Genomic DNA, 72,089 nt, shown 5'->3' on the forward strand with positions numbered 1-72,089 from the left:
TGACTCATTTAACCTCTTAGATCCTTAGTTTCCCTCATGGTACCAAACAGCTTCTATTTGTCTCAAAATTCACATTCAAGCCCCAAAGTGTGGGGAGGGGGATTGGTGTGGGAGTATGTGTATGTGTAGAGAGGCTGAGAGAGTAGAGAATAATTCTCGTATTTAAACTGAATTTTATAAGTAATCAATCAATAAACAGCTATTAACCCTACTAAGCGCTCTTTTGTAACTTAATAAACTTTCTTCAAAATCTCTATCAGCCATTATCTTTCTAGTGAAGAATCATAGTGCATTTAGTCTATATTAATATGGAAGTTACTTCATCTCTATGAGCATTTTAGTTACCCAAATCTTAGCATTTCCATGAATATAACATGTCTTTTATGAATTGTAGTGATAAAAATTATCAAAGTCCTTTGGTCCTCAGTTTCCTCATGTATAAGATGAAAAGTTTTAAAATGAGGATCTTTAAGATTTCTCCCTCTCTATGAATACTATGACATTTCATTGTAGAAAATATTTTAATTGGAAAGGAAAGATAATTTTGGGATTATGACCAAGGACATGTTGCAGCTAGCTTCAGTGTGAGCATTACATCTTATAAATAGAATCAGAACTTAAGTTATAGTTTTGTTGATGGTCTAGATTTAAGAAAATGATGGAGAAAATTTTAATAATGTAGATTAAACTAAATTTATGTCATACACAGTTTTTTTTTTCTGGAGAATTGATTGTTGAACATTTACCAGTATACCCCTTATCAGGATTCAAAACACATCCTGACAATGATATCATAAGGACGATGATGATTATGTTTAAAATGATCTTAGGAATACACATACACACAATGTTTTCAGAAAGCACTTTATTTCTATTATTTAGTAAACATGATACTTTTCATTTAGATTTCCACCTTACTTCTATTTTATTCCTTCTTATACACTGAATGTTCCAGACAAACGGTTCTTCTTTTTGTTCCTCATAGACAATGATCCATTTCCAGTCACCTTCCTTCTACTTCCTTCTCCTTTTATAAGTTATTTTCCATGTTAGGCATATTTGCTCTCTTTGCTTCTGCTTCTTGGGAACTTCAAGACTTATCTCATGTCATAACCTTTAAAAGGACTTTTCTGATCTCAGTTGCTAGCCCTGCCCCCAAATGTCTCATATTTAATTTGTATCTCTCTTGTATTTGCTTAGCTGCATACTTATCTTCCACCCTAAAAAGAACAAAAGCTCCTTTGTACTAGAATTTTTTTCCATTTTTGTTGTTGGAGCCTCAAGACTTAGTACATTTAATAAATATCTGTCAAACTGAATTGAATTACTAGTGAAATAACCATTGACAATTCCCCTTAGGCTTCCTGGGTTTTACATGATTTGAAAAATAGCAATAACAAAAAATTATAATATCTCCTATCAACAGAGATATAATAAGTTGCCAATCAAATAAGAAATATGAAGCTTTTTATTAACTTTAGAACCAAAAAAAGGATTTAAATTATTTTTACAATTGATGTATCTTTTCTTTATTTGTAAGTAGGTGGTATAGTATATAGAAAGCTGGATATGTGATTATGAAGACCTGGGTTCAAATTCAGATTCAAATATTTATTATTTGTTTGACTCTGTTCCTTCATATATAAAATAAGATACTTAGATCCCAGAGTTGTTGTAAGGGACAAATGAGATCATATTTGTAAACTTCTTTGCAAATATTAGACACAAATATATTAGTAAGCGTAATTTCCTTTCTAATATCAATCTATGTCTTGTGATTCATAAATCATCTTATGACAAGCAAATTAATTTTAAGAGAGCTTCCTCTTATTCATCCATTTTAGCTTTATCATCTAAAAATTTTAAAATTTCATTATATATCACCTTTCTAATTATTAATAACACATTTAATAAGACATGTTACATCAAATGCTAGGTCACTTCATTCTTTTTTTTTTAAATACTGCTTATTACTTTTTTTCTTTTTTATTATTATTATAACTTTTTATTGACAGAACATATGCATGGGTAATTTTTTACAACATTATCCCTTACACTCACTTCTGTTCTGACTTTTCCCTTCCCTCCCTCCACCCACTCCCCTAAATGGCAAGCAGTCTTATACATGTTAAATATGTTATAGTATATCTTAGATACAATATATGTGTGTAGAACCGTACAATTCTCTTGTTGCACAAGATGAATTGGATTCAAAAGGTAAAAATAACCTGGGAAGAAAAACAAAAAATGCAAACAGATCACACTCATTTCCCAGTGTTCCTTCTCTGAGTATAGCTGCTTCTATCCATCATTGAGAAACTGGAACTGAATTAGATCTTCTCTTTGTCAAAGATGTCCACTTCCATCAGAATACATCCTCATACAGTATTGTTGTTGAAGTATATAATGATCTCCTGGTTCTGCTCATTTCACTCAGCATCAGTTCATGTAAGTCTCTCCAAGCCTCTCTGTATTCATCCTGCTGGTCGTTCCTTACAGAACAATAATATTCCATAGCATTCATATATCACAATTTACCCAACCATTCTCCAATTGATGGGCATCCATTCATTTTCTAGTTTCCAGCCACTACAAAAAGGACTGCCACAAACATTTTGGCACATACAGGTCCCTTTCCATTCTTTAGTATCTCTTTCAGATATAAGCCCAGTAGCAGCACTGCTGGATCAAAGGGAATGCACAATTTGATAACTTTTGGGGCATAATTCCAGATTGCTCTCCAGAATGTTTGGATTCGTTCACAACTCCATCAACAATGCATCAGTGTCCCAGTTTTCCTGCATCTCCTCCAACATTCATCATTATTTTTTCCTGTCATCTTAGCCAATCTGGCAGGGGTATAGTGGTATCTCAGAGTTGTCTTAATTTGCCTTTCTCTGATCAATAGTGATTTGGAACACCCTTTCATATGGGTAGAAATAGTTTCAGTTTCATCATCTGAAAATTATCTGTTCATATTCTTAGGTCACTCCATTCTTGACACTCCTCTAACCAGATAATTTTATTTCATGTGTTCACTGATTTTATCCTTTAATATAGAATTTTTTGATGGTAGATAAATTGTCTCTTGCTACATATTCACTTATATTTTTAATTCCTTTTTGTTTCATATTTTCCAATCTAAAGATCATATTTCTTAGAGGGAAAACACATACAAGAATTGAGTATTTCTATTTTCTTTCTGACATCTGGTGACTGATCCATTCAACCATTCACCAGATGTCAGAAAGAAAACAGAAACACTCCATTCAACCAAATTTGTAGTCCTACAGAATTTCTAAAGCAAATAAAGCAAAAGAGCCAGTAAAAAATTTTGTAGCACTTTGTCACTATTGGAATATCATCAGGTTAATAATCTAACTTTTCTGGAATTATTTTGAGAAGATCTTGCCTTTCTTATATCTATTTGAATATCTATTTGTGTACGTATATACATATAAATATATAGTTTATGCTATATGTAAACTATTTTCTTATGCATACATATTGATCTTTTGGGAAATAACACGTTTATTCTTTCCATTTCTTTAATATGGTCAGTATTATGATTAAAAATATATTTCCTGAGAGTCTTTTATTCCCTTTATATTACACTAACCATATTTTACAGAATTCTTGAACTTGAATAGAATAGTAATGAATAGAATAGTAATCACAAATAAAGAAAAGTAATAAATTGTTCTTTAAATTCTTTGAAATGCATTTTCCCCAAATCTCCAGAATATGTCAGACTCTATTGGATATTATTACAGAACCACAGATTCACAGACTCTAGGAAGTGGAAGAAGCCTCTGAGGTAATTCAGTTCAACTTATGTTTAAGTAGGAAACACCTTTTTAATCATTGTCCCAATAACAAGGAACTTATCCCTTCTCAGCCACTCTCAATTCAAACTAATCCACTTTTTAGTATATTTCAACTGTTAGGAAATGATTCATTTTTTAAAGCCTTGTAAAGCTTCTCTGATTCTACATGTTGTCATTATTATTCATTATGAATTTCAAGATGAAATATTCATTTTCTCCAAAGATTCATTTAAATTTTGACAACTATTTTTCTCCCATATCCACAGTTCTGCCCATTGCTTTGTTTTCCTCATTAAGATTTCTTATTATAATTGTCAAACAATGGACTTTTGTGCAAATGAAGTTTCACTGGAAAAGAACTTTTATGTGAATATACTCTGAATTGTAGAAAGTAGTTCCATATATGATTGTAAACAACACCAACAAATACATTTCAAATTAACTTTAAAATTCTTGAGTTGATGTTATCTGGTCCCAGTAATGTATTATTCTCCAGTATAACAAATTCATTAAACTACTTAGATATCTGCCACTTTTGGTTTAACATCTGGGACATGTGTGAACTCAGAAGAACAATTACTCAGGCACAGGAAGTGTTAGCTGATTGACAGAAGAGGAAAAAGAGATCAAATAATTTAAATGATGATCATGAAAATCTGTAACAAATTATCAATTTCCTTCTTCTTTCATTTCCCCTAAGGACAAGGGTGTACCTCATCCGAATTAATGTCATGATACCTCATAACGAGTCTTCCTCCACTGAGATCTCTGAGTTCCTCTTGAATTGTTTTGTCAGATCGCCAAGTTGGCAGCTCTGGCTCTCCCTACCCTTGAGCCTGCTCTTCCTCCTGGCCATGGGGGCCAATGCCACCCTTCTAATTACCATTAGGCTAGAAGCATCTCTGCATGAACCCATGTACTACCTGCTCAGTCTGCTCTCTTTGCTGGACATCGTGCTCTGTCTCACTGTCATTCCCAAAGTTCTTCTTGTCTTTTGGTTTGACCTCAGACCCATCAGCTTTTCAGCCTGCTTTCTTCAAATGTTCATCATGAACAACTTTCTCCCCATGGAATCTTGCACCTTCTTGGTAATGGCATATGATCGCTATGTGGCCATATGCCACCCTCTGCGGTACCCATCTATCATCACTGATCAATTTGTGCTCAAAGCTAGTGTCTTTATTGTGGCACGGAACACTCTCCTCACTGCTCCAATTCCTATCCTTTCTGCACGGCTCCATTATTGTGGAAATAACATCATTGAGAATTGTATTTGTGCTAACCTGTCAGTCTCCAAGCTTTCCTGTGACAATGTTACTCTTAATAAGATCTACCAATTGATTGTAGCCTGGACTCTGCTGGGCTCTGATCTCGTACTTATTTTCCTCTCCTATTCCTTCATTCTGAGGGCTGTGATGAAACTTAAAGCTAAAGGGGCTGCTGCCAAAGCCCTAAGTACATGTGGTTCCCATTTTATCCTCATTCTCTTCTTTAGCACTATCCTCCTGGTTTTCATCTTTACTCACATGGCCAAAAAAAAAGTGGCCCATGATGTCCCTGTTTTACTCAATGTCCTGCATCATGTAATCCCTGCTGCCCTTAACCCCATTGTCTATGGGGTGAGGACAAAAGAAATTAAACAAGGAATTTTGAGGTTACTAAGAAAAGAGAAATGAACTTTATCCAACAGCAGGCTTCTACTAGCAATTGGCATTGGATACATCAACACTTGACAGTGATGTAGGAACTCTACAGTCAATTCTGTTTTACCTATGCCCCATAAATTGCAGTATATATGGACTGATAGTTTTTCCTCTCTGGAACAGATCATTCAAGTTCCATAGAAGGAAAACTGTATTTTTTTCCTTTCCTCAACAATTGTCAATACTGCAGCTATTTCAAGTTCCCAACGTAGATCTAATGATCTTCTGCCTCCCAAAGATTTAGGTCATGAGACTTGTGATGGTGGTAAGAATGACACTACCACAGAAGGTCCTGAATCCAGCTGGACAAGCTCTACACTATAGAGATATTTCTAAAAGCTCACAGATCATAGAAACTAATTATCTCTTATAAAATACCAGATCTTTCTAAAATTAAAAAAAACTTTCCCAAATACAAAACTAATACCCTCATATATGCTTCCTTCCCACTAAATATTAATTCTATTGAAGACCATTACACAATAACAGTAAACCTATTTTTACAATAAGATAGTAAACAGAAATTAGAAGTCTACAGATTAGAATATAATAGAAAAAAAGAGATTAAATGAGTTCTTAGGTGAGAAATATCCAAAATTTCTTCACTCAACCAAAAGATGATGATTTCCCACATGGACAATTTCCCCTAAATCTCAATGAAGAAAAGTTCAAAATCAAAAATGTATAAAGAAGTCAGTCTCTTCTTACATGTTTGGAAGAGAACTTTCTCTTTTTCTTCCCTGGAGTTGGACCCGAAGAGAGTGCAATTGTGTGTTTCTCTCAAAATAGGAATAAAAAAAATGTTCTCCTTTCCAAAGCTTTTACACCAACTTCACTCCTCATAAAAATAACTAAGTCATTCTCCCCACTAATTAGGAAAGTTTACAGAAATCATGCTGGCTTAAAAAATGTGGATATCCCCAAATCCATTCCACAATAGATAAGGGCTCAAAGGATATGAATGATTAGTTGCCAAAAGGAGAACAGCAAATAATTGAATATACGTGTGTGTGTGTGTGTGTGTGTGTGTGTGTGTGTATATATATATATACATGGTCAATTACTTGCTGTATATATGTATATATACATATATACAGCAAGTAATTGACTATGTTTGTGCATGTTTCTATGTGTGGAGGCTTCAAATCACATAAGAGAAAAGCAAATCAAAAGAATCTTGGGTCTGCACCTGACACAAGCTAATCAGTAACAATGACCAAATATGAGAAGAGTCATTGTTAGAGAAGTTGTGAGGTAGTCAAGTGTTCTATTGCATTGTTGGTAGATATGTGAATTAGTAAAACTCTTTTATAAAGCAACTTAGAATTTTGCAGTTAAAGTAGCAAAAATGTTCATAACTTTTTACCCAGAGATTCCACTATTAGGCATATATCCCAAGAAGGTCACTAATAAGAAGAAACTCCTCATACAAAGCAAAATATTTAGAGCAGCAATCTTCATGTTATCAATGAATTAGAAACAAATTAGGAGTCTATAGAACTCCTATATATAAGAATGATATAAGATATAATGATAGTGAATGATGTACGAACATAATGAAATATGATATATTCCATATAAGAATGTCCTATAGCTGCTATAAGAAATGATGAAAATAAGTAATTTAGAAAAGCATGATTTAGAACGAATCAAGAAAAAATCTTTCCCCAAAAAGTGACATATGCAATGATTACAACAATATAAATGGAAAGAATTATTGCCACAAAATAATAAAAAATGAAATTTTAATATTTATGAAGAACAAATATTGTCTCAAAGGGAAATATTAATAAATACCTTCTCTCATTCTTTTGCAAAGATGGCATGTCCACAGATGTGAAACATTTACATATTTTCAGACTTCTTCAGTGTACAGATACATTTTACAAGGGCAAAAGAAGAACGCTGGGCAAATTCAGCTGATATAAAAACAAAAGATATCAATAATTTTATAAAATGAAAATGCAGATTACACAAGATGCATATTTGTAATGTAAAAGTTTATTGTATCATATATTTAATAGTATATCATATCTCACTAAAACACTTATTAATTCATAAATGGTCAAAGGTTTCAAAAGTTTTGTAAAACAAAAATCTCCTTACAAAACATGGTAAAAATCACAAATAATTAAAAAATATTAATCTGAACAACTCTGAAGTCACTTGAATTCATGTAAATTGATAAAGATATTTTAAAAGATGTTAGAAGAGAGATGGGGGAGGGGGGAAGCATTCTAATGCACTCAGTAAATCTAGCAAATGGTTCAATTATTCTGGATTTGGGGTTAGAATTATGAAAGAAAATTAACTAAACTTCCATAGCCTTTGACCTCATGATCCCAGAACAAGACATATACAACAGAAAAGACAGTCAGAACACAAATATGGTCAAATATATATATCCCAATGTAGCAAACATTACAGGATTCTGGAACCAACCAAACTCAATTTAGATTACTCCTCAACCTTCTATTTGATTCATTTCCTCATTTAAATTTAGTATGAAATTATTCATTAAAATATATCAAAATATCTCTTATCCGACTATATCACAGCTTCCATATCAATTCATTAAATATTATTTGTTCAAGAAAATATGAAAAAGCTTTTCCCAAGATGTTCTGGAATCTTTCACTATAAAAAAATATATTGACTATACAGAATTAAGTAAATATTGTTATTACTGAATAAATAAGATATTAGCAATGAAATCAATAATGAATTAAATAGGCAATTATTTATGATATTTTTTGCTGTAAAAATGATTACCACCAGTTACCACAACATCACTCAAATTTCAGATGACTTCTCTTCATTTCTGAGAACACAGTCCTATAGGTCAAATCTCTTGACCAGAATCTTCACTTTCTTCTCAACATAAAGGCTACAACTGATTCATAAGTAAACACTCCTCTGCCCTCTTTTTCTATGTCTTTTCAAGTTTATGTCCATTCACGAATCTCATTAGCTTCTCTCAAACCATAACTTTTGATGGTTTTTTACATAATTATCTTTAAAGATTTTGTTCATGAAAAATGCTTAAGATATTTTTAACAAGAAATAAGTTTTTTCTCGTCTTTCTCTCTTTCCCCATGACTTCTTTATAAATTCTTCATAGAGTCAAATACATCAAAGGTAAACTCCCCAACTCCATGAGTCTATAAGGAGTCACTTTTTAAATGATACTCTATAAAATTGCATTTAAAATTGCAGTTACATTATAAATTACACTTTATAAAATGCATTTAAAATTGCAATTTCTCTTCTTCTTTCTTCCTATATAAATACTGATAGTTTCTTTAATGTATGTAAGAAAAACTTATGTAGCATTGGCTATATCTGAAAATTAATAGCAGCACTCTGTGTAACTAAAGAATTGGAAAAAAAGAGGATGTCAATCAATTTCAGAAATGGTTGTGGAAAATGCTGTATAGTTTGGTCCTAAGTAGAGAGAATAATGAATCCTTTTTGCACATATTTAACCTATATCAGATTTCTCACTGTCTTGGGGAAGGGAAAGGTAAAAGAGGAAGGGAGAAAAGTTTGGATCACAAGATTTTACAAAAATGAATGCCAACAAATATTTTTACATGTGTTTGGGAAAATAAAATGCTATTGAAAAAATAAAAAGAAATTTTAAAAAGTGGTTTCATCTATATTTATTAGTGTTCATTTGTTTTAGCCATATCTGACTCTGTGATTTTATTTGGGGTTTTCATGGCAAAGATATTGCAGTGGTTTTGACATTTCCTCCTCCAGCTCATTTTACAGATAAGAAAACTGAAGCAGAATTAAGTGACTTGCCTAGAGTCATACAGCTAATAGGTGTCTGAGAGCAGATTAGAACTCAAGAAGATTAATTTTTCTGCTTCCAGGCCTGTCACTTTATCCACTGAGTTAACTAACTCCTATATATGTATTGAAATGTTTTTAAATTTATAGTTTTCAAAGTTGTAAATTAATTCCAAACTGTTATAGACTCAACTTTAAAGTCAATATCCTCTTAGTGCAAGCTTGGTGATGGGACAAAAAGGGGAACACATAAGCCACTGAAAATTTTTTAAAAAGTGCCATATACTTGGCACTAATAGCAAGTATATATGACAAGAAGATAGTTGTATGTGACTTCTCTGGATGTGACTCCCTTATCTCCATCTGGAAATGCATCTAGTTTCAGTCATCAATCTAAAAGTCTCAGGTACCCACCATATCTGAGTGGCATCAAATCCATATTATTGGAAGTCTTTGTGACCCCAGACCAGAAAGTTGAATCCAACAAGGTTGCATGAGTGAAGGAAGCTGTGTCAGGTTCAAGAAAGTTGAATCAGAAAACCAGTGATACTAGAGCAAAAATGACTCACATATGCAGTGGCAAGGAATTGGAAACTGAGTGGATGCCCATCAATTGGGGAATGGTGGATTGATCTATAAGAAATGATAAGCAAGCTAATTTCAGAAAAGCTTGGAAAGACTTGCATGAATTAATGCTGAGTAAAGTGAGCAGAATCAAGAGAACATTGTACACAATAAGATCATTTGATGATTAACTATTATCAACTTAACTTTTCTCTGAAATGGTGTGATCTAAGACAATTCCAATAGACTTGGGATGGAAAATGCTATCTGAATCCAGAGAGAGAACTATGGAGACTAATTTGGATCAAAGCATAGTATTTTCACATTTTATTTTCATTGTTTCCTTTTTATTTCTCATTGGTTTTTCCCCTTTTGATTTTTCTTGCACATGACAAATATAGAAAGATGTTTAGAAGAATTATTCATGTTTAATTTACATTAGATTGTTTACTGTCATGAGGAAAGAAGAATGGAGAGGGAAGGACAAAAATTTGGAACACAAATTCTTACAGAAATGAGTGTTGAAAATCTATACATGTATTTTTAAATATGAAATACTACTGAGAAAAAAAATTAAAATAAATAAACATGGTCTCATTTAATAATCCAGAAAAGAAAGAAAAATGAAAACTGCTAGTCCTAACACACAGTGAAATAAAAATATGCAATGTGAATTTGAAAAATACAATTATCAAGATGATTGATTTTACATGCTAATCAGTATCTAACTGAATAGGAATGTAATAGAATTTATGATGCAACAAAATTGAAAAATTCAATGGAAAAATATTTAAAATCATCAAAGGGAAGTTAAATTCTCCATGATAAAAAAAAAAGATTTTGGAGAAGAGAGAAAAAAAATCATACTTTTTTCATGAAACCAATTTTTTTTGTGATCCTTGTACCCTTGATAACACACATAGTCAATCAAATTTCTGTAGGACATATTCCAAAGGACATACTAAATTTCCCCCAATTAATCCCTATTTCTACAAAGATAATTAAATGAAATTACAAAGTCACTAAACAGAAAAATTAGGCCTTTTAAAAAAGGTAAGAGAAATAGTAGACTAAGCCAAATAGTCAAGGTTGCTACTCTAACTCTATGTTACCTTTTTTGACCATTCTATTGAAGTTATTGACTGTTCTGACTGAATTTGGAAGGCATTCACCTGCATTTTTGATTTCCTTCACAAGCTAATTATACAATATTTCAGAGTCTGATTCTTTTTGTACAGCAAAATAACGGTTTGGTCATGTATACTTATTGTGTATCTAATTTATATTTTAATATATTTAACATCTATTGGTCATCCTGCCATCTGGGGGAGGGGTTGGGGGGTAAGAGGTGAAAAATTGGAACAAGAGGTTTGGCAATTGTTAATGCTGTAAAGTTACCCATGCATATAACCTTTAAATAAAAGGCTATTAAATAAAAAATAAAATAAAAATAAAAAAAATAATTTGGAAGGCATTATCAATTCTTCATAAAATTTCTCTACCTTTTATTCACTTGCCATGTATAATTATTGATCAAGAATTTGAATGGAATTCAGAATCTTCCAAGCCTTCAGTGTTATTCACATTAATAATAATCATAGGATAATAGATTTAGTATAGTCCTTGAGAAAGGACTGATTCTCATAGGTATGTGTGGAAGAAACCTAGGCAGCATTGAAAAGATGTAAGAATAGAAGGACTCTGAAGAACTTGAAAGACCCCCAGATTCAACAACACACCTTTCTCCCTTTATCCATTACATATGGATTGTACAGCATGTACAGCACAGTAGTGTACCATCCACTAAGTATGCACCGGAGAGACTCACTTTTGAGTAAGCATACAGGATAGGTATGAAAGCCAATACAACTAGGCATTAACCCAAACATGATAGGCTGTCTTGTGCATGCTGAGGTATATGTAGATATGTGTATGACAGGCTTTTAGTAAATACTTCCTGGTAGACTGATTGATTGATTGGTATATACTGAGGATGTACACACCTAGTCCCTAACACACAATCAGGTTGACAGTCCTAAAAGCCAACTTTCTTTAAGGATCACATTTTCCCCCCAGGAATATCCATTGGGAGTCTTTATTGCTTAAATTTATGCTCCTGGGATTTGAGGGATTCTCTGAGTCTCCATCCCTATTCTAAATATCAGGATGAGAATATGTCCATGACACTCTATTCCTCAGCTGGATAAACTGCCTTTACTTCTGGATCCTGAGGGAAGAAGTAATCAAATAAAAGAGCTAAACAATAAACCAAAGATCAGAGAACATCATTGCAGCTCTTTTGTAGCTGTGAGTAACAGGAAGGGCCAAAAAGATTCTCAGCTAGAAGAGTCCCTGCTAAGATCTCAAGGAGGAAAAAGTCCAGGTTTGAAGTTTAATTTGGAGGTGGGAAAGTTAAGCTTGGGCTTATTCATTAACTTATTGGATCTGTCTTCTCTTCTAATCATTTAATCAGTCATAGAATGACTATAGTAATAATAATAGGCTTCACTATTGTGCCACTTTATTAAGGGTTTGCAACATTTTCATCACAATGATTTCTAAAATTAAGTCAAATATGTATATTTCTTACAGAGGAGGAAACATGTCCAAGACTACATGGCTAGTAAGTATTATAAGTAGATTCTTAACTCAGGACTTCTGACTTCACTAGTAAGACTCTTTTGACTATATCAGTCTCTTCTCTCTCACAGAAATGTCTGCATTTATAATGCCCACATATCAATGTGAAATACGATCCTACCATGCCAGCTATAACCAGACAGAACACTTACTTTGAAGTTGTATGTTCAGTTTTAGGAAATGGGAAGGCTGCACTCCAGGAAAAAGACTTATGAAGAGAAACAACAGCTTTAAAATATTTGAAGGACCACGATGGGGGAAAAGGATTGTACTTGTTCTACATAGCTCTAAAATACAGGAAAAAACCAAACAGTAGAAATTTTGTGTAGCCAAATTCTGGCTCAAAAAGAGTAAGCAATTGCTACTCTTGTTGTCTAGTAACGTAATGGGTCATCTCATGAGGGAGTGAGATTTCTTCTTACTAAAAATATTTAGTTGTTGCTGTTAATATTTTTTTTAGTTGTGTGTAGTTCTTCATGAGCCTACTTGGAGTTTTCTTGACTAAGATACTGGAATAATTTGTCATTTCCTGATTCAGCTCAGAGGCAAATTTAGTGACTTGTCTAGGGACACACTAATAATGTCTGAGACCAGAATTAAACTCAAGACTTTCTTACTCCAGAGCCAGCATTCTACCACGGTGATATTTAACTGCCCAGAAGTATGAAACAGAAGTCAAATGTTTGTCTGGGATTATAAAGAGGATTTCTCTAATTGGGGAAGGGGGAAATGGATTAGCATTAGGATCTTTCAACTCTGTGATTCTGTTTGATGTTTAATGCAGAGTAGAGATATCATGCAGGTTTAAGACTACTTTTCTAAGGTCTCCTAAGTTTTAGCAATCTAATGAGGCTGAAAGAATCCTGAGGAAAGAAGGTTTGTTCTAGAACCAAAAAATGTAGTTTTAGGGACTTAATTGTATCTCTCTCAGTTCTGACTCTCTAAGCAAATTAAAGAGCAATAGAAATGGAAAAATAATAATAATGGAAATATATTTTGATAGTGTTTAATTTACAAGGTGCTTTGCTCAGAAAAAAATAAAAATAAAAACCAGAACCAAAATGCTATGTCATACAGTATTATAATCCTAATTTTATGATGTAGAAGTTGAATGTTAGAAACATTAAGTAATTAGCTCAAAGTTCCTTAGTTAGTAAATGGCAGGGTTAGATTCAAATTTTGATCTTCTGATTTTCTTCCCAGTGCTGGGAAGGGAAAGAGAAGGAAAAAAACAGGCAGAAAACACAGCAGATTGTTTTCTCCTTAGAGCATTACCAAAAATTATAGGGACTACTCAAAGTCTCCATCTTTCTTTATCCTGGTTCCCTATGAAGTCTTCATTCTATTTTTAGCTTCATTTATTCAATCTTATTTGCTTTAGTTTCTTCATATATAAAATGTGCTGGAGAAGAAAATGGCAAACTGCTGCAACATTTTTACCAAAACAAACTCTGTAATGTCAGAGAAATTGAGACAAGACAGAGATTAGGTTTTTAATATTTTAATAGTGGATAATGTGGGCTAGCAATTGAACAGGTCTCATGTCCAAAAGATGTTCAATCCCTAGTCAGCTGAATGGGACACTTGTCTGAAAGCATCCAGTTACTACTAATTAATTCCAGAGAATTTTATAAGGCTCCACCTATCAAAGAAACAAAGGCAAGGCTGGGGCAGAACACTGGATAAATTATAATTTCAGGAAAAGCCATAACTTTTTAATTCTGACAGGTTGGGGGTCAAGAAGATACCCAGGCATTTGAGATAAGCTATCTGGAGTTTTATGATTCACTGGAATGTGAGAGTGACCAGAGCTTAATGGGGTAAGGAAAGGGGGGGGTGGGCATTATATTTTAATCAGGCTATAGCATAATAATTCAGGGAAACTGAGGTATTAAAATTCAGGGAAACTGAGGCATTGCATTCCCAAATAGGATTATAAAGAATTGGACACAAATGAAATGAATGAACAACAAAAGGACAAAAATTTAGTTTCAGTTCAAAGGGTTTCATAAAGTAGATTTGTAAGTTTCTTTGCTAAAAGATAAGGGGAATGTGAATGGAATGGATAATTCAATATTTTTTTAACTTTAAGTTAATTTTATGTTAGAGTTTGATAAACTTATATGTATTAACTCTCCTAGCTTCTGGTCAGGTTCATACAAGTATATTCAAAGAGAGAGAAGTATTGAATTGGCTTATAACAATCCATTATCAGCATGGTCTTAAGATTCAGCTACCTGTACCTTTATATTGTTTCTTCACAGTTAGGATCATTTTTAAAGACAATGAAAGCTCAGTTCAAGTCTTTAAATTCAGACTTCCTTCTCTGCTTTAACAAAAACTGCAGAATATTTGCAGAGGGTTCTTTATTCATTTCCTCTTCTTCTCTTCAGGGCCAGAGATTTGTCTAAATCATCAAATGAGTCATAACAACACAGAATTTGAGTATTGGGAAGTATCTTGAAATATTATCAATCATTCTTTTTTTCTTGGCTAAAATTCAATCGACATCAGTTCCATAGGTATTTATTAAAGACCATGTAACAGACACAGTGCTTGGCTGTAGAGTAATCTAAAGACAAAACTAAATCCCTCCTTTCAAGAAATCTGTATCTTATGAGATGGAATTTTTGAAGGATGAGAGAAATGTTTTCATATATTCAAAACCCAAGAAGGGGGCCTAAATTTGTTCTGCTTGACAACAGAAGGCAAAACTGGCCACAATGACTAAAAATAACAGAAAAACTAGTTTCATACTGATTGAAGGAAAAGCTTCCCCAAAATTGGAAAAGACAACAAGTTTGCCATGATTAATCAAGTAAGTAATAAACTACCCCTTGTCAGAGATGTTACAGATTATATTGTAGGAATTTGGGGGGGGGGGGTTGAGTTTAAGAGCATTTCCAATTATGATATCATTTTCTATTGATTTTATTCTCTTTGTGATTGTTTTCTATGGGAAATAATTTAGTGTCCTAGAGTCTAGAGGGATGAGAAATGGAAGGGAAAAAGACTGAGAAGATAAAAAGCCAGAAGAGGCACTTATTTGGGAAGCAGAAAAAGGAGTAGATAATTAAGGGTTGTGCTGGTGAACCTTTGAATCCAAAGAGCCATACCTACAAATAGTCCAAGAAGGCCCAGCAGAGTACCTGCCTTCATTTGAGATATAGGAAAAATTTAAGAAGTAGAAGAAATAAAGCCCTGGTACATGGAAAGATCCATGTAGAGAGAGAGCAGAGCAGAGAGCAGAGAGAAGAAGGAGAAACTCAGAAAAACAGATAAAAAGCCACTGCTGTATCTCTAACAAAATCTAGGAACATATAATTATGAAAAAAGATAGAAATTACTTTCTCTGATCACAAATTCCTCCTCTATCAGGAATTTCAATATTATTTTATCACTTATTCAACCTCACTGATCTTAGTGGTTTGGGAGAAATAGCAGGAGACCAAAAGACCAGAGAGCTATATTGTAGCTTCCACCCCACTAACACCTAGTTGCTTGACTTTCAGCAAGTTCCTAAATTAGCCTGGACTTCAATGCCTTTATTCATAAAGTAAAAGTGTGCTGAGCTAAAATTTCCTGAAATTTCTTCAATTCCAATATCATATGGCTTTTAATTCCTCAATTCCTCCCTAGTTCTCCCTGTCTAGATTCCACTCTGGAATCTAGGTACTCCCTCCTTTCTCAGGTTTAGTCTCAATTAAATAATAAGGGAAAATTTAGAAAATAGTAAAAGATAAAAGCTCTATTAACATATAAAAAAGGTTCCCTGGGTGAGATCTAAGAAGAAAAAGAATCCTGCAGAAAAGCCCAAATTCCCAGTTTGATAATACAAAAGATCCAACACAAATGGTCAGACAATTGAATAACCACTTTCTTGCTTTCCTATTCTTTTCATAATCACTACTCATAACTCTTTTTCTTGGCTAATTGTTGTCATACAAATCTTTCTTTTTACATCTTAAGAATATGTCATTTTAGCAAATGACAGAATATTGATAACCAAGTATGCTACAAATTCATGCTATTTATCTAACACAGATTGGGAACTCAATCCTATAATTCCACAGTAATCTTTTTATTTATTTATGGTCTCTATCACACATCAAAAAATATTATTTCAAACATCCTCTTATAATCCAAATTCAAGCTCTCCCTATCACTTAGCTAAAGACATCCTTAAATCTAACTTTGGTGAAAAGATTAATGCTTTATACAATGAATTCCATCATTTCTCTTCCCATACAACTTTCAATATTCTCAAACATTCTTTTTGCCTTCTCTTCAAGGTCAGGGTAGGATAGGAAACTTCTCTTTACAAAGGTTAAGCAGGCCTCATTTGTATCTGCCAAAAAATCTCTTTTTTATTCATATATCTCACATTGACTTTACTCCACCTATTATATCCCTCTCATACAATTTCAATCCCTCTTTGTGGTTTCCTTGTGATCATCTTGCCAACATTTAAGGCATCTCCTTCCCCCTAAAAACAAAACAAAATTGTTTTTTCCTTGACCTTACAGCCTTTTAAAGATATTATTTTATCTTTTCCTTATCCATCTATAGTCAAATTTTTAACAAGAATACTCTACATTTGCTATCTCTATTTCTTACCATGCTCATTCTTCATACCTTGATATCTGTTGTGTCCCTACCATTATTTTCTAACTGATCTTCTATGTGTTAGTGAGTGATTAACATATTCCATGACCCTTTCTCCCCTACTTCTTCTATGATGCTTCTTCTACACTTGCCATTGTTGACTATCACTTTCTCCCTTTTACCCTTTTATCCCCTCAACTTCCAAAACACTGAACATTCATTTTACTCCTATTTTTTTCTGATCCTTACTGTCTTTGTTTATCATCTATAATATCTAAGCATCATAAACATGGGTATGACCTGATTTTATCCCTTTTCATCTTTCTCTATACTTTTCCTGAGTGATCCCATATCCTTCATTGACATCAACAAGTACCTTCAGGCAAATGGTTTCAAATCTATGATCCCCTTGAATCTCTCTTGGAGCTTGCATTCAATATTCTGAACTTTTTGATGGATATTTTCAAGTGGAGCCTTGCCTGCTCCCCAAACTCAGTAGGTTATAAATTTAACACATCTGCTTTCTTAAGGGAATAAATAAAAGAGAGAGCTTTGACTCTAAGAAAAATAATCTTTTCCTCTAAGATTAAAAAAGGAGATAATGAATGAAGAATAGAAGAAAAAGGTAGAGTGGATTACCTATTTCACTAAAATATTGTGTTTTCCCATTGTAGATGCAAATGCTAAAATCCAGGAGAAATTTACATTCTCAGAATGTATGCCATGGCATTGACCAGCAAAAATTCCTCTATTACTGAAGTCTCCGAGTTCCTCCTGAACTGTTTTGTCAAATCTCCAAACTTACAATGCTGGCTCTCACTACCTCTAAGCCTGCTCTTCCTCCTGGCCATGGGAGCAAATGGCATACTTCTAACCACCATTCGACTAGAGCCATCTCTGCACGAGCCTATGTACTACTTGCTTAGTTTGCTCTCCCTGCTGGACATTGTGCTCTGTCTCACTGTTATCCCTAAGGTTCTACTCATTTTCTGGTTTGACCTAAAATCCATCAGCTTTACTGCTTGTTTTCTCCAGATGTATGTCATGAACTGTTTCCTGGCGATGGAATCATGTACCTTCCTGGTCATGGCATATGACCGTTATGTGGCCATCTGTCATCCACTGCGCTACCCATCTATCATTACTGATCGATTTGTTATAAAGGCTGTTATTTTCATAGTGGCCCGAAATGCCCTTATTACTCTTCTTGTTCCTATTCTGTCGGCTAGGCTGCATTACTGCCACTCCAATGTCATTGAAAATTGTATCTGTGCCAATCTATCTGTATCCAAGCTTTCCTCTGATGATATTACAGTTAACCGCCTTCTTCAATTTGCTGGTGGATGGACAGTGCTAGGTTCTGATCTCATCCTCATCTTTCTCTCCTACTCCCTAATTCTTCGAGCTGTGCTGAGGCTTAAGGCTAAGGGGGCCGCAGCCAAGGCCCTAAGTACATGTGGCTCCCACTTCATCCTCATCCTCTTCTTCAGCACCATCCTGCTGGTCTTTGTTCTCACTCATGTGGCCAAGAAGATTGTCTCTCCTGATGTGCCTATCCTGCTCAATGTCCTGCATCATGTCATCCCTGCAGCTCTCAACCCCATTGTCTATGGAGTTCGGACCCAGGAGATCAAGCAGGGAATTCTGAAGTTACTGCACAAGGGTCTGTGAAATGTAAATGAGGGAGGACTTCCTACATTCTTGGAATAGTTTGGCTCAAAGATCCACTATAGGGAGTGGACTTCAATCCTCAGAACCCAAATCCCATGCTTTCCCCAAGGCAGAACACAGTTGAACAGCATTATCTTGTCAATGGCCTTTCCCACAGTCCTTTTAGTTTTTCCTCCTTACTCCTTTTCAGCCCTCTGAATAAATGTAATCTATATAAAGCCTGGAGTCCTTTAGAGGCTCAATAGGGGTTCATCCTTGGATTAACATTTCTTTACCTTTTACCTTATTTATGGTATAAATGAAAAAAAGTTAAATGAAAGGAATGAATATTGCCAAAGGATGATGGGCATAGCTCCTTAGAATGTAATGAATTGGAGAGAGGAGAGCGAGAAATTAGAGGTGGGCAAAATAGAAATTAGTTAATTAATTCTATATTTAATACTTGCACTAGCTTACTCTCTGAGGAGCCATCTTTTTTGTCTCCAAATCATCTCTCCAGGTATTGGCCTGTGTTCTACTCATGGATTTGAACTATGAGAAAACACAGTTCATTCCTAATTCTTCCAGATATATCACAGTATCCCAGAGTAAGTATTCAGCAAAGTCCATGCCATTACTTCAATCAAGATTTAGTTTCCATATGTTCCATTCCATGTAAATTTTCCCTCCACTTATGCTAATGTGCACCAGAATATGGGAATGGAAAAAATGGAATTGATGATTCAAAAGAGCATGAGACATTCAAGGAACACAAAAAGGAAAGCAAAGTGGAGTTTAGACATCAAAGTAAGGGGCAAAGAACAGAGTAACACATAAGTAAGAAATCAGGGTGAAGGGAGAATTAAAAGTGACTGTTGTGTGGAATTTGTGATGAAACAGATCAAAATTCTTCTTTTATCCTATTTTCCTTCTTTCCTACTTCTTTTTCTTCTTTTTAAAAGTGCAGTTTTAACTAATATCAGTAATATTGTTTTTTTGAATTTTCCTCTGCAACATCTTTGTAAGACTTTGTCTATTTCTTTGTATAATTCATACATGTTATTTGTTTAGTTCTGTAACATTCCATAACATTAATATTTGTATGTATATTTTTACATGTTCTTCACTGGTAAAACCCAGAAGTTTTCCCTTTTTTACTCTTATCATTAGAGCAGATTAGAATATTTTTGTTCCGGTAGGTTTCTTGTCATATCACACACACACACACACACACACACACACACACACAGTACACGCAAACATATATATAGGTATATATGCGTATATACATTATGTATACACACATGTATACATTATATATAGTCTAATTAGTGGAATTGCTAAATTGAAAGATATAGAGTATTCTTACCCTTATTTTGTAGTGCTATATTACTTTCTATAATAATAACATCCATCTGCAATTCCACCAGCAGTGTGTTAGAGTACTTGTTTCTCCAACAGCTCTAACAACAGTTCTTGTAAATTTTTCCTTATTTTAAAATATTTTACAGGATATAAGCACTATCTGAATATCATCTTAATTTGAATTTCTATGATCATCAGGAAATTTGAATATAAATTTCTAGGATCATAGAGAGTTACAAGTTCCTTAGAAGCCAACTAGTCCAGTCTCTTCATTTTAAAGATACTTTCTTTTCAGATGATTATTATCAGTTTGTGTTTCCCTCTTGGAAATTGTCTATTCATGCTTATTTACCATTATTCTACTGTGTAATCTGTATTATTAATCATGCATATGTTTTAGTTCTTTATAGGTCTTAGATTGTAGACATTATCTGATGTATTTACTGCAAATATTTTCTCATATATGATTTTAAAATATTTTGGAGACTTAAAATTATTTGAAAAGTTTAATTTTCATATATAAAATCATGTTCCTTTTTTAAAAAGTTAATTATGTTTCATTTCTGTGAACTGATAAAAAAGAGAGTTTTATAGCAACCTCTAGGGAAGAATATATACACATATACACACACAGAGTTGGATACACAGATATATTCCACTAAAAAGAGGACTATGAGGCAAAGAGAAGAAAAGAGAGTTGCAAATAGAAGATGTTTCATTAAGAAGGAATTGATCCCAAGCTGAGGAAATTCTAAAGATGTGCAAAAATATAGCAGCTCTTTTTTTAAAGTGACAAAGAATTTTATCCTGTAGGGATGCTCAATAATTGGGAAATGGCCAAGCAAGTTATGATATAAATATGTAATAGAATACTGTTCTGCTGTAACAAATGATGAAAGTGATGACTTCAGAAAGAATGAAAAGTCTTGGATGGAATGATACATAGTAAAATGATCTGAAACAGAACAATGTATATAATGACAGCAATATTGTTAAGTCAAACAACTTTGAAAGACTTAGAAATCTGAAGATCTTAGTAACTGACCACGATTTCAAGAAACTAATGAGAGTAGCTGCTCCACATCCTTCTAGAGAAATGGATGACCCAGATGTGTCTAATTCAGAAATTTGTTTTGCTTGATTATGTGTGGTTTATAACAGGAATTTTATTTTTCATTTTGGAATGAAGTAGAAAATAAGTGATTTTTATCATTTAACAAAGATGTATTTTTTAAAGGACAGGAGGGGTGACAAAGAGGTGACAAAGGAGGTAGAATAGAGATAAAGACCAAAACACGAGACAGTAATGATCAATAATGCTCAGATAAGGAAGGATGAAGAAACAAAAATAGGAATAAACAATATGTTTCTCAGAAGGAAGAAAAAAGAGAATAAAGCAATAAATTAAAAGGAGGATATTAAAATCCTTAAGGATGACGAGTGGCAAGATATATTAGTTGTTGCCTCATTGTTTCAGGTTTTCCTGATTCTATGTGATTTCATTTGAAGTTTTCTTGATATGTTAGTTTGAAATTTTCTTCTCCAGCTTATTTTGCACATGAGGAAGTGAGCCAAACAAGGCTAAGTGACTTGCCCAGAATAACACTAGTGAATATCTGAAGTCAAATCTGAACTCAGGAACAAAATAAGATTTTTTGTGATTCTAGGATAAACATACTGCTCATTATACCAACTATCTGTTGATAGTAAATATCTCTATTTAGAGATATTTAGAATTTAACCAAGAAAATTTAACCAACAGCTAATACAAAATACACCCTGATATATTTCCAGGAGATCATGGAACCACATAGCAGAAATACTTAGCAAAAGAAAAAAACTTGAATTCATAGCATCAATCTCTAAAGAAATATGTAACTAACCAAAACATACACAAAAAGACAAGTTGTCAAAGGATATAAAATTCTTTTCAAAAGAAGAATTTCAAAGTATTAACAAACATGAAAGAATACTCCAAATCACTAATAAGATGAGAAATACAAATCAAAATAACTCCTAAGTTCTACCTCAATTAAGGCAAATTGACAAGGAAAAAAAGGGGGGCATAATGGATGTTGGAAAATTCTGGAACAATGGGCATATTAATGCACTATTGTTAGAGTTTTTCATTTGCCCAATACTTACTGGAAGCACATTATTATTATTACACCAAGAGTAAAGCAAAATGTCCTGTGATTGTGGGAAACACAAAAGTCCAAGCATAAACTATTTATTGGTAAGGCCAACAATTATCATTGCTAATGGTCAGTGACTCCACAATAATCAGAGACCACTCCATATAATCAGAGCATGCTTTTATACTGTATGCATATGTGTGTATGTGTGTGTGTGTACACATACATATATGCATATGTATGTATATACTAGCAAAAGGGGTCTTCCAGAGCCCATAGTAAGAGGGACATAGAGTTAGTCAACACCCTTGGAAAGTCCTTAACTCTACTTTCCTTTACTATAGAAACCCAGTACTAAGAAAAACATCACATGACTAGACTGAGGCATCTTCTATTCATCTTCTACAACCTTTCAAGAGGTAGGTTCACCCAAAGTGATATACATAGTTTGTATTTACTGCTCAAAATTATGTATACAGTCTTTCCATCAAGCAATAAAATACTACCAAAGCCTAGACAAAATAATTCTAAATCTAACCTTTAAAAATTGCTTACAATAGTTATTGTTGTGATTAATTTTTTGTTAATCAACAAATAATCAATTTCACAAATTCCCCTATTTGATTCTTAAAAGGGCTGCCCTTTGTGAATCACAAATAAGTTCAATGCACTGACAAAATGTAATGGGAGCAGTCCCCACCAAAAAGATCACAAAATTAAGCTATATTGGCATAAAAAAGAAAAGAGAAAATGGCCATAATATTTTACATAACTTTATGATTAGCTTAGCTAGAACTAAATCTATAAAAATGTGTAATAATATAATTGATTAATAATCATCTCATGGCCCAGCAATGAAATTTTCAAATTTCTTCATTTGATCAGTCTGGCTAAGTGTACCAGTACATTGGTTTGGGCCTGATAGCAGTAATAAGACTCACACAAAACTTTAATCAAATTCTTAACCTCTGAAAAGAGATAATTAACAACTATGACTATAATAGTGGACCCACTTAGAACTTTAAAGAGTCTTCTCAAACTCCTACATTACATATGGAACACACCTATGATATATTCAGTTTGTAAACTGAATATCTTCTAGTAAGTAAAGTGACAATCATTCGGATCTTTACAAGTATAAGGAGAAAGTTTCCCATTGTAGGCAATCCTTTTAAAGGAGATTTTCCAACTCATACAAGCAAGGACCTCATAATATAGTGCATAGCCATAAGCCTGCATATTTAATAGCAGTTCATACAGGTGATGACAAGATCAAGGTTATGTTCATTTTTGTGTGTATCTGAGGTGGCACGGAGGAATGGAATATTCTTAAATACTGTGCTCCTTATATTCTGAAACTACTATAAGTCATTAAGCTAAAATAGTTCCATAACATCTACCAAGATTGATCTAACATTCCCCTCAACTCTCTCTAAAAATCTTTCTCATATCCTCAAGATAACTTCTATCATTTCATTTCTGGACCTTAACTGCTAGAGAACTACACTGATCAGGTCTGGGTAACTACACCATGATTTTTGTTGTTGATATTATTAATAACAATAAAAATAAATACTTTGTAATAATTATGTTACATCTGTGTGAGTTGAGTTTTTTAATTTTTTTTATTTTTATCTGATTTCTCTGGGTGTATTTTCAGTTTTTAAAGCAAAAAAATTATTTTCTCTTTCTATAGACTGTCTAACATTGTGGCCCATGAGTAATAATGATAAATTCAATTGTTGTTGAGTCTTAGGTTAATGGAAATTAAGTTGATTGAAATTTCCAGAGGATGATGGTATAAAATTAATAGGCTTAGGCTTAGTAGTAAAGAAGAGGAGGGAGAAGGAGGAGAAAATCTCAGGATGACAGTATCAGTATCTATAGCAGCTGAAAATAAGTAAGTGAACCTTAGATCCACCCTCTAACAGGAATCTTACCATTGGATAATAGTGAGGCACAATATTATATCTAGCAGGAGACAGAATGAGTAATAGGCAGTACTACTTTTTTTTTTACTTTGAGAGTGTTCTTTTATTTTTATTTTTAATACCATTATATTTTCCCCAGTTATATCTCAAGCATTCTTTTTACAAGATTTTGAGTTCCATATTTTTTCCCTCTTTCTCTCCCCTCCTCTTTTCCAACGAGAGTAGCCAGTTTGATATACTTTATGCATGTCATCATGTAAAACATTTCCTTAGTAGTCACAATTGTGAAAAAACAGATCAAAGGAAGAAAATGAGAAAGAATAATTGGCCAATCTAATAGCTGTTAGATATGATCTCAGAAAAACTGCAAATCTATTATGTACAACTTTCCATCCCTTTAAAACACATAACAAAGTTATGTAACTTCCTATAGCTACATATGAATGTGTGTGTACATGCATATATATGTATATACTATTCTATATATAACTTCTGTTGATCAATTCTTTCTCTGAATATAGATACTATCTCTTTTCATAGACCCTTTGTAGTTAGCATAAGTTTTTATAATAGTCAAAATCACAATCACTCAAAGTTCTAAAAGCACTATTACCATTATTAAATAAAATGTTCTCTTGATTCTGCTCATTTCAATTTTCATTATGCCATGCATGTTTTTCCATGTTTTTTAAGATCACTAATCTCATCATTTCTTATAGCACAGTAGTATTCCATCACTATCATATACCACATTTTGTTCATTTATTTCCCAGTTAAAAGGCCTTCCACCCATTTCCAATTCTTTATCACTACAAGGAGAGCTACTATAAATATTTCAAAACAGGAGGTTCTTTTTCTTCTTCTCTGATCTCCTTTAGAAACAGTCCTAGCAGTGATATTGCTGGGTCAAAGAGAATAGACAATTTAAAACCTCTTTGGGAATAATTCCAGATTGCTCTCCAAAATAGTTGGATCACTTCGCCGTTTCATCAATAATGAATTAGTATCCCAATTTTTCCACATTCCCTCCAACATTTCTCACTTTTCAATCATCTTAGCTAATTTTATAGGTGTAAAATGATATCCCAAGATGGTTTTAACTTTCATTTCTCTAGTCAATGATTGAAAGATATTTATATGGCTATAAATTGTTTTGATTTCTTCATCAGAAACCTATCATTTACATCCTTTGACAATTTATCTGTTGGAAAATGACTCATATTCTTACAGATTTGATAAAGTTCTACATATATTTTAGATATGACACCTTTATCACTACAATTTTTTCTCCAGTTTTCTGTCTTCCTTCTAATCTTGGTTGCATTGCTTTTATTGGTAGAAAAACATTTCAATGTAATGTTATTGAAATTATTCATTGTATATCTCACAATGCTATCTCTTGGTTATTCATAAGGTGTTTACCTATGCATAAATCTGATAGGCAATATGTTCTGTGTTCTTCAAATATTTTTAATATCTCTCTTTATATCTAGGTCATGTATCAATTCTGACCATAACTTGGTAAATGGTATAAGATGTCAGTTTATACTGTTTCTGCTAGACTATTTCCCATATAATGAATTCTTATCCCCAAAATTTGTCTTGTCAAAACCAAGGTTCCTATAGTCATTTGCTGCTGTCTATTCTTTCATCAATCAATCTTTTTATTTCTTAGTCATTACCAGATAATTTTGATTATAATATAATATAATTTCAAATCTGTTACTCCTAAAACTCCTTCCTTTAAATTTTTTGATTAGTTCTTTGGATAGTTTTATTCTATTGTTCTTTCAAATGAATTTTGTTATTATTTTTTCTAACTTAGCAAAACAATTTTTGCTAATTTAATTCAGATGGCATTAAATATATAAATTACTTTAGGGTAAATTAACATTTTTATTATATTGATCTTGACTACCCTTGAACAATGGATATTTCTCCAATTATTTAAATCTGATTTTCTTTGTATAAACTTTTTTTTTAATCCTGTTCATATGGTTTGGGCGGGTATGTTCCCAGATATTTTATCTGGTTTAAAGTTATGTTAAATCAGTTATTGCTTATTTTCTTTTCTTGCAGGGATTTATTTGTGATGTAATAGAATGCTGGTGGTTTATATAAGATTTACTACATATCCTCATTGTTTTCATTAACTTTTTAATTTAGTCTTTGGGATTTTCCAAGTAAGTCATCATATCATCTGCAAAAAAAAGATTTTTTTAACTTCAATTTCTTTTGTGATTCCTTATTTTTTTCTTTCTATTCCTATTGCTATTTTTTAGGATTTCCAATGCAATCTGGAAGAATATTGGTAAGGTCATCCTTGTTTCATACCTGATCTTAACGAGGTTTCTACCTTATTTACATTGCAACTAATGTTTGCTGATGGTTTTAGGCAATTTAAGGGAAAATCTATTTATACCAATACTTTCAAATGCTTTTTAATAAAAAATGAGTTTTGTACTTTACCAAAAGCTTTTTCTGCATATATTAATTTAACCATATGATATGTTGCTGTTTTATTATTTACATATAATAATCAATTTTAAAATACCCTTTGGCTGAATGACTACTGCTAAACAAATGCCTCAAGGAGGTCAATGACAGAAAAAAAAGACATATACTCAAAAATATCTACAGTAATACTTTTTTAAGTAACAAAGAACTGGGAACAAATTAGATGCCCATTATTTGGGAAATGGCTAAATGAATTATGGTATTGAATGCAATAATATATAACCATGTGGCCAAAAGTGATAAATTTGATTGATATAAAAAAGCATAGGAAGATATCTATGAACAAATACAAAATGAAATGAGAAAAACCAGGTACAAGGAATATACTTATTGCATATATCAATGTATATGGAAATAATAACAATAAAGCAATTAAAACTGAATATTGCAATTTTGTAATGAACAAGCTTGATTCAAAAGAAAAGACATCATGAGGCACCAGGCAGATTATGGAAAGGAAATATCACATGTACTACTAAGCACAATTATGATACTTCATGTTTCCATTTTTTAAATTACTGTTAGTAGGGATGATTTATTGTTGTAATATGGGCCAGAACTCTTGGAGAAATGTACTTAGGCAAGTATTCTTACAACAAGGAACAAGGTGTTAACTCAGTGGAATTGATAAGACAATGGTTATTAGTTTAGCATGGTAATTAATAGTTCTCTAGTTCAGTACAGGTACTTAGTACTTAATATAGTTCTACAAGATTCACATGTATGATGATGTAATTAGAATACTGTATATAAGCTGGGACAAACTCAGTCAGAGATATTCATTCCCTCTCCTACCTTTATGGTGGCTCTCCTGTCTCCTTCATTTCTCCACTGAAACCAAGTCCTATCTGAAAGCCCTTCAGAAAGCTAGATGAGCCCCAGGCAAGGAGACAAGGCTGTGAAGGAGATAATAAAGAATTTGGACGTTATCACCTGGCTACTCTCATGGTGATTACTCTGCTGAAATGAAGGCTGGTCCAAAGACCTCCAGAAAACAAACCAGAACACTATACATTGTAAAGAGGAAAAACAATCACAATTAATAAAAATAAAATAAACTTTTTCAAAACAACTAAAAGTGCACGTTTGATTTCTTGAATGCCAGCACCAAAGATAATGGGATTCAGGACTGGAGAGATTAGGTGGTTTAAGAAAGAGAAGGAAGAATACATTAGCAAGTTGGTTAAGAGTTATCACTACATTTATTAAAATAGGGTAATAGTTTCAAAACTGAAAGGAGTTGAGACAACCTGTGTTGTAATTAAAGCAGAGTGATACCAAGTGGCAAAGAGTCATCAACACACAATAGCAAGCTGTTTATGTGGTCCCTCGGACATCACAGGGTATTGTAGTTGTATAAGGGCATTAGGGTAGCTAAGTCTGAGAAAATTTGGAATAAATGGACTCCATGTTTGACCATCTGCATGATCCCTCCCCTTCACTTCTCTTCTAAGACCAAGAACTCGGGTTGGTACCAAGATCTTATAGAGAGCTAGTCCAAACAAAACATTCACAAACCTCTGAACTGAAAGGGATTTCAGAGACCAATAGTCAGGTACTAACATTGTATTGATGAAAATATGGAGCTCAGGAAGGTTAAATGATCTGCCCAGTTTTATATAGGTAGTATGTCTTAGAGGTGAAAACTGAACCCAGGTCCTCTGACTCCAGAACCGCCAGATATCTCCAAGTTAATTGTTCCTTCAGTCATACAATGGATATAACCAAATAGGAAATATGGGCACAGTGTGGGCTAAAAGATGTCAAAGAGATGTACAATGAGAAAGAATTGAGATCAATTGAGAATAGGTGATAATAGATAATTATCCTGAATGTTTAGCTAGCATTCTGCTACCTGCTTAAGGTCAGCTAGATGGCACAGTAAATAGAGTACCAGACCTGCTATCAGGAATACCTGAATTCAGATGTGACTTCAGATACCTACACTAACTGTATGACTATGGCAAGTTACTTAATCTCTGTTTGCCCCAATTTCCTCAACTGTAAAAATAGAGTAATAATAGCATTTACTTTCCAGTGTCCTAGTGAGGATCAATTGACATAATAATTTTAAAGTGCCTCATAATGCCTGGCACTTGGCATGAACTACATAAATGTTACTAATTATTTTTATTATTAATATTTGTGTAATACCAAGCAAGAAATATGGGCAGGAAGTTCCCAAAATAGCAGATGGACCATTTGCATATTTATAGGAGGACAAAGACAACAATTTCTCAAAATGAGAAGGCATTGAAATAAGTTTGGATCTGTATCATTGAGATCTTCCTTAAATGAAATCCCAGAATCACTGGCACATAGTTATATACAGCAGGGCTTCTTAAATTTTTTCTACTCCTAATCCTTTTTCACTTGAAAAATGTTTATGTGACCTCAGGTGTATCCGTATATAAAATAGGTGTACAAATCAAACATTTTCCAATAATAAATAATCATTTCAGGAACCCCACACATTCAATTACATGACCCTATCTTTTTAAAAATTAATTTATTTTAATACACATTGTTTTAAGAATCATGTTGGGAGAACCATGGGATGGAGGGGAATAAAACAGAAAAAAAAAAAGAAGTGAACATAGCATGTGTTAATTTACATTTAGTCTCCAATATTTTTTCTGCATACAGATGACATTTTCTGTCAAAAGCTTTTTGAGAATGTTGTGGATCAGAACCACTGAAAAGAACCAAGTCTTGATCCCTCGGCCTCTGTTCTCTGACCCCAGGAGGAAGTCTTGTCCAGAAATTCAACATGTCTATCCTCAGGGTCTACTGACAATCTTCGACATACTTGTAAACCTCAATGTTGAAGTTGATGCTCTACACTGGAAAAGGTCTCTTTCGAGCTCTGTGCATGGTGCTTCCACCGGTGTCCATAGAAGCCCTGGAACTCCTGGACAATGATAAGACCCACTATATGGGAAAGGTGTCTCAAAAGCGGTTGAGCACATCAATAAAACTATACCCAAGCCTGATTCAGAAACTAGAATGTTGTGGAACAGGAGAAAATTGATAAGTTGATGATAGAGATGGATGGCTCCGAAAATAAATCTAAATTTGGTGCAAATGCTATATTGGGAGTGTCTCTGGCTGTTTGTAAGGCTGGAGCTGCTGAGAAAGGTGTCTCCTGTATCGCCATATTGCTGACCTTGCAGGCAATAGTGAAGTCATCCTTCCAGTTCCAGCCTTCAATGTGATCAATGGTGGCTCCCATGCTGGTACAAGCTGGCCATGCAGGAGTTCATGATCCTCCCTGTTGGAGCAACAACTTTCAAAGGAGGCCATGCGATTGGGGCGTAGGTCTACCTAAACTTGAAGAACGTGATTAAGCAGAAATATGGACAGGATGCCACTAACGTAGGGGATGAGGGTGGCTTGCTCTAACATCCTAGAGAATAAAAGCTCTGGAGTCTGAAAAGCCATTGAGTAAAGCTGGTTATACTGATAAGGTTGTGATTGGCATGGACATGGCTGCCTCAGAATTCTTCAGCTCTGGAATATGACTTAGACTTCAAGTCTCCTGATGATCCCAGCCGATACATCTCTCCTTCTGAGCTTGGGGACCTCTACAAGACCTTCATCAAGGACTATCCAGTGGTGTCTATTGAAGATCCCTTTGACCAGGATGATTGGGAGGCTTGGAAGGATTTCACTGCTACTGCAGGCATCCAGGTGGTAGGGGATGGTCTCACAGTGACCAATCCCAAGCGCATTGAAAAGGCTGTGAATGAGAAAGCCTGCAACTGCCTCCTCCTCAAAGTGAACCAGATTGGCTCCGTGACCGAATCTCTCCAGGCGTGCAAGCTGGCCCAGTCCAATGGGTGGGGAGTAATGGTTTCTCATCATTCTGGAGAGACTGAAGACACCTTCATTGCAGATCTGGTGGTGGGTCTCTGCACTGGGCAGATCAAGACTGGTGCCCCTTGCCGATCTGAGCGTCTAGCAAAGTATAACCAGATTCTTAGAATCGAGAAAGAGCTGGGCAGCAAGGCTAGGTTTGCCGGAAGGAACTTCAGGAATCCTCAGGCCAACTAAACTGTCTTGGCAGGGAAGCCTCCCAGCTATAAAAGCTAGCAGGCTCTAGTAACCTCTGTAGAAGTCTGCTTCTGTCCTGCGAGTGGGCAGCGCCAAGTACTAGACCAGTTTTGTTCTGGGGGCAGGGGCTTCTGCTGTATAACTTCCCTCTCCCCTCCACCTCTCTGTGATGTTCTCACTGCTTCCTTAGAACTGTCTTACCAGAGACTGTCCCTGATCATCTGCACCTCTGTCAGAAGGCCTTATTGTCTTGTGACTGGGCTAAAGTGAACTGTTCTCACCCTCCCCGTGTTGTTATGTGGAGCCATATGTTTGTGATGCAGCCCCAACAAGCCCACAGGCAGATCCTTAGTGGCTTCTCTGTGCAGAATAAAAGTATTCAATAACCCTCTGCAAAAAAAAAAAAAAAAAAGAACCAAGTCTTTCATAATTGATTATCACACATTCTTGCTGTTATTCTATATAAGGTATTCCTGGTTCTGTTTGTTTTGCTCAGCATCAGTTCATATAAATCTTTCCAGCCCTTTCTACAATAAGCTTGTTCATCATTTTTTAAAAGAACAATAATATTCCATTACCTTCATATACCACAACTTATTCTACTCATTTTACAATTTTTTGCTACCACAAAAACAGCTTCTACAAACATTTATGCACATGTGGGTCCTTTTCCTTCCTTTATTATTTCCTTGGGATACAGACACAATAGTGGCACTGTAGGTCAAAAGGTATGCACAGTTTTATAACCCTTTGGTTAAAGTTTCAGAATGCTCTCCAGAATGAGTGGATCATTTGACAACTCCACCAACAATACATTAGTGTACCAATTTTCCCATATTCCTCCAAAATTTATCATGATTTTTTCCTGTCATCTTAGCCCATCTGATAGGTGGATAGTGGTATCACAGTCGTTTCAATTTGCATTTCTTTAATGAATAATGATTTAGAACATTTCCTCTTATGACTACAGATAGCTTTGATTTAGTCATCTGGAAATTGTCTGTTCATATCCTTTGACCATTTATCAATTGAGGAATGACTTGTATTATTATAAATTTGACACACTTCTTTATATATTTTAGAAATGAGACTTTTATCAGAAACACAAAAATTTACATATTTTCCCAGGTTTGTGCGTCCTTTTAAATCCCGTTTCTGTTGGTTTTGTTTGTGCATGACACACATTTTAAGAAGCTTTAATACAGAGCACTGAATTTGGAATCAAGAAGGGTTCATGATCATAACTCATATCTGGTTTAGGATACTTACTAAATGTGTGACCTTGAACAAGTTACTTACCCTTCTTTGCCTCAGTTTCCTCACCTATATAATGAACTAGAGAAGGAGATGGGCAAACTACTCCCGTATCTTTGGCAAGAAAACCCCAAATGAGGTCATAAAGTCTTAGATTCAAATGAACAATAAAACAATTATTTTTTATTAATTAAATTATTTAATTTATTTAATTATTAATTATTTAGTTAATAGATTAAATTGAAATATTATATTAATTATTGTATTAATAATAATAAGTCTGCCTTAACAACTCTATAAGAATCATGTCTAGTTCTGTCTAGCTGCTGAACTTTTACTTTTGAATATAGTAGGCCTTTGATAAGTGTTTTCAGAATTTAAATAGGAATCGGTAGCCTTTGTAGCTTGAGAATGGAAGCAAAGATATACTTATAAATATTTAACAGCTAGTTCCATGTGAACATTATTTAAAGTTTATTCTGTATTGTGTATAGTTTCTCACTTTCTTAACTCTAGACAACTAACAAAACAATAAATGAAGCCCCGATTTATACCATTTACCAAATTCTGAAAAATAAACATGAATATTGAAAATCTAACAATTGGCTCTCCCAGTGGTTCAAACTAATTCTGACATATTCCTGGATGAATATAGTGCAAATCTTTATGCAATAAAACTAAGTTGGATGGAGAAGAGAGTAGGGAGCAGGACTAAATCATCACTAGGATCATGCCTTGAGTAGATACAAAGTTGAAAAAGCAATACAAGCCTGACAGAATTTTGACTAGAAGAGATATAGTTAGGGCCCTCCTTTAACTACATTTATTTAACTTCAGAGAGACAGCGTAGTGGAATGGATGAAGAGTTGACCTTGGAACTAGGAAAGACAGTTTAAAATCCCATTTCTGATAATTATTGCATGTAGACCCTTACCTCCTGAATACATGGGGTAACTTTCTAAAAATGTAGGTTACAGTGCAATTAATCTGGATATCTGATTTGTGATATCTATTACAAAGAGCTGCCTTTATCAATACAAGGTAAGAAACAAACATGCATACACACACACACACACACACACACAAGCCTATGCTTTGGATTCCATTCCCACTGACAATGGGTTCATAGAGATCTGATTTCCATTAAAAATATATAGAAGGCTTTCTCAGGCTTTCCAAAAATATGTAAGAGAAGCCCCAGGTCCCACTGAATGGACATGTGAGAGTCTGATTTTCATCACACATTCATTGGTGAAGCCCTGACATCAGTGATAAATTAAAGGGAAAATATCAGCTACTCTGAAGAGTTTGAAAAGTCCCAGAAAGTAAAAAACCAATTCAAATTGTCTCTCTTTTCCTCATATTTCCTTGAATAGATGTGTGACACTGAAGACTAGAGTTGTTCTGGAAAATGTCTAATGACTAGCTCTCTCCAGGGAGAAAAAAAAAATTATATTCATCACATTTTTAAATTTAACCTTTATTATTAACATTTTTCCATTGATTCCTTAAGTCTAGATAATCAACAAAACAACAAATTAAGCCCTAATTGGTAGCATTTGCAGATTTTTTAGGGGTAAGTACACACATTGAAAATTTAACATTCAGCTCATACAGAGGAAAGTTCAAGATGGCTCCAGCACACTCTTGCTCAAAATTCACTAAACATACTCAGGAAGAATCCAGCGGTCAGTCACAGAAGAGGTGCAAACACTGAATTGAGACTTCATCAATACACAGATATCATATTTGTGATCTAGAGTCCATGTGGCTATGTATGGACATAGCAGATACAGATGAGGCCTTTCCTTGCTTCTCACATACAAAGCATGTGCATTCATTCTAAGAGACTAGATTAATCTAAGAGCCATGGACTTCTTTTATAATCTTTGCTAGTAAGATCCTTTGAGATTCTTCCTAATTCAGAGTTAGACTCCTAAAACCTAAAGGATTCGCTCTCCAATTTTGCCCAAGGGATCAGGATGGGATTATGCCCAAAGGGATCTGTCCCTCAGGTTCCAGTCCAAGCTGCACAAATTGCTTTTGCAATTTGGAGAGAATGAGGAAATAAAAGCCAATTGAGACCTCTCACAACCCAAAGAGCAGGAAGCATCCTCAGGATAGCCTCCCAGTTTCAAAGCACTAAAGGAAATTTGGAAGAATAGGAAAATAAAAAATCATTGAGGACTCTATCACAAAACAAAGGGCAGAGAATATACTTAGGATAGGTTCCTAGTTTCAAAGCACTGAAAGAAGACTGGGTAGAATACCTATTTACCATAAGTCCCAGGTAGAAAAGAGTCAATTATAAAATCCTTTTAATCAAACCCATTCCTATATTAAAGGACTTCAAAGCACTTATCAACAAAAACCCAACAAGGTAAGTAGTATAAATATTCTTTTCCAAATTTTACAAAGGAAAGAACGTTTTCCAGAGAAGTTAAATAACTTGTCAAAGACCACAAAATTTGTAAATTCCAGGGTTGAGAAACCTAAGCCTTTAGGATCTGAAAGATGGACTCAACTCTGCTATACCATCTGCCTATTATGAATGAATAATAATGACAGCAAAGGCAAAGGTGGTCTCCACTGAAAAAATTACAAAGGGACAAATTTTCATTCAATACGTGCAAGAACTTTCTAATGGCATTGTACAAAATTGAATGAGTTCACATAGAGATCTCAAAGTTACAGGAATTATTCACACAGAGATTAATTACTTTGTAATAATGGCATAAAGCAATTTGGTCGTACAGTAGATAGAGAACTAGGTCTAACGTCAGGAAGATCTGAGTTCAAATCAGAGCTCAGACATTTATTAGTTAACATTTGTCATTTAACCCTTATTAGTCTAAGTTCCTTATCTGCAAAATGGGGAAATACTAGGGAAAAGAAATAGCAAGCCAGTCAAATAACTTTGGCAAGAAAACCCCATGAATAAGGCCCATGGGATTATGTAGAATCGGATGTGACAATGATTGAACAACAGCAAATGATATAGTAGGGGTTCCTATTTGAAGGGGGAAGGTAAGATGAGTTTAAGTAGATGATGTGTTCTTCCTTCTCTGAGACTCCGGATTTTGATAACTTAGGACAGACATACCAGTGAGGCATTAATGGGGTGAAGCCTCCTGATTTCAGGGAATAAAGGAAGTTGAGAGAATCCTGAAGATCCCTACTTCCATAGAGGCTAGAAATGAGAAGCCACTGAGTGCCAGTTTTCTTTTGGCCACTGCACCTCTGATTCCCAAACCAAAAATGAATAGGAATGGAAAGAGAAGGAGCAAAAAAAAATTAAATAACACTATTAACAGTTATTTTTCTATTTCTCTACTTTATTTTTTGTCTTTTTTATCTTGCTTTTCTCCTCTGTGACCCTTGCATTAGGGACTTGGGTTTTTTTTTCTATTATATAAATGTTTGTTATTATCATTAGCATTATTGTCATTGTTATTATTAGCATTATTATTATTATTCCCTCTTTGTCTTCAAACCTCTTCTATGTAATCAATAGTAAAAGCCAGTTAAGGAAAATAAAGAATTTAGAGGTATCCATTTTCCTAGGGTTACACAAATATTTCAGGAGGAATTTAGCTGTGGGCTAGTCCAATGTACCACCTGGCTACATTTTCAGAATGGTTGAATGTTCCATAGCTTGTACTCTCTTATGGTAGTAGACTTTAGCAGTGAGGGTCACACTTCCAGTGTAAGGCACTGGAGTAGTAATTTGTAAAGGTTCATTTACATACACAAAATAATACAAAATGAAAGGATAGAAGAAATTGGTAACTGTGGGATTGGAGGAATAAGTAAAGATCTTATAAAGAAAGTGATAGTAAGCTGAATTTTGCAGAGGAAAGGAGGGAGTACATTACAGGTATGGAGGACATCCAAAGAAAAAGCAATGATAATACAAACCAGTCCTGAGGAAAATAGCAAATACTCCAATATAACTGGAACATAGAGCATAGAAAGGGGAATAAAATTTTAAAAGCCTGGAAAGGTTTGGGGACAGAGAGAATGGTAAAAAGTTTTAATTTCCAAACAGTTTTATATTCGATAAAGAGAAGAGGTCACTGGAATTTTTTGAGTAGAGAAGAGACATGATGAGATCTGCACTTTAGGAAATCACTTTGACAGCTTAGTCGATTATGAATTGGAGTTGGGAAAGAAATGTGACAGGGTGAACAATTGGAAGATGGTTGCATTATAACCCATTTGAGATGTTTTAAAGACTAGTGAATGAGGGGCAGCTAGGTGGCGCAGTGGTGAGAGCACCAGCCCTGAAGTCAGAAGTTCAAATCTATTCTCAGACATTTAACACTTCCTAGCTGTGTAACACTGGGCAAGTCACTTAACTCCAATTGCCTCCTCAGGTAAAAAAAAAAAAAAGAAAAAAGAAAAAAAAAAGCTAGTGAATGAAGAGAACATATCTAAGAGATCTTCTTATGAAGTTAGAAATAATAAAATGTGAGAACAGATTAGATATGTAAGATGAGCAAGAGTGAAGAGCTTGGGATGGTTTCTATAGAAAAGTAATTACTTCTATTTTTCACTTGTTGAAGTTGAAATGTTAACAAGATATTAATTTTGATATATCAAAAAAGCATACGTTTGTCCTTTGCAGGAATAGAAAATATTTGAACAAGTATGAATTTGTTGGGAAAGAAAATAAAATTTGTATGACTCAAGGTAGGTCACAAAATTTATAAGAGTACACTTGTTACTTTTATTTCCTTACCACTTACTCGCTCATTAAAATTTTGCAATCTGGTGTTTGTGCACTTTTGTTGTTGCTGTTCAATTGTTCAGTCATATCCAACTTTTTATGATCCCACGGACCATAGCACACCAAGACTTTTTCTCCTCTACTGTCTCCCAAAATTGGTTCAAGATCATGTTCATTGATTTCATGACACTTTCCATCTCATCCTCTGCCATTGCTTTCTCCTTTTTCCTTCAGTGGTTAAAAACATCAGCATCTTTTTTTCAATGAGTCCTGTCTTTTCATTATATAACTAAAATATTTAAGTTTCAGCTTTTGACATTCCAATGAATACTCTGAATTAAATATTGACTGATTTGATCTCCTTTCTGGTAAAAAAAAAAAAAACTCAAAATTTTTTTCCAGCACAATTTGAGTCAATTCTGTTGCATTCAGATTACCTTTTAGTCCAACTCTCACAATCATACTTTACTACAGGAAAAAAAAAACCTACCTTTGACTATGCAGAACTTTGTTGGAAAGATTATGTCTCTGCTTTTTGTATGTGCTGATTTGTCATAGAACTCCTTCCAAGAAAAATTTTCCCAAAAAAAAGCATCTCATGGCTGCAGTCATACAATAATCTTTATGTCCAAGAATATAAAATCTGACACTGCTTCCATTTCTTCTCCCTCTATTTGCCAAAAAAACATTTTCTGGTTATGATCTTAGTTTTTATTTTTTAAATGTTAAGCTATAAGCCAGCTTTTATATTCTCCTCTTTGATCCTCATCAAGAGGTTTCTTAATTCTTCTTTACTTTATATATGATGTCTTCATTATAGTGATGAAATTGCTCTCTTACATGACAAAGATACCTTCTTTAATTACCACATCCAATAATCTATTTTCCTAACCTCTTCTATAAACACTCTTCTACACTTGCCAGTGTGAATTATTCTTTCTTATTATATTTTTATTTGTTTGTCATCCAGAACATTGTCCTCTCATTTTTATCCTATTTTTCTGATCACTACTATATCCCATTTTTATCTTTTCTCCTCTGTTACTTAAATGTGGATGTATCATAGCATTAGTCTTTTTCTCTTTCTTTTTACTCTCCATTGGTGATCTCATATTCAAGTTCTTGCCTCAAACTACCATCTTTATTAAAATCATTATTAGTTCTATCTCCATTCTAAATCTTTTTTCAGATCCTTGCCTCCCATATCTACAACTTCTTTTTGGAGATCTTCAATTAGATGACTTAGCACCTCAAATTTAATTTATTCCTAACTGAATTCCTCAAAAACCTTCCTTTTCCCTAAAAATGGCTTTTGTTAGGATAGAAAATATAAATGTAGTTAAAATTAAGAAACTTATATAACAGAAGATAATTTTTAAAAAAGATTGTGTAAGAAGTAGGTTGTTTAAACAAGCAAGGTTATGGCTAAGTTTTGAAGTGGAATACTCCAAGGGTAGAGATGGAGAGGATAGCTTGAATGATGAAGTGGTGAATCTTCTTCTCATACTGGAATAGCCTGGAAAAAAATGACAAGAACACTAAAAAGAATAGAAATTTTAAATGAATTGTCCATTTCATTAAAGTGATGTTATGCTCCCATTTCCAGGCTCAGATGCTAAAATCCAAGGGAAAATTGGACCCTGAGAACCCACACCATGATATTGCCCAGCAATAGCTCAATAACTGATGTCTCTGAGTTCTTCCTGAACTGCTTTGTCAGGTCTCCAAGCTGGCAGTGCTGGCTCTCCCTGCCCCTGAGCTTGCTCTTCCTGTTGGCCATGGGGGCCAATGCCACCCTCCTAATCACAATTCGCCTGGAGGCCTCTCTGCATGAGCCCATGTACTACCTTCTCAGCCTTCTCTCCCTCCTGGACATCGTGCTCTGTCTCACTGTCATCCCCAAGGTCCTGCTCATCTTCTGGTTTGACCTCAGACCAATCAGCTTTTCTGCCTGCTTCCTCCAGATGTATATCATGAACTGCTTCCTGGCCATGGAGTCTTGCACCTTCTTGGTAATGGCATATGATAGATATGTCGCGATTTGTCATCCACTGCGCTACCCATCCATCATTACTGATCAATTTGTTGCCAAGGCTGCCATCTTCATAGTAGCCCGGAATGCTCTTGCCACTGTGCCCATCCCTATTCTCTCAGCTCGTCTACACTACTGTCAGTACAACGTCATTGAGAATTGTATCTGTGCCAATTTATCTGTATCCAAACTCTCTTGTAATGATGTTACAATCAATCGCCTCTACCAGTTTGCTGGGGGATGGACATTGTTAGGCTCTGACCTCATCCTCATTTTCCTCTCCTACTCCTTCATTCTTAGAGCTGTGCTGAGGCTTAAGGCTAAGGGGGCTGCAGCCAAGGCTCTAAGTACATGTGGCTCCCACTTCATCCTCATTCTCTTCTTCAGCACCATCCTGCTGGTCTTTGTTTTCACTCATGTGGCCAAAAAGAGAATCTCTCCTGATGTGCCTATCCTGCTCAATGTCCTGCACCATGTCATCCCTGCAGCTCTCAACCCCATTGTCTATGGTGTCCGGACCCAGGAGATCAAGCAGGGTATTCTGAAGTTACTGAGGAAGGGTTTATGAAGTGGCAATGGATGTTCTGTACACTTTGAGCCCCCTGACTCTTACTTCCCTCCTTCTTCTTCTCTTTTTACTTCTTCACCTTCATAACTGTGATCTGTTCCAATTTTGTTTATTTCCCAATATATCACATCATGTAGGTCTTTTATTTTTACTTGCATGTTTTATATTTATTGTTTTGGAGGTAGCATGATAATGCATTACTTAAAAATCATAATTTTTTAGGTATTTTTCAATTGTTGGACATTTAGGTTGTTTCTAATTGCTCTGTTACTAAAAATCTCCAATATATTTGTATGGTTAATATTTTGCAAAAGTATTTTTACAAAGTATTTCGAATATTTTTCTCTTAACACAAATAATTTTATGCAGATTTTCCCTTTTCCCTTTTATAATTTTTTTTGATTAAATCACCATTATGGATTCACAAGATCAAAAGATCTAGACAATTTTGTTATTGCTATGTTGCACTATCATATTTTCATCCAAAAATTTTTAACTAATCCAGTCCCACCAGCATACATTAACGGACCTATTTTCCCACATACCCCAACTATACTGAATTTTATTAATATTCTAATAAATATTCATGGTGCCAGAAAATTATATTCATTTTCTTTTCTCTGATAATTTTTGAGATTATTACCAGTTGTACTTTTTAAATTTTAAATTTTTTGTTAATGTGATAATGTCTTAACATTGATATGATAATGTCTTTTAACTATTGCTCATTTGTGTCTTCATACATATATTTATTATGTGTATGTGTATTTTTTATATCTATCATGTATGTGTATATGTATATGTATGAATGTGATTTAGTGATGTATACTTTTGGTGATAGTAGTCCAAAAATTTATGCAAGCATATGTTTACGTATTATACATCTATGTACATGTGTGTATATATATGTATATATATATATATATACCACATTGTATAGATACATATATACAAATATATACATACATATATGTAATAGGGCAATAAAGAAATGTCCATCCTAATATGCTAGACTGAGGCTTATGGGGACCATTCAATAGAGTATGAATAGGGCTGGGCCTGGGCCTGGACCACTTTGAAAAAAGCAAGGATTCTGGCTCATAACTGAAGGACTTGCCTTTGTGATGATGCAATACCCATTTTCAAGATCTCCATGTACTTGTGTTAATGAATTAGTCAATTTGTGGGTAGTGCCTTGGTCTGTCTTTGTAATCAAGGGCAGAGAGTGGATGTGACAAAAGTGATTAGTGACTTAATCAATAAATGCTGCCTATTCAGGAGATTTTCAGTAGATTTTCTCTTCTCTTTTTTTCTTCTCTTCTTTCCTCTCTCCTCTTTGTTTTTTTCACTTCTCTCTCTATCTTTCTTTCTCTGTTTTTCTCTCTGTGTCTCTCTTTTTTCTGTCTCTCTCATCTCTGTCTCTTTTTCTCTTTCTCTGTCTCTCTGTTTATCTGTCAAATTTTAGGGGATTCTGCATTCTCTCTTATATTCATCTTGATTATGGGCATGATTACCCTCATTACATATTACTTATACATACACATACACAATGTATGTGAGGGTGGAAATTATGTTTTACTATATGTTTATATATATATATATATATATATATATATATTTTTAATTCCTCATAGATTTTCAGATGTCATAACTTTATCTGCAAATAAGTTTTTCATTTTTTAAAGAGTTGGTATTCTTTTTAAAATATTTTTTAAAAGTTGATTGCAGACAAAAAAGTCATCTCCTTTTATAAAAGTCATTTCACCAAGTAACTATGAATTAGGGCAAATTAGTGTTTTGCACCAGCACCTAGTTCTAACTCTGAGAGTAGTGGGCATGAGGTGTAGGACACAGACCTATAGTTTTGAAAGCAAAGAAAGCAGTTGTACAGGTTTCCTGAAAGGTTCTAGGTGAATATGTCTATTTAGACTTAGAAATTAAGATCACATGATTTTTCTTGAGTAACATGATAAATGTGGAAATATAGAGAGAGGAATTGTATATGTTTAATATTTATTAGATCATTTGCTGTCTAGGAGAGAGGGGTGAGGGAAGGGAAGGAGAAAAATTTTGAGCACAAGAGTTAATGTTGAAAACTATCTTTGCATGTATTTGGAAAATAAAAAGATATGTAAAAAAATTAAGATCACAGGTCAAAAATGCAGGGATTTTTAAGTTTAAAGATTAAGTAAATTCCCAGATTACCATATTTGCTAAGATATTTCATATTTTAAACAGGCTAATATAAAGAGTAAGTCTTTGTGATTAAGTAAAGTCACACATAAAGCCACACATGAGAACATATTTGAGGGGCAGAGTAATATTCTTTTGACCATTTAGAAAAAGTGATTTGGCAGAAACTTTATGAGCAAAATTACAGACCACTTTTCACACAAATTAAGTCTGATCTAACCAATTGGAAAAATATTAAATGCTCTTGGATAGGGAAGCAAATATAATAAAGATGACAATATTACCTTAAACTAATCTATTTATTTAGCGCTATACCAATCAGACTCCCAAAAAACTATTTTAATGACCTAGAAAAAATAACAACAAAATTCATATGGAAAAACAAAAGGTCAAGAATTTCAAGGGAATTAATGAAAAAAAAAATCAAATGAAGGTGGCTTAGCTGTACCAGATCTAAAATTATATTATAAAGCAGCAGTTACCAAAACCATTTGGTATTGGCTAAGGAATAGATTAATTGATCAGTGGAATAGGTTAGATTCAAGGGACAAAACAGTCAACAACTATAGCAACCTAGTCTTTGACAAACCCAAAGACCCCAGCTTTTGGGATAAGAACTTACTGTTTGACAAAAATTGCTGGGAAAATTGGAAACTAATATGGCAGAAACTAGGCATTGATCCACACTTAACCCTGTACACCAAGATAAGGTCAAAATGGGTCTATGACCTAGGCATAAAGAATGAAATTATTAATAAATTAGAGGAACACAGGATAGTTTACCTCTCAGACCTGTGGAAGGGGAAGGACTTTATGACCAAAGAAGAACTAGAGATCATTACTGATCACAAAATAGAAAATTTCAACTATACCAAACTGAAAAGTTTTTGTAAAACAAAACTAATGCAGACAAGATTAGAAGGGAAGCAATAAACTGGGAAAATATTTTTACAGTCAAAGTTTCTGATAAAGGCCTCATTTCCAAAATATATAGAGAATTAACTCTAATTTATAAACTCAAGCCATTCTCCAATTGAAAATGGTCAAAGGATATGAACAGACAATTTCTCAGATGAAGAAATTGAAACTATTTCTAGTCATAGAAAAGATGCTCCAAGTCATTATTAATCAGAGAAATGCAAATTAAGACAACCCTAAGATACACTACACACCTGTCGATTGGCTAAGATGACAGGAAAAATAATGATGATTGTTGGAGGGGATGGGGAAAACTGGGACATTGATGCATTGTTGGTGGAGTTGTGAACGAATCCAACCATTCTGGGAGAGTAGTTTGGAACTATGCTCAAAAAGTTATCAAACTGTGCATACCCTTTGATCCAGCAGTGTTACTACTGGGCTTATATCCCAAAGAGATCATAAAGAAGGAAGAGGGACCTGTATGTGCACAAACATTTGTGGCAGCCCTCTTTGTAGTGGCTAGAAACTGGAAACTGAGTGGATGCCCATCAGTTGGAGAATGGCTGAATAAATTGTGGTATATGAATATTATGGAATATTATTGTTCTGTAAGAAATGACCAACAGGATGATTTCAGAAAGGCCTGGAGAGACTTACATGAACTGATGCTGAGTGAAACGAGCAGGACTAGGAGATCATTATATACTTCAACAACAATAGTATATGATGACCAGTTCTGATGGTCCTGGCCATCCTCAACCAAATCATTTCCAATGGAGCAGTAATGAACTGAACCAGCTACGCCCAGAGAAAGAACTCTGGGAGATGACTAAAAACCATTACATTGAATTACCAATCACTATATTTATGCCCACCTGCATTTTTGATTTCCTTCACAAGCTAATTGTACAATATTTCAGAGTTTGATTCTTTTTGTACAGCAAAATAACGTTTTGGTCATGTATACTTATTGTGTATCTAATTTATATTTTAATATATTTAACATCTACTGGTCATCCTGCCATCTGGGGAGGGGGGGGGGTAAGAGGTGAAAAATTGGAACAAGAGGTTTGGCAATTGTTAATGCTGTAAAGTTACCCATACATATAACCTGTAAATAAAAGGCTATTAAATTTTAAAAAGAAAAAAAGAAAAAGAAAAGGTGATTTGGGACCTTTCAGAGGTTCTAATAATCAGAGTCCTTTCTCAACTATCTATCTTTCTTTACACCTTCTTGACCCTGGAATATTCTGATTATAATTTCTAAAGAATTTTCAGCCCCTTTTATTCATCTCAAACCTGGTAAATTTCCATTCTAGTTATTTTTTCTTCTGAAGGTTGTATCTTATCCTCAATATATGTCCAATAAAGGTTTAGTGAAGGTGAGTGACATTCTATCCAATCTCAGACCTACTCTTGAATATTCCTTTATTTGACTAGAAGTTTAAAATCAAGAAATAGATTTGGGGGAAATTGTCTAAACTGTGGGCATCTACTTTGAACATTAACTATTTGTTAGATGGTGCAACTTCCCTAATGTGGCTGAGGCATGGGAGGCTAGCCTAAGACTTGTGTAACATGGAGGCACAGAGATAGTACTGAAGAAAGGAAGTGTTGCTCTGATAATAGTCAAAACAATCAATTGAAGTTTAACTAGGTCTAAACCAAAGACCCAAGAGAGTAAACCCTCCATGCTTCTGAGAGGGTAAACATCATAATATTGTTATATTACCTGAATCTGAATAGAATATTACTTCCTTTTCCTGTAATGAGAACATCATTTGACTTCATAATCCTCCTATCATATGGGACCCATGTATGGCTAAACTGTCAGACATATTACTAACAAAGAGTCCTACTTTTCAAGCTAGAATTCATGACAAAACCTCAGTCTATAGAGGTTTTCTTCAAGGAAATGTTACAAAGGCTTTCTGTTGTTTTACATTAGCTGATCTTCATATGAAAGGTCAAGATTACATTTAAATATGTCCTTGACTATAGGATTCATTTTTTCTCTGTCACTTTTCCCCGTCTATCCATTCTTCTAAGTGGGAGCATAGGCAACATGTAGAGTTTAAAAATAGGAAACCTTAATGATGTTTTCTAAGTATTAAACAAGCAGCTATTATGGTTAGCTTAGTCTAGTCTTCAAAGATTAAAATTTGAAGGTTTATGTCATATCCACTATGATTTACGGTGAAGTCTATGGCAAAAGGGACCTTTGACCCAGGAATGCAAAGAACAGACAAAGTCTGAGGACATTAACTAGCTGGAAAAAACCCTGCTCTATGTTCTAAAGAATGTTACCTACAACTAAAAAATTCCACTAGAGTAATGAGAGTCTTCAATTCCTTCAAGTACTAAAGGAACAAATTAGAAGAAATTAGAATTAAAATTTTTTTGTACACAGAATTTTAATTTCTAGTAATAGGCAAAGATTGTTGCCTTTTCAAAAGAAAAATAATAAAGTCATAGAAAAACTGAAAGAAATGGGAGTATTCACTGTTCCCCTGGGGAAAAGATAATCAAGGATTATTGAACGTATCAACACAATTTGATAAGCATTTATTAAGGGCATATTGTGTTTCAGGCACTTTACTAGGCATGAGGAAGATAGCATATATGATTTTGTGTACATATTAAAAATCCCAGAAGCAGGCTCAACAACCATTCGTGTGTCCTTATGACTATTATTCTTTCATTGTTTAGTTCACTGTTATACATAAAACAAATATTTCTGTGTGGAATTTTATTTTCTTGTTGACTTCCCATTGCAATACAAAAATTATTTTTAAAAGCACAACAGTGTTTTTTGCTTATTTTGATGAATGTTTTTCCTAAATTTTTGAGGTTGGACACACTAAGCACACTGGAAATTCCAAGAGAAATGTAGGAAACACTTCAAAAAACTTACTAATTATTTAATTGTGGTGTCAGGCCATGGGTCATTTAAGAGTGCCACACCACTGATGTCTCACTGACTAATCAATAAATCAAAATCAGACGCCTACTGTTTCTCAGATATTGTACTATGTATTAGGACTACAAAGATAAAAATGAAAATAGCACCTACTCTCCTTCTATTTACACTCTAATAGGAAGGATAGCATGCACCAGTATACAAATAATATATTCAAAATAAAATGAAATTTTAAGGGGATGGAATACATGAATAGCTGGTGCCATCAGGAAAGGCTTCAAAAGGAAAGTAACTATTGAGACATACCTTAAATAAGACCAGATATTCTAAGAGGAATCTAAGAATGAGGGAAAATTAATGCAAAGGCATTATATGTGAGAAATAATAAATAGACCAACATTAATAGTTCTCTGTATATAGCTAATAGTAATGTTTATTGAATAAAATTAAATTTGAATTTAATTGTTAGATGACTACTTCTTTTTTTTTTTAATTTAATAGCCTTTTATTTACAGGATATATACATGGGTAACTTTACAGCATTAACAATTGCCAAACCTCTTGTTCCAATTTTTCACCTCTTACCCCCCCCCACTCCCTCCCCTAGATGGCAGGATGACCAGTAGATGTTAAATATATTAAAATATAAATTAGATACACAATAAGTATACATGACCAAAACGTTATTTTGCTGTACAAAAAGAATCAGACTATGAAATATTGTACAATTAGCTTGTGAAGGAAATTAAAAATGCAGGTGGGCATAAATATAGGGATTGGGAATTCAATGTAATGGTTTTTAGTCATCTCCCAGAGTTCTTTTTCTGGGCATAGCTAGTTCAGTTCATTACTGCTCCATTAGAAATGATTTGGTTGATCTCGTTGCTGAGGATGGCCTGATCCATCAGAACTGGTCATCATATAGTATTGTTGTTGAAGTATATAATGATCTCCTGGTCCTGCTCATTTCACTCAGCATCAGTTCATGTAAGTCTCTCCAGGCCTTTCTGAAATTAGATGACTATTTCTTAATGATACATTTTTGACTAGACATAATTTATCTTTCTTTTTTAAATAATCTCTCTTCAGTAAGTTTGGCCTTATATTTCCTGCAATACACAACTTTCTTTCAACCTCTTTACTGACAGTTTTCCCATTAGCAATGAATAGCTATAAAATCTTCACTACACAGGCCTCATGTCCTTGGAATGTCTGTGGAACAATGGATATATTTAAAGGAATCATTGTACAGTGATACAAGAAAATTCCAAAAGAAATGGAAGGAGAATGCCATCAGCACCCAGAGAGAAAACTATAGGGAATGAATATGGATCACAGCATACTATTTTCATCTTTTTTGTTTACTTTTTCTTTCTCATAGATTCTCATAGATGAAATCTCAGATCTCAAAGATTTCACAAGATAACTAATACGGACATATGTTTTAAATGATTGATCATGTATAACTTGCATCAGATTGCTTGCTAACTTGAGGAGGGTGGGTGTTAGGAAGCGAAAGAGAAAAATTTTGAGACTCAAAATCTCAGAAAAATCAATGGTAAAAGCTATCTTTACATGTGATTAGAATTTTGAAGTTTAATATGAAATATTGGCACATGACTATATAGTAGTTGAGTGAGTAACTGAGGATCAATAGTTTAAGAATTAAAAAGAACGTATGAGTAGAAGTGAATTTTACAGATAAAGAATGACATTTCAAAAGGCATTTCAAAGGAGTTATATGAGATGAGAAAGAAGGGAAAAGGGGGAGTTTATGGTAAATGGCCTCAATTTTGGGGTTTTTTTTAAATAAAACATTGCTGAGGCTTTTCATCTGAAGGAAAAGAGGAACCATGAACATGTGAAAAGGAGCAAAATGGTTTGAAAGAACTGCTGTGGAGAATGGGATAGTGAATGGTTGAGACAAGTACAGAAGGATTGTTTAGCAGCTCTGAGAACCCAGTTTAGATTATATAACAAAATTTTTTAGTAAATCCTGTCAGAATAGTTTCATGATTTTCTCCATTTTCATTAAGCCTCTGTGTAGGTGGGCAAACATGAGAATAATTCAAGAATAAGGCTTAGCCAGAAGTAGTATGCAACATGATAAGGGATCCAGAAATTTAAGAAAAAAAAGCCTATATGGAACTGAATTGATTCACTAAAAGGTCAAGATGAGGAAAAAAGGAGAGAGTGGCTGGAGCAGGCAAAATGACTTAGGAGAAAATTGACATGGTAAGGAATTAGAGGTCATAGTAAAGATGAAAATAGAATTAAGTTAGGGAAAGCAGAGAGAGAGATGGACTGCCAATAGATTATGGTGGATAAAGGGATTTTAGAATCTTTGAAAATGGGGGTGGCTCATACATGGGTGATGGCAAGATCAAGGAAATGTTCATTTTTGTGTGTCACCTCAGACAAATCCTTTAACCTGTTTGTCCTAGTTTCTTCATTTATAAAACGAAAGTATTAATAACACCTACCCCTTAGAGTTGTTATGAAATTAGAATGAGATAATCGTTGCATTCGATGCTATTCGAATCCCCTTCCAACTTTGAGATCCTGTGTTTTTATTATTCCATAGAAGTAAGGTTTTTTCCTTTCTTTTTCCAGTTTTTGCCCTTCAAAAAGTTAAAAAAAAAAAACTGGACAACAAAGTATCTAGGTTTTTTGTTTGTTTGTTTTCTGAGTTTATGTATCACCTACTTTTTGGACCAGTAAACATTACTGAGAAAAATTAAAGCTTTTCTGTCCCTACTAGAACAAAAGCCTCCATTTATTAATTAGTCCCCCAATCTAGAGCTAAACTAGGCCACAAATACTAGGCGAAAGGCAGATCAGCATTTACAGCAAAATTTAGCATTCTGTGCAATAATGCTCAAGAATTAGAAACGCAAGTTCCTTTTTGTAGAATTATCAAATCTCAGGGGTCATCTACTTCAAAATGCATAAGCATCTACATCTTTTGTTAAGTGATCATCTAGTATCTTCTTGAAAGACTTTGGTCATGGGACACATTACCTTCTGAAGTACTTTTTTAAATCTTTAAGATGTTAGTGAGTTTAACATATAATTAAAATACTTAATATATATAAAAATAATTGGAGAAGTTAATAGGTTAATGCTCCACTTTATAATTTAAAAATATGTGATTATGATTTAAATGAAAATTTTAATAAGTGATATCCATCATATTTTTTGGGCTGCTTAAGCAAAGATAAAACGACTGAAAGAACTGGATAGAAACTGATGCAAGGAGAAGTTTGGACAAGAAGTCCTGCTTTCCCTACCTTTCTCTATATATATTTCTTTATATCAATAATGTATGATGTAGACTGGTCATTGCCAAGATAGTGGTTAAATCACTAATAACCACAGCCCTCCTTATCCAAAGCATCCCATTTGACAAGGTGCATGTGGAGAATTATCACTAATCCTACCTTGTAAAGGTAGCAAGAGGCAGAATTTGATTGATTGGTGATCACTTCACTGTCCAACATAACTTATCCCTTCACCATTCCTGGATCTTTCAAAGACTAATTGTAATGTCTAGGCTAGTTTTCTGGAGGTCCTCAGAATGGATTTTGGTTTCAGCAGAATAATCATGTGATATCATGACTATGATGATTTGTGCATGTACCACAGATACCATCCCTACAAAGATCCTACTGGCTAAAGGAGATCATAAGAAGTTTCATGTATTTTTGGAATTTTTTTTGGGTTCGCTAACAAATCACCAAATTCTATAATGGATCCTCAGTCATCCCATGGCTCCAGATCAAGATCTCTCCATTTTTTAATTTTTCTAAGCAGAAAATAGTAGCCATTCCAAGCCCAATTGGCTGGGAGAGGTGGTAGTTTAAATTTCTACACATTCTTGTATATTCTTTTTCTATAGGTATACTGTCTGATTGCCTTTAGTAAATTACATTGGTACCTGGATTAAATGGCAACATTAAATAAGGGGATTAAGAAAAGCCACTTACTCTAGCCCAACACTTATCCTTAATCTCTTATCTCCCAAAATCATTGGCAAGCAAATACATATACCTACAGAAGTCTTAGTATGCTTTCAAGCATAATACTCCAATTAAGTAGACAACTATGTACTCTGAATAACTGCACAATTTTATGAGACTGAGCTCCCTTCTGAAATGTTTCAGCTTTAGTTTCTCCAAAGTGAATTCTCCTTTCTAATACAGACCACACCTAATTATTATATCCTGTCATAAGGAATCTTCAAAGCCCATCACATGAAAAAAAGAGAATTCAGAGAATTATTGTATCTTCACTGCAGATGAATTAGTCCCGAGAGCGAACAATGTCATTAGATAAAACGCATTTGGTGGCAGATATGAATGGGTGATCCTCCTGGGGTAGGAAAGTGTTATTATAATTGAACACCACTTGCCTGAATTGTTTGTAGTAGACATATTTCTGAATGTGTGTTTTCATATATTAAAAATATTTTCACGTTTTATTTTCCCATTAATATGCATTATAATTCCCATAATCTGCTCTCATAAGAGAAAAATACAGCTCCACCTATTGAACAGTTATTCCATTTAGACTTGCATACTATCATAAGGATATACACTCCTTAGCATAGTACCAGGCACACATGAAAGTATTTTAATGATAGATTGACTGCCATATATTTTGGATACACTACATATTCCCTACACAATTACAGGAAGGTTTTTATGAGAATTTATTTTTTTAATAACACTAGCTGTGAAAATATTTTCAAGATTAGTATGGGGCATATTTCCTTAAATGTAATACTCAATTATTATGCACATTCATTAATCATTATTGGTAATTTAGGGCTACTGCCACTCCCCATTGAATGCCCATCTCATATTACAATTAATCAGATAGGATTTGAGAAAAATGACTTATATAAAACAAACTGATAAAGGGAGAAGCTAAAATTACTGACCCTCATAGTATCCTCTCTCGACAGTGGGTTTGAATTTGTCTTTCAATCCATTTAGTGATTTTCTTCTGCCTTCCAGTTGCCCCAATATTGATGAATATGTTACACATGCCAAAATTGTATAAAATCTCTTTTTTATGTTTGGAAAGTGTTTTACAGATGTGTAAATGTCCAGAAAAACAATAGTGAATAAAGCAAAGTGTGTGAACTGCAGTTCTAGCACATGGCAGTGTTTATAATCATTGTTCAATTCTTTCTGAGTAACTGAGAATGGTGAGGAGACAGGACAAGTGAAAAGTCAGTTTAACAATAATGATAAAAGTCTGTGTGAAAATGGGATAGAAAAGACAGTCAAAAGAGAATAGGGGAGTAGAGTCTATAGATTTGACTCTCTGACCTATTAAAAGATTTCCCTGACCTCCAAGGAGCATAAATTTTCACCTGGAACTTCACTTTTGATACTTCAGCAATTTCAAGATGCCATGCTTGATTTCCTGAGTGCGAACTCCATAGACAATGGGGTTGAGGGCTGGTGGAATGAGGTGGTGCAGGACATTGAGAAGGATGGGCACTTCAGCAGGCACTTTCTTGCCAGCTTTATTGGTAAAGATAAAGACCAGCAAAAGTGTATAGAAGAAGAGAATGAGAATTAGATGGGAACCACAGGTACTCAGAGCCTTTGTGGCTGCTCCTCCAGATTGTAGCTTCAACACAGCCTTCAAGATAAAGCAGTAAGAAAGCAAAATGAGGACCAAGTCAGAACCTAGTAGGCACCAAACACTCACAAACTGGTAAAGTTTGTTAAGATGGATATCCCCACAGGAGAGTCGAGCCACAGAGATGTTGGCACAAATACAGTTTTCAATTACATTTCCTGCACAGTAGTCCAGCCGAGCAGCCAAGATCGGGGTGGGTAATGTGGCCAGTAGGTTGCGGAAGATGATGAAGATAGCAGCCTTGACTACAAACTGTTCCGTGATGATGGATGGATAGTGTAGGGGATGACAGATAGCAATGTAGCGGTCATAAGCCATTATGAGGAAGGTGGAAGATTCCATGGGCAGGAAGGTATTCATGACAAACATTTGTAGAAAGCAACCTGTGAAGCTGATGGGCTTCATATTGAACCAGAAGATGAACAGGATCTATAAAAGGCATAATCCTTAAGTACTGTTTTTTTAAACCAACAACCATTCAGGAAGCCATTGTAGCTTCCTCTTGTCCATTAAATTAATCCAACATTGCACTTAAATACATTTTATATTTTTGCCTCACATTTTCCTTTATATATCACCTTAACCCCATGCAGTCCAGTCTTCTCTCTCCCCCTTTCATCTGACTTGCTAATTCCCATCCTTCTATCTCTTCACTATCATCTCCCCTCTATTCTATTCCTATTTACGTAAATCATCTCATTCAAAAATCAGTTCCCAACTTTTCTGTACTGGGAAGCTTTCCCAGTCTGGATATTTCCATTACTCTGTGCCTTTCTAATCTTTCTGAGCTTGGTTTGAGCTATACCCATGGCATTGTTATATTAGAGGCTACAAGAAGCATTCAAGATTATCCAGTCCAACTCCAATGCCAGAATTTTATAATTGAAGTAAAACTGATAGATTAGAGGACTTGCTCAAGGACAAAAGGATATTAGAAAAGCATTAAGGTAGTATAAGATACAGCATGACATAGTGGATGGAGAGCTGCCCTCAAAATCTAACAGTCCAAATTCCAGCTCTGATACACACTAGATTTATGATTCTAGGCAAGTCCCACCCTCTATGTGCTCCAGGAAGCTCTTTGAGATTATATGTTGCAGTAAAAATACTAGAAAAATTTGATCTCAGGGGACCAATTTCAAATAGTGATCTTTTCCTATGTAATGCTGTATCTTAATATTACTCTTAATAGTGTAATAATAACAAATCTTTGACTTGCTGATATTACTGTGCTATAATTTCTTTTTTAGAAAAGAAAAAATTATATTGGGGAATGACATAGCAGAGGGGAGGATGGAGGTTGAAGACATAATAAATGTCTTTAAACATTGGAATGGCTATTCCTGGAGGAAGAGATTTTTCCTTTGGCACAGATAGCAGAAATAGGAGTAATAGCAAAAGCTGAAGGTGGCGAATTTTGACTTGTTGTAAGGGGAAAATACACTGGCAATTAGAGCTATACCAAAATGTAATGGTTTGCTCTGGAGCCAGGAGGTAGGGATCAGAATTCTATATTATTGAAAGTATTAAATCAAAGAGAACATGACCATTTATCTAACATGTTATAAAAGAGATTTTTTGGTCAGATGTAATAATGACATTATTTTTTAATATTTTGGAAATTAAATTTTAAAATAAATATTGAAACATTTTCAATATTTCATATGCAATGAACTAAGTAAACACTAAGGCCCTTCAAATTCTCCAAATCTCTGATTCTTTGAGTGTCACATTAAATTTTTCCAGTTTCTTAGAACAACAACTTTGTTTTTAAAGCTATTCTTTATCCAACACTAGGCTTCATAAGCAGAGGTGAGAGCTCTGGGTCATGTGACCAATCAGATAGAGTAGACATTTTCTCTGATGCTTACAACCTCTCAGACCCCTTCAAAACAGAAATAATGCTCTAAAGATAAAGAAATTTCATCTGTCTCAATGATTTAAGATCATTTAATAAAGATTTGTACTTGGACAATGTAAAAAGATTAAACTTAGAAATGATGTTGAGCTAATGTCTTTGGGTTTGGTAATGACCATGAGAATGATTATATATAACCCTAAATGACCCTTGAGATAATGGCAACATTATCAGTGGGAGAATTACAATAGTGAATTAGGTAAGAATGAATGAGTAACAATAGGGAAGAGAATAGCTAAATGACTTTGGAGAAGATAGTGACTGAGGAACCTTAGGGATTTGTAATATTTCCAAAACTTCAAACTTATAGTGACAAACAGCTTTGGGGATGACAGTGAGTAAGTAAACAATGCCAGGCATGTCAGTAAGATAGTGCTCTGTGGAACAGCTGACAGAGTATGGACCTTACCTTAGGGATGACAGTTAGGCAGAGAATGACATCCAAGAGGGAGAGGACGGCTAACAGGTAATACATGGGCTCATGTAAAGAAGCCTCCCGCTGGATGGCCAGCAACAGCACCATATTGGCCCCAAGGGCAAGCACTAGAAGGGGAGTCAGTGGTATTGACAGCCAGTGCTGTGTGTCCTGCATCCCTGGGAAGCAGATCATCAGAAACTCAGTCACCTGGGTTGAAGAGCTGTTGATTGACAAGGTCATACCTGGTGGGTGAGTTGGGCTCTGGTGAAAAGAGAAAGGTAATTAATTTAGTCTTTCAATGCCTAGCAGCTAAGAGAAGCAACTGAAACAGAACTGGACCCAGAGTCAGGAAAATCTAAGTTCAAATGTAAACTCGGACACATACAAGCTTTCTGACTTTGGGTCAGTCACTCAACCATTATTTCCATCCATTGTCTCAAATGAAAAAAAAAAAAAAAAACTGCTATTATCACAGTTCTTACCGCACTGGATAGTTGCCTGGATTAAGTGAAATAGTATCTTTCAATTGCTTAGTGTAATGGTTAGCACATTGTAAAGGTTATATAAATATTTCTCTTGCTACCTCTTGAATGTGAACAAACATATGAATCTTATTTATTCGTTCTTTTCTTCAGCTCATTGTAAAGGAAAAGTGTAACAATTAGAGCTGTCATACAAAGCAAGACATAGTTTCAATGAGTTTCCTATCATTAGGGTTCTTTAACCAAGGTTCTTCTTCTCTAAATAATTATTTTTCAAAGATACTGCATAGGATATTAGCTATTCAGGGAGACTGGATGAGCAAAAACCTTCCAGTCTTAGATTCTCTAATTCTTCAGAGATTCTTACAACTTATTCTTTGCTTCTCTCCTTTTATCCTCTCTCTAACATGAGTGGCAATGTAAAGGGACAGAGCAGCAGAGGTTCCAGGACAATGAAAAATTTGGTATATCCAAAGATAAAAATCAGAATATGGGTAGTAATCTAGAAAAGAATATTAATGGGTAATAATCAGACAAATAGGAAGAGATCAAAGAGAGAGTAGTATCATGAAATCAGAGAGGAAGATCCAGAAGGAAAGAGTAGTTTATCTTATCAAATTCTGAAGGGAGATCAAGAAGGATAAGAATTGAAAATAATTTTTAGATTTGGCAATTATTAAAAGAGATTGTTGGCAAGTCTGGTGAAGGCAGTTTCTACTTTCTTGAGGGGTGAATTCATAAATCAGATCAACAGAGGTTTGAGGGGGAAAAAAAGAAAGAAGAGGCTATATCATTGTAGACAAAGTGAAAAAAATCCATAACATTTAAAGAGCACTTGGAGACCTAGTCAACATTTTACACAATTCACTTGTGCCCTTTCTCCAGGGTCAGAGATCTATTCCAGTTTACCCATGACACTATTTGAAAACTGGAAATAAGCAAGTAATTAATTCTATATAAAAGGGCTAAAGAGTCATCTAGATAAGCTGTTTAGTGAGTTCAGCCCCAGAAATTTTATGGAGCTAGTTACTATTAGTCATCCTATTTCCCCTTAATATCCTCATATGGCAACTCTTAGTTGTCCAGTGATCTACTAGTCTTTTCTCCTCATCATCTAATTTTTGCCTAGGTTCTTCATGTTCATTAAAGAATCAAGGACTGATAATGTACCAAGTATGCCTTCTACAAATGAAGTAGACTTAAGGGATGACCAAGAACAGGGTTTTCAATGGGTCTATGAACTTTAATAGGGAAAACATCACATATTTGTTATTTTTAAAAACTTCTGATTTAAGTTAGCATTTCTTTAATTCATTTAAAACTATTCTTCTGAGAAAGAATTCATAGAATCCCCAAGGCATCCATGATTCAGAAAATGTTTAAGAATGAACTTGACAAAAGTTGATTCAAAGGGGGAATTTTAAGTATTAATCCTTGATTAGAGAGGCAAGAGGGAATAAAGCATCCTATCCCCACTCAATTTTTCTTTAGATGTCCTGAAATCACAGCATAGGTACAAGTACAGCTCATTCTAAGAGTATGAGAAAGGAGAAAATTGCACATATCGAGGATAAAGCAATAAATGAGTATTTGTCTTGGGACTGGAACAACCAGAAGGGGATAAAAGTAAAGGGGAAAAGACTATCTAAATCTATGACTAGAAGAAATACTGAGGGATCCAGGTAGTAAAATATTGAAAAACAAGATGAAGGCATCTCCACCTCCAACATCCATTGCTGTCATTCTTTCTAAGGATTCTACTACATCCCCAACTATCTCTGATCCTGAGACTGTCTCTAAGACCCCAAGGGGGACAAACTCAAAAGGGGAGGGAAGTCAATTAAGTTTAGTCAACAGGCACTTTGTCTCACATGTTCTCATATCAAGAGTATGTGCCAATTGTCCTCCAAAAGGAGAATGATTTCAAGTGTCTGAAGTCTAGGTAGTCTATGTTGAAAAGAAGTATAAAGATGTCTTTTTTTCTCTCCAGTTCCAATGTTACCACATTATTTCTTTCTTTCTTTCCTTCCTTTTTTCATTCATCCATTCTTTTCTTCCTTACTTCTTTTTTTTCTTTCTTTCAAGGAAGGTAATATAGTGGATATTTTGGGATTTAGTTCACAAAGACCTAACTGGATCTTTTTTCAGACCCTTACCAGCAACATTACACTGGATGAGTCATTTAATGTCTCTCAGCATCAATTCAGTAAAATGAAGGGATTAAACTTGATTGTATCTATGGTTTCTTCCCCTTCTAATTCCATAGTCCTGTAGTAGGATATTTTCAAACCCTCAGGAAGAGTATTTACCTCCTTCTTCCACTTTCAAGCAAAGAATGGGATTCTAAATAAATAACTGTCCACAGAGACCTTGAAACAAAAGACTCAAGATTAGATCCACAATACTCCCTGAGAGAGACCTCAATACAGCAAAGATCAGTGGAGGACACCTAGAGTACATAAGGAGAAAAGAAGTGAGACTATTCATTACCCATAAATTGATCACATCAGTCAAAGACTGACTCACTTTGGGGACCAGTTAAAGTTAGTTAGGGAAAGATTAGGAACTGCTTATTCCCTTACCTCCACCTGCCCTTCCAGTGCTTCAGTGTTGCCTGATACAATCTGTCCATTACCAGGAAGGCATTCCAAACATCCCTTAGACAAGGACATGCATTGTGGGTTACCGTCTTTATAGATGCTTTGCCTCAATATGGAAATGACATTAATTTTTGTACAGCTTTCTTATCAGCTGGTCTCATTGTTAAGGATAACAGGGTGATTATTACTTGGGATGCTTACTTCATACACCATAAGACAATTCTCTCCTTTTAATATACACACATACATACACACAGAGCAATTCCCTGGTGTTCTAATTGCTGTGGACAAATAAGACAAGTTCCTTGTCTGTAAGAATAATCCATTCAGTTACTATGACAATGGTCACATCAGTATATATCACAGAGTCTGACCTTCCAGGATCCCACTTAGAAAGGAAAAATATGAGTAGTTTCTTGTATTTGTGGATGCCCCACCTTGAGATCTGATGATATTACAGTTCCTCAATCATTTTATACAAAAATATGGAACATGTCTACAGAGATTTCTTTTCAAGAAGGACCAACTTTTTAGCTCCACTGACTGCTTAAATTTCTTAGACTTGTCTTTCTAAAATTTAGATTTCTAGATATTTTTTGTGTGATACAAAGTACCTTGATTCTTTTTAAATCTCTTCCTTTGTATAATAATAATAACAATGATCGAAATATGTGGATATAGCAACCATCATAATAATTAAATACACAGAGTTTTATATAAAATATTTTCCCACAAATTTCAGAAAATCCTTGAAAGAATTCTGAAAACTTATCAGAAAATTAGAAGAGTCAGGAGAATAATTCATACCATAATAATAACATTTAAAAATGAACAATTTTGCAAGACTTAATAATTCTGATCAATATAATGAACAACCATGTGTGCTGAGTACCCACCTCCTGATAGAGAAATTATGGACTAACTATGAAAAATGACACATTTTCTTAGATATTGCCAATATAGATTTTTTCCCCTTTCTGTAGATATTTGTTAATAGGGTTTCTGTTTGTTGATATTTATTTTTCAGGGAGGGGGCCTGTAGGAGAGAAAGAAAATTAGTGCTCAATAACTTAAATATATATACATATGTGTGTATATTTATATAATTTTAAGACAATTAAATATTTTTTTCATACATTCTCAAACATGACCCCTATAACAGTCCTGTGAAGGAGCCAGATCAGGAATCATTGAATCCATTATGCAAAAGATGAAATCTAGAGAGGCTAAAGGACTTCCAAGTCACTGAATAAGTCAAGACTAGATCCCAGATGTTCTGCTTCTCATTCTAGGACTTTTTCCATTAAATCATGTTGTTACTTAGAGTCTAAAAATCTTTTCATTCTATTCTTCACCTTTCCTCAAAAGGTTGTACCTGATGTCATGAAGGTGACTTCATTTTCTGTTCATTTATTATCTTAAATTGAGAAATAATTACCTCAGTGTACCCACCTGCAAAACTCCACTTTTATCAGAGATAGACTGATGCTTGAGAAAAATGTCTAAGCTCTGCAGAGAGAGTCAAATCTTTGAAGCAAATCCTTAAAGATTATAGGCAAATGCTAAGACAGTTTTTATCATTGCCCTTGCCCTCCAGAAACTAACTGACATCTCAGATTTAGTTTCCTTCTCCCAATCAGAAAAGAGGATCTTTCCTCTGTTTTAAGTCATCTAGTCCACCTATCACTGAATCTACAATGCTTGCACAGAGACATTACTATATATATATAGTTTAATCATATAACCTATTCTAGAAAGAAACCATAACAATAATAATTATTATACTATTAATATAATCCATTCATGCCTTTATTGAACTCTGAAATGAGTGGGAGAACATGAAAAATGGTTCATTCTCTGTAACAAAAAGGTGAACTGACACGATTATGACCCAAGTCCCCTACAATGCTAAGCAGAAAATTTCCCCAATATACTTGCATGCACACAAAAATGCGCACCCACGGATTTGTTGTCTTAGCTAACTACAGTATTATCCAGCTTTATATCCACTCCTGAAGCTCTGGCTTAAAGATGGAGTTGTATAAAGCCTTTTATGAGTCTAAATTTGCTGCTTTTGAGGATCTAAGTCATTTGAGTCATACCTTTTCCCAAGGGCTTCCAGATACTTATTACACGTACAAAAATATCTTCCCGTGATGAGGACCTTAGGCCATAAATCAAAGCTCATTTCAAATGAAACAAGGACTAAAGGACTTAGGATTTCCTCTGAATGATATAATAGTCACTGAAACTCATGAAGATTTTCCTAATGAGACAAGATTGTGGTAGTGTTCTTCTGTTACACATGAAACATATCACTTTATAATTTTTCCCACTGATTCACATTATGATAAATAATAAATTCCCATTAAAAATTACCAAAAGAATTTTAAAGCCTGAAGTCCTAACTAATGGACAATTCTTTGATATGGACCTGCATACTCCTCAGAAATACACAGATTTTGGATCTATCACATATTTATTGCTCCTTCTTTTAAAGAACATTCTCTCTCATTTCATGAGGTTTAAACATGTTAAATACATTGAAATTTCCAGAATTTATATGGGACATATTGCAACATAGTCTCTAAGCATTTGATTGAAATATTGGGCCACTGTTCAATTACAAGAATATCAGGCCACTGATGTCTCATTGACTGAACAATTAAGCAGTGAACATTAGGAGTCTACTCTGTCCCTGCAAAGATAGAAGTGATAAAAATTCTGTTCAGTGAGTTTCTGTTCTAATAGAATAGATACCATGTGCATACATCAGTATACATATATAATTATTCAAAATGAAAATGAGGTTTGGGAGGGCATAGAATGTACTAATAGCTGAGAAAATCAGAAAAGGTTTCATGAGGAAGTTTATAATTAAGCTGATCCTTGAAGAAAACTAGAAATTCTAATAAAGCAATGTAAAAAGAGAGCACATTCCAAAAATACGTGACAACTAATGCATCTTTGAGAAGGAGACCATAAGAGATTAAAATTCTAATGTAGGAAATCAAAAGATAATTGGAATAACAAGCATGTTTAACCTTGGCCTACAAAATGAGGCAGGACAGAGAATAATAGAGGTTTATCAAAATAATTCTCTGGTCACAGAAATTTTTTTTTCAACCCAAAAGACAGCTCAACACAAGGACTTCACAAGAAGGTCCATGAAGACACTAATTATGTGTAAGGACACCACCACCACCATCACCTTCCCAGAACATTGTGTTTTTGTGGTAAAGGGATCTGCATAGTTCAAAGAAAGTGAATAACAAAAGAGCATAACACTCCAGTATCTTTGCTAAGAAAACCCAATGGAAAATAGTAAAAATAGGGAAAGAATTGATATTGTAAGGTGAGCCTCTTGGATCAAAAGGTGAGAAAGAATGGAAGACAGCTACAAGTAGCTCCAGTACTGTAGATGCAACTGGGCCAAAGAAGAAAGGCAGCTCAGCTGGGAAATCATCTGGTAATGAAAAGAAGTGCATTTCAGTAAAGATCCTGGAATATATAATCTATGAACTGAGAGGCGCTTAAGGTGGTTAAACAGGGGATGGAAAAAATAAACATTAATATCTTGGGTGTCATTGAATTTAATGGATGGGAATGGGTGAATTTAATCCAGATGATCATTTTATATACCACTATGGGAAAGAATCCCTTAAAAAAAATCCTTAAAATGGAATAATCCTCATATTAAATAAAAAAATAGTATTAAGTTATAATATCAAAAATGACAGAATTTTGTATCAGTGTGAACAAAGACAAATTCTTCCAATGGCAATAGAGACCAAAATTCCATGAAAACTTGTTTCTTTGAGAAATAACACCCCCCAGAATTGCCATATTCTTCATAGGAGATTGAAATTCTAATGTAGGAAATCAAAAGATAATTGAAATACAGACAAGTTTAAACTTAAAGTACAAAATGCCATAAAAATAATTCTCTGGTCACAGAGAATGTTTTTAACAACTCAAAAGGCAGCTCTACACATAGACTTTACCAAATGGTTCATATAGAAATCAGATTGATTTTCTATTTTGACCCTAAAGGGGAAAGCTGTATACATTCACTTTTTTAAAAGATCTGGAACTGACTATAGCTCAAATTATGAACTTCTTAGCGCAAAATTCAGACTTAAGTTGAAGTAGAGAAAGCCATCAGACTATATAGGTATAATTTAATTAAAATCACTTATGAATATGAAGTGAAGATGATGAACTGATTTAATGGGAATGCATCTGGTAGAAAGAGTGCCTCAAGAACTATGGGCAGAGATTTATGACAAGAAAAAATTCCAAAGACAAAGAAAAGCAAGAAAACAAAATGGTTGTCTGATGGTGTGTTCAATGTCCAGAAAAGACTGATATTTCTAGTTCAAGACATCTGAGCCCTGTTCAGGACTGCTTTCCATTTTTGCTACTGTTTATCCTTTGATTGGTGGCTATATGATTCATTCAATTCTTACTTGTGGCTCCAAGAAACTCCAACATGCTGAGTGACCACACAATGATGGACTATTTTGGCACATGGACTATAACCAGGTTGAGTATAACTGAGGATTTCAAATCCCTTTAGTAAGAGAAGGGGGTGTCAAACCCGAGCATGTAAAGGCTTCCTCTGGCAGAATGGACAGATGAAAATAATTTGTTCCCACATCCAATATGAGAGTTGACATAGGTGCTATGAAGCACTTGGAGCTTGGTTAGATTTCAGAGAAGCCAAGGTCATCCCACTTCACCTTGAGCCATCACTAATCATCTTGATTACTCTTTCACCACTGAAATTTGATGGCTCTGATAGATAATTTCATGCAACTCTGCCTTATTGAAATCCACTTCATGAATAAATCAAAAGACCACCCATATCATTTTATCTTTTGTTATTTATTTCAAAGTCCTGTGGCAGCAGGCAAGTCATGAAGCTTCAGGTGCAGATACTATGGCAGCTATAATCTGACTCTTTGGATCACAGCAAACCAGGATTTTTTATATTTTAATATCTCTATCCCCTAAAATCTGTCTAAGCTCATGTTGTTTCCATGATATTATTTGTCTATCTCATTCTCTGCCATCCCCTTTTTATTTTAAATTCACCCTTTCCCAATATCAGGTCTTTGCCAGTGAATCATATCTTCTCATTATGTGGCTAAAGTATTTAAGTTTCAGCTTCCTATTTGTCCTTCTAGTATACTACAAATTAACTTCTTTAAGTATTGAGTGATTTGATCTCCTTATACTTCACAGGACTCTCAAAAGTCTTCTCCAGCACCACAATTCAAATCAAAAATCGATACATATTGGATCACTTGAATTCAGGACTAGCCAACTGTATGTAAAGATAGAGTTAATCAGGTATTTATACTCAAGTTTGTCACCAATATGATGAGCCTCCACATGTTTCCATGACCTTCATAAGGTATTCTGCCCTCATTACAAAAAAAAAAAACTATCAGGAAAACATTAATGATAATAATAATAATAATAATGACTAGAATTTACATAGCACTTAAATGTTTGAAAAACACAAAAAGTACTTCATTTTATCCTCATAACTATTTTGGGAGGTAGGTGCTACATTTTTTTCAGAATTCAGAGTAAAGAAATATAAGGAACTTAATAAGACCCTCTTAATTAAAGCAACATATGTTTATAAATTTGGTCATATTAAAGAAAAGCTAGAGATAGGGAAGGTTAGCAAGAATACATTGTAATGGTTGGGTGACGAAGAAAGCCATCTGAACCTAGAGAGAGGACAGTGGGAACTAAATGTGGATCACAACACATTTTTCACTCTTTTTGTTGTTGTTCACTTGCATTTTGTTTTCTTTCTTATTTTTCCCCTTTTTGATCCAATTTTTCTTGTGCAGCATGATATTTGTAGAAATATGTATAGAGGAATTGCACATATTTAATATATCTTAGATCACTAGCTGACTGGGGGAGCAGGTGGGAGGAAAAGAAGGAAAAAATTAGAACACAGGGTTTTTGTAGGGATGGATGTCAAAAAAAACCCATGTATGTATTTTGAAAATAAAAAGCTTTAATTAAAAAAATACATTGTAAAACATGGGTCAAAAATTAGTTTTGTCAGTAAATAAGCATGTATTAAATGCCAGGCACTGTGATAAGCACTTGGGGATAAAAATAAATTTAAAAAAATAGTCTAAAGTCTAATAGAGAAGAGAACAAGTATATATATGCAAACAAGATATATACAAGATACATAGTAAAGAATTAAAAGAGCAGCCCTACAATTAAGAGGAATTAGAAAAGGCAAGCTGTAAAAATGAGATTTTAGTTGTTATCTAAAGGAAGTCAGAGAAGCCAGAACGCAGATATGAGGAGAAAGAGGATTCCAGGAATGGGGAACAAGAAGAAGAAATAACAACAGATGATAGTTAAAACTATGCAGAAGCACCCCACCTTTTGCTGTTCAATTATGTCCAACTTTTCATGACTCCATGGACCATAACATGGTAGGTTCCTCTCTCCTCCACTGTTTCTTTTTTTTTTTTTTTTTTTTTTTTTTTAATAGCCTTTTATTTACAGGATATATACATGGGTAACTTTACAGGATTAACAATTGCCAAACCTCTTGTTCCAATTATTCACCTCTTACCCCCCACCCCTCAGATGGCAGGATGACCAGTAGATGTTAAATATATTAAAATATAACTTAGATACACAATAAGTATACATGACCAAAACATTATTTTGCTGTACAAAAAGAATCAGACTCTGAATTATTGTACAATTAGCTTGTGAAGGAAATCAAAAATGCATGTGTGCATAAATATAGGGATTAGAATTCAATGTAATGGTTTTTATTCATCTCCCAGAGTTCTTTTTCTGGGCACTAGCTAGTTCAGTTCATTACTGCTCCATTAGAAAATGATTTGGTTGATCTCAGTTGCTGAGGATGGCCTGATCCATCAAACTGGTCATCATCTAGTATTGTTGTTAAGTATATAATGATCTCCTGGTCCTGCTCATTTCACTCAGCATCAGTTCTGTGTAAGTCTCTCAGGCCTTTCTGAAATCATCCTGTTGGTCATTTCTTACAGAACAGTAATATTCCATAATTTTCATATACCACAATTTATTCAGCCATTCTCCAACTGATGGACATCCATTCAGTTTCCAGTTTCTAGCCACTACAAAAGGGTGCCACAAACATTCGTGCACATACAGGTCCCTTTCCCTTCTTTATAATCTCTTTGGGATATAAGCCCAGTAGTAACACTGCTGGATCAAAGGGTATCACAGTTTGATAACTTTTTGAGCATAGTTCCAAACTACTCTCCAGAATGGTTGGATTCGTTCACAACTCCACCAACAATGCATCAATGTCCCAGTTTTCCCGCATCCCTCCAACAATCATCATTATTTTTCCTGTCATCTTAGCCAATCTGACAGGTGTGTAGTGGTATCTTAGAGTTGTCTTAATTTGCATTTTTCTGATTAATAATGACTTGGAGCATCTTTTCATATGACTAGAAATAGTTTCAATTTCTTCATCTGAGAATTGTCTGTTCATATCCTTTGACCATTTTTCAATTGGAGAATGGCTTGATTTTTTATAAATTAGAATTAATTCTCTATATATTTTGGAGATGAGGCCTTTATCAGAACCTTTGACTGTAAAAATATTTTCCCAGTTTATTGCTTCCCTTCTAATCTTGTCTGCATTAGTTTTGTTTGTGCAAAAACTTTTCAGTTTGGTATAATCGAAATTTTCTATTTTGTGATCAGTAATGATCTCTAGTTCTGCTTTGGTCATAAAGACCTTCCCCTTCCACAGGTCTGAGAGGTAAACTATCCTATGTTCCTCTAATTTATTAATAATTTCATTCTTTATGCCTAGGTCATGAATCCATTTTGACCTTATCTTGGTGTACGGCGTTAAGTATGGATCAATGCCTAGTTTCTGCCATATTAGTTTCCAATTTTCCAGCAATTTTTATCAAACAGTAAGTTCTTATCCCAAAAGCTGGGATCTTTAGGTTTGTCAAAGACTAGGTTGCTATATTTGTTGACTGTTTTATCCCTTGAACCTAATCTATTCCACTGATCAACTAATCTATTCCTTAGCCAATACCAAATAGTTTTGGTAACTGCTGCTCTATAATATAATTTTAAATCTGGTACAGCTAAGCCACCATCATTTGATTTTTTTCATTAATTCCTTGAAATTCTTGACCTTTTGTTTTCCATATGAACTTTGTTGTTATTTTTTCTAGGTCATTAAAATAGTTTTTGGGAGTCTGATTGGTATAGCGCTAAATAAATAGATTAGTTTAGGTAATATTGTCATCTTTATTATATTTCTCGCCCTATCCAAGAGCATTTAATATTTTTCAATTGGTTAGATCAGACTTAATTTGTGTGAAAAGTGGTCTGTAATTTTGCTCATAAAGTTTCTGATTTTCCCTTGGCAGATAGATTCCTAAATATTTTATATTATCAGTAGTTACTTTAAATGGAATTTCTCTTTCTAACTCTGACTGTTGGATTTTGTTAGTGATATATAAGAATGCTGATGACTTATGTGGGTTTATTTTATAACCAGCAACGTTGCTAAAGTTGTGGATTATTTCTAATAACTTTTTAGCAGAATCTCTGGGGTTCTCTAAGTATACCATCATGTCATCGGCAAAGAGCGATAATTTGGCTTCCTCATTGCCTATTCTTATTCCTTTAATCTCTTTCTCAGCTCTTATTGCTATAGCTAGCGTTTCTAATACAATATTAAATAGTAACGGTGATAGTGGGCAACCTTGTTTCCTCAGATCTTATTGGGAATGGTTGCAGTTTGTCTCCATTACATATGATGCTTACTGATGGTTTTAAATAGATGCTGCTGATTATTTTAAGGAAAAGTCCATTTATTCCTATACTCTCAAGTGTTTTTAATAGGAATGGATGTTGGATTTTATCAAATGCTTTTTCTGCATCTATTGAGATGATCATATGGTTTTTGTTAATTTGGTTATTAACATGGCCAATTATATTGATAGTTTTCCTAATATTGAACCAGCCCTGCATTCCTGGTATAAATCCTACTTGATCATAGTGTATTATCTTGGAGATGATTTTCTGTAGTCTTTTTGCTAATATCTTATTTAAGATTTTAGCGTCAATATTCATTAGGGAGATTGGTCTATAATTTTCTTTCTCTGTTTTCAGCCTACCTGGTTTAGGTATCAGTACCATGTCTGTGTCATAGAAGGAATTTGATAGGACTCCTTCATTCCCTATTTTATCAAATAATTTATATAGCATTGGGGCCAATTGTTCTTTAAATGTTTGGTAAAATTCACATTAAATCCATCTGGTCCTGGGATTTTTCTTGGGAGTTGTTTAATTGCCTGTTCTATTTCTTTTTCTGAAATGGGACTATTCAACAATTTACTTCCTCCTCTGTTAGTCTGGGAGTCTTGTATTTTTGGAGGTAGTCATCCATTTCATTAGGTTATCAAGATTTATTGGCATAAAGTTGAGCAAAATAACTCCTTATTATTTCTCTAATTTCCTCTTCATTGGTGGAAAGTTCTCCTTTTCATTTTAAGACTACTAATTTCATTTTCCTCCCTCCTTTTTCTAATCAGATTTACCAAAGGCTTATCTATTTTATTGGCTTTTTCATAGAACCAACTCTTAGTTTTATTAATTAGTTCAATAGTTTTTTTACTTTCAATATTTTTAATTTCTCCTTTTAATTTTAGAATTTCCAATTTAGTATTTGATTGGGGGTTTTAATTTGGTCTTTTTTAGTTTTTTAGTTCAAGCCCAATTCATTAATCTTTTCTTTCTCTGTTTTATTCAAGTAAGCCTCTAAGGATATAAAATTCCTCTTATTACCGCTTTGGCTGCATCCCACAAATTTTGGTATGATGTCTCATCATTGTCATTATCTTGAGTGAAATTATTAATTGTATCTATAATTTGCTGCTTCACCCAATCATTCTTTAAGATGAGATTGTTTAGTTTCCAATTACTTTTTGGTCTATTTCCCTAACTTTTTGTTGAATGTAGTTCTTATTGCATCATGATCTGAAAAGAAAGCATTTACTATTTCTGCTTTCTTGCATTTAATTTTGAGTCTTTATGTCCTAATTATGGTCAATTTTGAATAGGTTCCATGAACTGCTGAGAGGAAGTATATTCCCTTCTATCTCCATTCACTTTTCTCCAAAGATCCAACATCCCAACTTTTCTAATATTCTATTTACTTTAATTTCTTTCTTATTTGTTTTGTGGTTTGATTTGTCTAATTCTAGAGTGCAAGGTTGAGATCTCCTACATACAGTTTTGTTGTCTATTTCTTCTTGCAACTCTCTTAACTTCTCCTTTAGGAAGTTGAGTGCCATACCACTTGGTGCATATATGTTTAATATTGATATTGCTCGTTGTTTATGCTACCCTTTAGCAGGATGTAGTTACCTTCCTTATCTCTTTTAATTAGATCAATTTTACTTTTGCTTGATCTGAGATAAGGATGGCTACCCTCTTTTTGACTTCACCTGAAGCATAATAGATTTTGCTCCAGCCTTTTACTTTTACTCTATATGCATCCCCTGCTTTAAATGTGTTTCTTGTAAACAACATATTGTAGGGTTCTGACTTTTGATCCAGTCTGCTATCTGCCTCCTCTTTATGGGGAGTTCATCCCATTCACATTTATGGTTAGAATTACTAAATCTGTATTTCCTGCCATCCTAATAACCTCCAGATTGTGCTTTACTTATTCTTGCCTCCCCAACCCTCTTTCCCCTTTTAAACTTATGTACCCCTCTTGTATCACGATACTTATCCTTTTTATAATCCCTCCCTCCCCACCTTTGAGTCTTTCCCCTTCCTTCCCTTATTACTCTTTTCTTTTCCCTTTTCCTCTCCCCCGTTTTTAATGAGGCGAGAGAAATTTTCTCTAAAACAAATGTCAATATTTTTTCTTTGAGCCAACTCTGATGAGAGTAAGATTCACACAATGTTCCTCCCCTCTCTAAATTCCCTCAGATATGATAAGTTTCCTTAGCCTCTTCGTGGGATGTGGTTTCCATCTTTTATCCCTCCTTCCCACCTTATTCTAGCGATCATCCCTTTCCATATCTACTTCCCTTCTTTATGTTATATGAGTACAATCAAATTTTCATGTATTCTTTTGTATATCCACAACGAAATACAATTCTCAAAGTTATTTTACCTTTTGCATCTCTTGAGTTCTATTCTTGGAGATCAAATTTTTGTTTAGTTCTGGTTTTTCTTCAGAAACAAATGGAATTCATTTGTTTCATTAAATGTCCATCTTCTTCCCTGGAAGAAAATGCTCAACTTAGCTGGGTAGTTTATTCTTGGCTGCATCTCAAGTTCTTGTGCCTTTCGGAATATCATATTCCAGGCCCTTCTTTCCTTTAATGTAGAGGCAGCCAGATCTTGGGTGATCCTTATTGTGGCACCTCGGTATTTAAATGGGTTTTTTTTTGGCTGCTTGTAAAATTTTTTCCTTAATCTGATAGTTCTGAAATTTTGCCACAATATTCCTTGGGGTTTTTTTTTAGGGTTTCTTTCAGAAGGTGTTCGATGAATTCTTTCAATGCCTATTTTACCTTCTGATTCTATTACATCTGGGCAGTTCTCTTTGATGATTTCTTGTAAAATAGTATCTAGGCTCTTTTTTTCATCATAGTTTTCAGAAAGTCCAATAATCCTCAGATTATCTCTCCTAGATCTATTTTCCAAGTCTGTGGTTTTTGCAAGTAGATAATTCGTGGTTTTTCCAGTTTGTCATTTTTTGTTTTGCTTGACTGATTCTTGCTGTCTCAATGAATCATTAGTTTCAATTGTTCAGTTCTAATTTTTAAAGAATTATTTTCTTCAATAGCTTTTTTACTTCTTTCTGATATGTCCAATTGAGTTTTTGAATGTATTGTTTTGGTCTGTGGAATTTTTTCCATTTCACTAATTTTTTTTTAGTGAATTATTTTCTTTTCAATTCACAGATCCTACTTTCTTGTTCACGCGTTCTTATTGTCTTTTCCCATTCACAAATCCTACTTTCTAGTGAATTCTTTATTTTTCCAATTCGTATTTCAGGAAGTTGTTGCTCTCTTGTAAGGCTTCTCTTTCCTTTCCCCATTTATCTTCTAACCTCTTTTGAGACTTTTAATGGTCTCTTCTATGAGAGCATCATGTAAGGAGGACAGTCTGATGCATTTTTGCTGTTTGAGGTCTCTTCAGGTTTGTGACCTGCTCTTTTTCTGCATGAAGCTGTCGATTGTTCTTTTCATCTTTTTATTCATGTTTTAAAGCCTTTAGGGTAGGTCTCCCTAGGCAAGGGGTTACCAGCTTCCTCTGCAGAGCAGGGAAAGATGTAAACCGATTCCGGCTCGAGGTTTGGGAGTGCTCTGGTGAGGAGTTTTTCCCTTCCCCAACAGGAAGTGGATTCAGCACTGGCCGAGCTATTGGAAGTGCCCAGTTGGGCTGAGTGGATTAGCGAGTTGCCCTGGGCTAGAGACTAAGGGTGAAAGTGGCACTGCCCCAGGCCGGAGCCTCTTGTGGGACTGTGAGTATTGCAGCTGACCGCAGACCGCCACAAACTCTGCCCAGTGCTCTGCCTGATGCAAAATCGGCCCTGGAAAAGCTGTATGGCCCCAAGCCAGCTCCCCACTGTGCAGATTGGAGGCTAACCTGGGCTGCTTCCTCCTGCCGTGCAGGATCACAACTGCCCAAGGAGAAGTCCCGACTTCGGGTTGGGGCTGCGCTGTGCTGAGATCTGTGCCCTTCACCCTCGCTTTGAGACTCTCCTCGGAACCATTTCTCTCCCGTCTCGCCGATCTCCCCCCTGGCCCCGGAACCAACCTTTTTTGGCGAGACTGCAGATTTCTTTGGCCGTGAGTTGTTCTACTTCTATCTTTACGAATGTAGCAGTCAAGACTATTTTGAGGCTCGATATAATATTGATAAAGAGGGTAAGAGAAGAGCTTAGAAAGTCGCGTGTGTCTTCTCCGCCATCTTGGCTCCGCCCCCCCCCTCCACTGTTTCTTAAAGTCTATCCCAATTCATGACGGAATAAAACTGAGAAAGTGGGCAATGAATTTAGGAATTGTGATCAGTTGTAACTTTGGAGAATTTAGTTTCAGTAAAGTGATAAGATGGAAAGCTAAATTGAAAAAGGTTGAGGAAGAGTTCATAAGATCATGAATATATAATCAGATTGCTGATGTAAATTGTTCATTCCAGCAATTTTCCAGAGCAAAGATGGAAAATGTAATAAGAGAGCTTGAGAAGATGTCAAGGTAAAATTTACCTAGCCAGTCTCAAATTCTCTGCTGACCCCAAACTCATATATCCATGCCTTTCAGACATTTTTTTTCCACTGGGTGTTCAAAAGATCTTAAATTAATCATGTCCAAAATCATGCCCATGTCATTTTCTTCCCCCTAAATTCACACACACACACACACACACACACACACACACACCTTCCTATTGTTGTATGTATCCTCTAAATCCTTCAGGCTCACAATCTTGGAGTCATCCTAGATTCTTCATTATCTCTCACCTTATCTAACTTGTAACCAAGACTGCCATTTTTTTCTTTACAATATCTCTCACATACATCCTCTTCTTTGCTCTCACACTGCCACCATTCCTCAGTGCCTGAATTAAAATAAAATAAATGCCTGAAATAAAATCTACCTCATGCCTGGATTATTACAATATGTGATGGTCTCCCTGCCCTAAGTCTCTCCCCACTCCAAACCATGTTTCATTAAACCACTACAGTGATTTTCTTAGCATGCAGGCCAGATGATGTAATCCCATTCAATGTCTTCTTGTTGCATCCTGCATCAAATACAAAATACTCTGTTTGACATTCAAAGTTCTTCATAATCTATCCTTCTGCTAACTTTTCATTCTTTTTATACCTTTCTCACTAACATGTACTCTTTAATCTGGTGATTTTGGCTTCCTGTCTATTCCAGAAATGAGACACTATAGCTCTTGGCCCAAGGGAAAAAAATTCTGCCTTTCCTTCATGGTCCCTCATCTTTATGTACTGCTTTCCCTAACTCCTTTTAAATTCCAACTTAAATGTCATCTTCCACAGTAAACTTTTCTCAACCACTTCTCCCAACCTCTCTTAAAACTACTACCTTCCTTTGTCATGATTATTTCCTATTTAGCCCATATAGAGCTCATTTGTACACATTTATTTGCTTATTGTCTCCCCCAACTGAATTTAAGCTCCTGAAGATAAGTCTTGTCTTTTGTTAAACACAATACACAGTATTGTATAACCATAATAACAAGTGTTTGATAAAACAAAGTACTCCAGATTCCAGAACAAGAATTCACTGTTTGTCGAAATTTCTGGGAAAACTGGAAAACAGCTTGGCAAAAACTAGGTATAGACCAACATTTCACACTATATACTAAGATAAGCTCAAATTGGATATGTGATTTAGACATAAACATGACACCAAATCAAATCTGGGACTATAAATAGTTTATGTGTCAGATTTATAGACAAGGGAAGAATTTATAACTAGACAAGAGGTAGAAAGTTTCATGAATTATAAAATGAATAATTGATTATATTAAATGGAAAAGGGTTCACAAACAAAAGGAGTTCAATTAAGATTATAAGGAAAACACAAAGCTGGGAGGATATATTTATTACAATCTCTAATAAAATCTTTATTTCTCAATTATGTAGAAAACTGAGTCAAATTTATATGAATACAAACATTCCTTCATTCAGTGATTTTCAAAATGTGGTTGAGAGAATTCTGAAGATCTGTAAAACCCTTTAAGTGATTCTAAAAATTCAAAATTAGTTTTTATTTTTAATATAGCAAATATCTATCAATATAACCCACATAAAACCCAGCACAAATCCTCAACAATTTTTCATAGTAAAAAGATACTGAGAGCAAAAGTTTGAGAACACTTGATAATTGATAAATGGTCAAATAATATGAACAGGCAGTTTTCATATAAAGAAATTAAATATATCTATAATCATATGAAAAGTGCTCTAAGTTACTATTGATTCAAGTACTGAAAGTAAAAGCAACTCAGAAATACCATCTCATACCTATTAAACTGGTTGTTATAACAGTAAAGAAAAATGACAAATGATGAACATGTGGGGAAATTGGGAATCTAATGAAGTGTTGGTCAAATTGTGAATTGATTCAACTATTCTGGCAAGCAATTTGGAACTATTAATTTTAATATTAATTTTTGCATACCCTTTTACCTAGCAGTACTAGATCTATGTACCAAAGAAAGAAAAGGAAAGGAAGAAAGGAAAGAAGGAAAGAAGGAAAAGAGGGAGGGAAGGAGGAAGAGGGAGAGAGAGAGAAAAAGACAGAGAGAGAGAAGGAGGGAGCAATGAAGGGAGGGGAGCAGGGAAGAGAGGGAGGGAGAAAGAGAGAGAAATAACCTTTTATTGCAGAAATAATTATAGCACTGTTTAGTGGTAACAAAGAATTAGAAATTGATGGGATTATGATGGAATACTATTTATTATGCTATAAAAATTATGAGTCATAGGATTTTAGAAAAACTTGGATTTGCATGAACTGATGCACAGTAAAGTGAAC

General features: G+C 34.4%; 4 protein-coding genes and 1 pseudogene across 4 annotated transcripts; 4 read left to right on the forward strand and 1 right to left on the reverse strand.

The window, feature by feature from the left end:
- Positions 1 to 4,558: 4,558 nt before the first annotated feature.
- On the forward strand, positions 4,559 to 5,503 carry LOC100925518 (olfactory receptor 56A3-like). The gene has a single exon (XM_003766878.1). It carries the CDS (start codon positions 4,559 to 4,561, stop codon positions 5,501 to 5,503), a length of 945 nt encoding a protein of 314 aa, XP_003766926.1.
- Positions 5,504 to 17,857: 12,354 nt separating this feature from the next.
- On the forward strand, positions 17,858 to 18,805 carry LOC100915501 (olfactory receptor 56A3-like). Its single transcript, XM_003764870.2, has one exon. It carries the CDS (start codon positions 17,858 to 17,860, stop codon positions 18,803 to 18,805), a length of 948 nt encoding a protein of 315 aa, XP_003764918.2.
- A 10,829-nt stretch (positions 18,806 to 29,634) lies between these two features.
- Positions 29,635 to 31,197, forward strand: LOC116422770 (annotated as a pseudogene).
- A 7,226-nt stretch (positions 31,198 to 38,423) lies between these two features.
- On the forward strand, positions 38,424 to 39,368 carry LOC100915763 (olfactory receptor 56A3). Its single transcript, XM_003764871.2, has one exon. It carries the CDS (start codon positions 38,424 to 38,426, stop codon positions 39,366 to 39,368), a length of 945 nt encoding a protein of 314 aa, XP_003764919.2.
- Positions 39,369 to 50,790: 11,422 nt separating this feature from the next.
- On the reverse strand, positions 50,791 to 53,633 carry LOC100916020 (olfactory receptor 56A4-like). Its single transcript, XM_003764872.1, has 2 exons — positions 53,385 to 53,633; positions 50,791 to 51,486 (listed from the first exon to the last, which is right to left on the reverse strand). The coding sequence occupies exons 1-2, from the start codon at positions 53,631 to 53,633 to the stop codon at positions 50,791 to 50,793; spliced, it is 945 nt and encodes a 314-aa protein (XP_003764920.1).
- Between the last annotated feature and the right edge of the window lie 18,456 nt (positions 53,634 to 72,089).

This window comes from Sarcophilus harrisii, chromosome 3, assembly GCF_902635505.1.
Source record: "Sarcophilus harrisii chromosome 3, mSarHar1.11, whole genome shotgun sequence".
In the NCBI taxonomy this organism is placed as follows: domain Eukaryota; kingdom Metazoa; phylum Chordata; class Mammalia; order Dasyuromorphia; family Dasyuridae; genus Sarcophilus; species Sarcophilus harrisii.

Excerpts from the sequence above, each read along its gene's own strand:
- LOC100925518 (XM_003766878.1), top strand. The coding sequence starts at position 4,559 with ATGATACCTCATAACGAGTCTTCCTCCACTGAGATCTCTGAGTTCCTC.
- LOC100915501 (XM_003764870.2), top strand. The coding sequence starts at position 17,858 with ATGGCATTGACCAGCAAAAATTCCTCTATTACTGAAGTCTCCGAGTTC.
- LOC100915763 (XM_003764871.2), top strand. The coding sequence starts at position 38,424 with ATGATATTGCCCAGCAATAGCTCAATAACTGATGTCTCTGAGTTCTTC.
- LOC100916020 (XM_003764872.1), bottom strand. The coding sequence starts at position 53,633 with ATGACCTTGTCAATCAACAGCTCTTCAACCCAGGTGACTGAGTTTCTG. Across the intron at positions 51,487-53,384 it reads GCCTAACTGTCATCCCTAAG|ATCCTGTTCATCTTCTGGTT; the intron begins GTAAGGTCCATA and ends TGCCTTTTATAG.